The 72,089-nt window shown below is 42.2% G+C and overlaps 1 protein-coding gene across 2 annotated transcripts; it reads left to right on the top strand.

Moving 5' to 3' along the window:
* The first annotated feature begins 19,543 nt into the window (after positions 1-19,543).
* On the top strand, positions 19,544-65,457 carry psd2 (pleckstrin and Sec7 domain containing 2). Of its 2 annotated transcripts, XM_072663376.1 has the most exons (15): positions 19,544-19,829; positions 31,288-31,823; positions 32,586-33,281; positions 51,288-51,482; positions 51,593-51,673; positions 55,353-55,465; positions 56,188-56,246; positions 58,796-58,885; positions 59,165-59,208; positions 59,896-60,086; positions 61,382-61,452; positions 61,743-61,900; positions 62,572-62,716; positions 62,948-63,091; positions 63,532-65,457. In XM_072663376.1, exons 2-15 carry the CDS (start codon positions 31,366-31,368, stop codon positions 63,733-63,735), a joined length of 2,649 nt encoding a protein of 882 aa, XP_072519477.1. In that variant the 5' UTR covers positions 19,544-19,829; positions 31,288-31,365; the 3' UTR covers positions 63,736-65,457. The 2 variants fall into 2 exon arrangements, with proteins under 2 accessions (XP_072519477.1, XP_072519478.1); XM_072663377.1 differs by lacking the exons at positions 19,544-19,829; positions 31,288-31,823; positions 32,586-33,281 and adding an exon at positions 43,224-43,488.
* Positions 65,458-72,089: the final 6,632 nt, after the last annotated feature.

The following is a 72,089-nucleotide window of genomic DNA, read 5'->3' as shown; positions in this document are numbered from 1 at the left end:
TTACATGGATAAACTTACTCATAGTCCAAATAAATGGTGTAAAGAAGTTTGTCAACAGTACATTTGCACAGTATTTTCTGAGATTGGAGGATGTATACAACCCTCAAAATCCTTTGAACAGCCCCCCAGACTCCCACCTCATTGTCTACACATTGCATGACAACTCCTGTAAAAAGTCAGCACCCTGATCCTTAAATCAACCTTCTGGGTGGACTTATTTTGGCGTTGCTGTTGCAACAGCAGATGTGGGACAGCAACCTAAATTGAAAACTTGAAGTACTGTATAATTATAACCACTGTATAGCTGTGATCTAGTTTTCAAGCCTGATCTGTAGAAGACCCACACCCCAAATGCATGTGAATCTGAGATGAACTTTATCTTTAAGTATTTTTAAGTGAATCTACTGTGAAGGTCAGAAGAACTAGATAACTTGTCTAAAGGCTTCAGAAACAGATCTGAAAGGTACAACAAGCACTTGGACCGGCTGTCATACATCAACGTCTTAAGAACTTAAATATTTAACAAACAGCACTTGCCTCTCCGTCCACGGATGCAGATCCTTCTCCAGAGCTCGACAGCTAATCCCTTAATGCCGGCTCTTCGTCACGAACGGCCGTAACTCAGAAACACACCACGTTTACTCCACCCTCAATGGCAAACTGCAGAGAGTTCAAATAAAGCAGACGGAGAGGGAATGAAAGTGGGTCAGCATGGACCATGCCACTACTGCTGTTTTTCTCCATCCATCAATCCATCATCCACGCTCGCAAAACATTTACAGATCACATTCAAGAACCATGACAGCACTGATGAAGAAGTGTGTAGAGTAAGGCATTAGACACCTCAGACTTGAGTGTGAAGGAATGACAGCTCAATAAAGAGGTCACACTTTGGTTCATTCTTATCAACCTCTAAGACAATATCTGAAATATTGGCCATATTGAAAGTACATCCAGTGGTTCTTCTATGAGCCATAGAAGCTCAAAGAACCTGTTGAACCTGTGTATTTTAATGTGTGCAAGCAAAACCGGAGGCCAACTATTCCTACAGCGTCAACCTGGTTTCAGTTTCTTTAACTAAATAACCCAACTGTATTGAACTGTTTGTGAAACTGTTGTGGTAAGAAGGATTGCACCTTGATACTCAAGTGCAGTTCCTCTAGTTCCTCTGAATTTTATCATCACCCATCATCTCCGCAGGCTTTTCTTCTTCGTCCATCCACATTACAGTGACAAAAAGGTGTAATAAACGGAGGAAGGACTACGAGGAAATGAAAAGATATCTAAAGTAAACAGTTAGCTTTTAAAATGTGTGAAATTTCTTAGCTGTCCTGGGCTTTGTGCCAGTGTTTTAGTACTAAAGGCTGCAGAGACACTTCACTGCTTGTATGACGGACTGTGTGTGTGTGTGTGTGTGTGTGTGTGTGCGTGAACTGGATGGCTGTTTAAATAGTTGTATCTATGAAGCTGTGTATAAAGTTTTATACTGTCCTTTAGACCCCAGACTTATTGGCATTGTGTGAAGAACTGTGAAGAACAAACCAAGCACTTTAGAAACCTCTGAGAGACAGAACAGCAGCTCAGTGTCTCAGAGCCCTGGTGCTGTCTAAATCAACCCCAATGTACAGAAAAAGGCCTTCATATAGGACCTCTTGCATTTTTCTGTTAGTCTTTTTAGCCACTATTAGACTATTGACTTGCTCATACATAGGTAACAAGGAACTAATACTGGCAGTCTCCCAGCCGGAACTGCTGAGCAAACTTAAAACTTACTTAACACTTACTGAGTAACGCTACGAACCATAAGAAATTATTTAAACAAGCCTACCTTATCAGGGCTACGGCGCAGATTAACAGAGCAGAGCTACACTCAGGGTTCAGATTCAGCCTGGGAAGTGGCTCGGTGCTGTAGGGTGAAACTCTCATACGACTCTGCCCCACCTGCAGCACTTCTGTACCTTATCAAACTCTCAAATAGGGGGAGTGAAACATGTGCAGTACAGTCTGCGGTGTCATGAGTAGTGTAATCAACTGCATAAGGCATCTATGGTTACCACACCTACACTCTACAAAATAAAGGTTCTTTGTGCATAGAAGAACCACTTTTGGTTCCATAAAGAACAATATATATATATACAGGTGTGTGTATGTGTGTGTGTGTAAATATAATATGGGTGGACTAGTGTATGCTGTATGGAGGATATGTGGATATGCACTTTATACACAAAAGTATTGGGACACCTGCTAATTTATTGTTTCTTCTGAAATTCAAGGACATTAAAAGAGAGTAACTGGTCTTTCCCTGGTTTCTCCTGTCCAGGGAAAAAGGCTTTTTTTAAGATTTTAAATTGCTGTGAAGATTTGATTGCATTAAAAGACAAGCGTGTTTGTTTGTTTTGTTTGTGAGGTCAGGATGTTGAATGATCACCACCCCACCTCATCCCCAACTCCCCAACTCATCCCAAAAGCTCCCCAAAAGTACTGGATAGAGCACCATCCAGCATTCCAGAGAACACAGCTGCACTGCTCCAGAGCTCAATGCTGGTGGGCTTTTTACCCCTCTAGCCCACGCCTGGCATTAGAGATGGTGTCAATAGATTCATGTTTATCTGTTTATCTATTGGCAATGCTTCTTTTTTACAGGGACTAGACAAGCTGTGCATGTGCCGACATGTGTCAGCAATGTGTGCAATTTGAAGTGGCTGATAGCATCCATTAGGAGGGGTGTCCACAAACATTTGGACACATGTCTGTATGTAAATGTGATCATTTTTGTGATCACTGAGACAGTGAGATCAAGACAGGCTGTTTTTAAGGCCATATATGGACTGGGGACAGAAATGTAGATTTTGAGACTTTATAAATGTTAATATACAACATGAAATAATTTGATTTTAAAATAAATGAATGAATGTTTGAACATATCGGCCCTTTAACGATATAAAACTATGTTTGCCCTAGTAACTTTAGGAGTGAGCTGAGGTGGCTTCTCACAGGGTGACTATTTTGGGAAGCTTACACAAAGCTTGACTTGACAAAGTTTAAAGCCCTGGTTGAGTGCTGGCAAACCATCTCTTTAAGCCAAACAATTTTCAGTGCAGTTCAGCAGGGGGCGCTATACAACAAGACATTTCTGTCAGTGAGTTTGATCCATACACATCAAACAAATGCAGTCACACTGAACCACATACATGCCACAGAGGCAAACCACCTACTAAACATGAATGCACACCAATTACTGCAGATTCATACTGCATACTGTATAATAATGCACCCGGCATACACAATATAAACACAGACTACATCAGCATCTCGTCACTGCCATGCAAAATCCTTGTATCTCCATTGTTTTGTGCTTTCTGACATAATTTAACATAATGATATTACACATAATAACTGACATTATTCTGGCAGCTGTTTATTTCATTGTGTCAACATTTCATGATGAGTGGACCAAATGAAATGCTTCAAAATAATAAAATAGTGTAACATTGACTTCCATTAATTTTTTCTTCACCTGCAAAGTGTCCATTTCGTGGTAGCAACAATACACACCATGTGGACAAAAGTATTGGGGTTTCTTTCAAAAACAAAGTTTATCACGCTTTTGTTGGAGCAACTGTCTCTACTGTCCAGGGAAGGCTGATTTTGTAGCAGTAACAAGAGCATTAGTGAAGTCAGGATGTTGGATGATCACCACTTCACCTCACCCACAACTCCCCAATTCCCTACCATCATTCCAGAGAACACAGTTCCACTGCTCCACAGCTCAATGCTGGGGGGCATTACACCCATCTAGCCCACGCCAGGCATTAGGCATGGTGCCAATTTATCTGCTCCAGAGAGTCCTTTTCTATTGGCAATACTTCTCTGCAGGGACTAGACACGCTGTGTGTGTGAAGTCTTCAGTTCAGGCCACAAATGTGAAAACTCTGTACCACAGCATTGAGGAAAATACCTCTAATGTTACTACATGCTAGCCCCTTTTTGGGATTCTAGCGAGAGCAAAGAGCTAACAGCAATGCACTTGAACAATTTTTGTCTGTTCCAGATTAAACATGGACATTTGAAGCTTAAGGAAAACGCTAACATATATTTAACCTTGTATATCTAGCAGTGTAACAGTTTTCTCTAAAGGACTGGAAGGGTCTGGGGGTTCTCCACTGCTGCTTTGCCCTTACAATATTTTTAGGGCCAGCTGAATCTGAGCATTCATAAAGTTTCCTATGTTTGCTCCTGCTTCGGCTTCCGTTGATTAAACAAAAATCAAGAATATAGTTTAATTACAGAACATATAGAATACAGACAGCCTGTCAACAGCAACTAGCAGTGCCTTTCCAATGCAGCTAGCGGTGCTTGGTTGCATTTCACAGGCACTGATTTCAAAGCTAACAACTACACACACATTGTCAGATAGAATTTCAGCACCCATCTATTAAATGTCTCATTCCCAAAAACAAATCGAATGCTGTGGACTCACATGGCACGACTTGCAGCACGACTCACAAAGTCCATTAAAAAGTTTCTGTATTAAGCATTGCTGTGTAATAGCACTGATGCCTGATGCAGAAGAAAGTGCAACTAGGACCACTGTGTAAGTTGAACCTTTAGTATTGATCATGTGAAATAGGAGCATTGTTTTCTTCCTTACAGTATTTTGTAGTAATACAGTAATAAAAATATGAAAAAAACATAAAACCATGGTAACTTGTAGGGAAGCTTGTATTGGCTCTCCTTACCGTCTACACTTTTACATTTTTGACATAATTTAACCCCGAACTACAGTGAATTTATTCATTTCTGGGACTAAAATGTACTAAGAATTCAAAATATACAGAGAAAGCAGAGCGTTGGGATCTAGAGGAGGCACTGCATGGGCAGCTAAGAGAGCAGAGACTAAACAGACAATTGCTGAATCCTGTCCAACACGACCAGACTCTGCAATAGCTTCTTCCCCCAAGCCATCAGACTTCTCAACTCCAAAGACTGACCTGATGGTTTTTCTGTTCCATGCATGCACACACACACACACACACACACACACACACACATTTTGCAAAAATAACTATACCACCTCCCTAATATTTATTGCACACTGCACAATTTGCACAATTATTTATTATTCTTTGACTGTATTGCGTTGTATTATCTGTCTGCACTTGTGTTTTGTATGCACTGTGTCTGTGTTGCACCATGGTCCTGGGGGAACGTTGTTTCGTTTCACTGTGTACTCTGTATGTAGTTGAAATGACAATAAAAACCCACTTGACACTTGACTTGACTATGTCAGAATATTGGCTAAAATCCTCAAATACAGTTTTGCGTACATACAGAGTGAAGATTCCCATCTAAAGTATTAATTTGTGATAAATTATGGTCACTATAAGTGGTTATCAAGTTTTTACCTTGATTTTTACCTTGAAACTCGGGCATCAAAATAATCACAGAATGTCCTGCTAAAAATTGCGACTCGTCTGTGATTATTTTGATACCCGAGTTTCCCAGTTGAGGTGACCTTCAACCTTTCAATATGGCGTAGAAGACAGAATCAGTTCTGGATGCTACATAATTCCTTATTTTTAACACTGCAGCTGCTGTTATTGGTTGTTTGTGCACATTATAGTAATATGTAAGCTATGTGCATGTAATTTGCTGTAGAACAATGCTATTCATCCCTCTATCCATAGCAATGATACATTAGCCGCCATTTTTCCTGCCGCTCCAACAACTTCCGACTTCACAAGTAGGAAGTAGAATCTTCCACATGTGATATCAGCATTGGCAGGACTCTCCTATGAAGACTCCTTCTGTGTTGTCTTTTGTTCACACAAATGGAACGGCCTAAAGGGGTAGCGTGGAGTCACCAGAAAGGCCGGTCTATTGCAATTTCGGCCCAAAACTGAGAGCCTGTTGCATTGTGCCTCATGCTTTTCATTTCTAAAAAACAACATTTTAAAAACGCCCTTCGTGTTGTATTTGCGTAGAGAACTGTGGCTAACTGAAGGGCCGCAAAGGATACATCAGTTGCGCCCAAGAAATCTCCCTGAACAAAGGCTGCATTTCTGGGCTATGAAGAGTTTTGGGACTCTTTGGGACATCCCTCCATGATGTAGCGGCCTAGAAATGCAGCTTACCTCGGCTGCAGTCTTGCCTTTGGAATGCAGCTAATGTGGTACTCAACACAGTTTAGTAAAGGGAGAGAAAGAAGCTGAAGAAGACTGACAGGGCTGAGGGAGCAGGTCTGAAAATCTGAAATACCAGTTTGAAATCTGTGTATCGGAAAAGCTTGTGGGCCTGCAGAAAACCGTGTTCCTTGACTTCAGTATGTTTGGGTGATGTGTGTCTGTTGGACATGGACAGAGAGCATTGAAGTCATATTAGATCTGTGTGTAATATTAATCATGCAGAGTCAGATCTGTGCCCAGACATTCTGAGGCCTTTTTAATTTACTATAGTAAAGGTTAGTAAAAGCTTAGCCCCGATCCATAAACCTCTAGTGACGCCGGTGTCCTTGCGTGATACTCACTCATGTTGCTATGTAGTTTATTACAATAACAATAAAACATTGCCATGTTACTCAACCCTGTGAGGACCAGACAATTTTTGTCCAGCAGGTGGTGCTGCTCTGCAGGCTGAGTTAATTGCAGGCTGCTCTTTTTGCAACTCATTGCAGGTATTTCATTTATAAGGCATAAATGTAGTCAAGCATCAAGTATTATATATCAAGATTCCTTTTTACCCAATTATCCTCCCCAATTTTAGATCAGAACCCAATCGTTATTATTCTCCCCCATTACAGATGATGCTCCAGACACTGGGAGGGTGAGGACTGATGCATGCCTCCTCTGACACAAGCACAAACAGTCACTGCCTCTTCTCAAAGTGCCTCCAATGCAACATTACCAGGCAACCCTGGTAACACGCTCAGAGCAAAGCGCTTGCTACCCAGCTCTGATGACGTTCATCTATCCATCTGGAGAGAGCAAGGTCAATTGTGCTCTCTCAGGCTCCGGCTGCTGAACTTCAAACAGTTATTTAAAAGAATCACTCGATCGAGTGGTTCAAATGAAGAACCACTGCTGGTTCCATGAAGAGTTTACAGAGAATCCATATGTACTCTGAATGCAAAACGTTTTGATCAATAAAAAATAATGAAAAAAAGAGAACATGGACAAGATACAGTATATGGACAAAAGTATTGGGACACCTGCTCATTCATTATTCCTTCCGAAATTAAGGGTATCAAAAAAGAGTTGATCCTGATTTTGTTGGAGCAAATGTCTCTACTTTCTAGGGAAGCCTTTCTACTAGATTTTGGAGCATTGCTATGAGGATTTGATTGCATCCAGCAACAAGAGCATTATTGAAGTCAAGATGTTGGATGATCAGCACCCTACCTCATTCCCAACTCCCCAACTCATCCAGAAAGTTTTAGATGGTGCACCATCCATCATTCCAGAGAACACAGTCTCACTGCTACACAGCTACACTGCTATACTGAGGGGGCTTTATAGCCCTCTAGCCTAAGCCTGCCATTAGTCATGGTGCCAATCAGTTCATGCTTTCTGCTCCAGAAAGTCCTATTCTATTACTTCTCTACAGTGACTAGACAAGCTGTGTGTGTGTATGTGTGTGTGTGTGCAATAGGTGCAACTTAAGGTAGCTAAATGCATTCATTAAAAGGGGTGTCCACAAACATATGGTTTATTTGGACATATAGTGCATTGTGTGGCCATCACATGAACATCATCTATGTGTGAGCAGTGTAGGCCTCACCTTCCCCAAATCGTTTCTGTTCAGCTTGTTCATTCAGGGTCTTGTGTGTCCATTGCTATGCATGGACACTGTCTCCTCCGAGCTTCCACAGAGAAAAACAAATTGCCCACCGCCCCTCCCCTTTCATTTCAGGCAGGCAGCCAAAAACAGCCAAATCCCCTGTTTTCCTTCTAGTTATTCAATCACCATGCCTTTCATTCTAGTAATCACACAACGGTTTCCCCCAGTTGATAAGAAATCCTCAGCAAATTATAAACCTAGACAGCGTCTCATCTTTAAAAAAAATAAAAAAAACTCTTCCACAAAGCGTAGCCCAGGGTTCCTGTCACAGATTAAACCCACTGAAAAAGGTGGGTTAGCCCTTGCTGTTCTTACCAGAAGTCCTGATTGACTCACTATTACCCAGTGCTTGACAGGAGCAGGAGAGATAGACAGAAATAGTACCAGGGGTGGTGGCAGTGATTGAGTAGGACGTTTGTATCATGCTTTAAAATCTCAGGTACAGAACAGAGAGAGGGTTTTAGTGCTGGACTGCAGGGCGGTGTTTGGCCTTACAGGTTAAAGGAGTTTTCCTTTACATGCAATCACAAACAAAGGGGTATATAAAGGAGAGTCAGTGAGTCCCAGTTGGGTTGCAGGTGCTCCAGGTAATGAGCCTGGCTGGAAAAGTCCATTCCTCCAATCAGAGTCTCCCTGGAGAGTGCATGTGTGTGTGTGTGTGTTGGGGGGGTGGTACACTTTCATGAATTCATAAACGTTTTTTACGTTAACTCTTTAAGCCCTGTCTGCAGGCGCACACTTTAGTTCTTTACTCTCAGAGCTACATTGCTGTCATTATTAACATCAGTCTCACAGGCCCTAGTACAGAACCCTGTGGGATTCCACATTAAAGACTGTCAGTCTCTTCAATTCAGTCCTTCAGATGTAGTACTCAGTTCAGTGTTTCCAGAAGGAGTCATTTGTGTTAACACGTTGCCAGTGTGGGCAGAGGTGTCCCAGCTTCTTGCCTGTATCATGTTTCCCCCAACACAAACGTAGACCACCAGCATAAACAACAATGTTTACCAGGATTTTCATTAATTACTGTTTTGTCCTTCTGTAAGGATGGAGCTTAAGCAGCAGTGCTCTTTCCCAGTCAGTCAGAGACACAGTACTGGTGTTTGGGTGGGATTTTGAGAAGGGGGGGGGGATTGTAGGGGTCGTAGCTGGTAAAAGTGAGGCCTTCACTTCACCCTCCCCCACTGTGGTCACTGTGCCAACCTGACAGCCTGCGAACTCCAGAAGGGCTAGGTCCGGATACGCACGTGTGTATGTGAGTGTGTGTGTGTGTGTGTGTGTATGTGTGAGTGTGTGCATGTGTTTGTTTTTGTAGCTTCTTCACCCACCAGCTGGCAAGGTCAACATTCACCAGTTAATCTCTCCCTCTGTCTGTCTGTTTGTCTGAGTCTCCATTTCTTGCTTTCTCTCTCTCTCTCTCTCTCTCTCTCTCTCTCTCTCTCTCTCTCTCTCTCTCTCTCTCCTTCTCTGTATTTCTCCCTTTCTGTCTTTCTCTCCCCCCTCTCTCCCTTTCTGTCTCTTGTTTCTCACTCTTCTCTATATCTTTTGCTGTCTCTCTTGCTCTCTTTCACTCTCTGTCTGCCTCTCTCTTCCTCTTTTCCTGTTTTCTTTCTCTCTTTCTTTTTCCTACCCTCTCTCTTTCTCTCTCACCCCACTCCCTTTCCACTCTTTTCTCGGTCACTATCTCGTTCCCAATATCTCCCTCTCTAACTCACTCCTTCTCTTCATGTCTCTCTTCCTTCTCTTTCACTCTCCTTCCCTCTATGCCCCTCTCTCTCTCTTTCTCTCTACCTATTAGTTGCTCTTTCCTTCTGTCTGTTTGTCTGTCTGTCTATCTCTCTCTCTCTCTTTCTTTCTCTCTTTTGCACTTGACCTATTCAGTGTCTTTGTACCGCGATTTATTAATATGACATATGATGAACATTGGGGTGTATTACAATGATGCCGTAATGCTGCATCACACTCATAACTCTATTGGTTCCTCAATGAAGTACAACAGTGCGGATCACCATCAGCCCCTCCACCCTGTCTCTCCGCTGCTCTGAAGCTTTGCCACTTCTGTAGGAAGCGACCTGGTGATCAGGCTGGGAATTACAGGGTGTTACAGACTCACACGCTGGGTCCAGCTCTGCCTGAAATGATAAAGAAGAAATCTCAGCGTGTCTACTGAACTTCCTGCCCTGCCTTCCTTGTCAAGGAGAGCAGAAGCTGAACAGTGAGGAGTTCCCACTGTGCTGACCAAAGAGTCTAAATAACATGTCAATGCTAGCTGAGACTGGAGCTAGTACGGCCATGAAGAACTCCCTTTGCTGAAGGTAAGCTGTTGAATCTGTTTTTGGCTAAGACAGAAGAGGTGTGATGGTGTTAGCTACGACATTTAGCTTCTCAAAAGTGAAACTATAAACCTATAGACAATGTGGCTTGTAACGATTTGCTGTGTGAGAACAGTCAGGTGTATTTACTGTCTGATAGTTCTTTGGAAGGAGCTCCCATGAGTTTAACAGGCCCTGCCTGTGTCAGCTGGTTAGCATCATTAGTTGCAGCTGACCGTTAATATATATACTGCTCTGAAGTTTACAGCCTGATCTCCTAGTGAAAACGTCCACATTGGTCATTTGTTATTTCTTGTAAGACAGCCCACTGCACCTAAACATAATCTTAATTTAACCTAATCCTGTACCTTAACCTACATGTTAATCTGCACCTAAACCTAATCTTAATCTACACCTAAACATAATCTTATCGTACCCCTAAACTTAATCTTAATCTAACCTTAACCTACACCTTGCCCGTAGTAAAATGAAGACCTTACCTTGTGGTTTCTGCAGTAATGTCAGTCCATTCCTTTCTCTTTTATAATCTCCAAATACTTCCTAAACAGCAGAACATCCCCCAACATTGTCTCCCAGCGCTGTTTTCTCAATTCTTCTTCAAGTACACAACAGACAGGTTGTGTGTGTGTTCTTATCAGTGCCACCAGTGGCCAGGTAAATAGGTCGCATTTTTAAATTCTACTTATAAAATATAAAATATAAAAACAATTATAATAATTATTATTTTTCATGTAGGATAAAAAAAGTTCTACATATTTGTTTGGAATTAGTAATTGACTAATGATCCTTTAAGGACAGGAGAGTTAATGTCTGTATGACACAGAGCTCTATAGGCAGCTGCTGCTCACCGGGTGTGACTGGGTGTTACCCACACTCTTACCTTTGCTAATAACTGCCCAGCTACACATGCAGTCAGCAGTGGAGGGTGGGAGAGGTAGTGGGGGATAATAGGTGTGTTAATACTTATAGACTCTCTCTCTCTCTCTCTCTCTCTCTCTCTCTCTCTCTCCCTCTCTCATCAGGCTGCTGGATTTAATTACAGAGATAAGTCTACATGTCAGACATGCTTATTCTTGTGCTTGATAATAACTATTGCTGACTGCTTAATTATCGGACATGCAAAGCGCCTGTGCTGTCTGGCCCAGTACAGGGGGCCTTGTGTGGGTTTTGTTTTCCCCTCTCCCCTTCAGCTCCGCATTTCTGTTTTTCTTTTCAATTTCAGCATGTCAGCCCGTGCGTGACATCTTTATCATTACATGTCCAATATTAGGCAAGAGGGTGGCAGCTTACTGACTGCAATCATGTGTAAATGTCACAGGCTGGAAAGAGAACACACTAGTGGTTGCTTTCAGCTGTCTCGTCTGTCTCGCTCTCCTTTCCTGTCGTTCTCTTGCTGTATGTCTGTGTCTCTCACTGTCTTTTTTCTTTCTCTAGCTCTCTCTGTATCCCAGCAGTGTTCCAAATATTCATTGTAACTGTCTTTTTCTCAGGATATTTCCCAAGTGCAAGTAACACTCTTAAAACCAAGAACCAATTTTGGTTTCATAAAGAACCTTAACCCAAAGCCTTTGTTTTATAGTATAATCTAGAAGACCACTCCCGAGTAGGATGGCTATTTTGATAATCAAATAATCTATTGGATATAGAAGCCAATAATCAGTTATATGGATTATGATTCGCTTACCAAATAAAAAGGCTTCTAAAGCCATCAGCTCTTATGTAACGTCTCTGGGTTGACTTAGTTACTTGAAGACGTCTCGTCTCGTTTTACACTCCCCGTGTCTATGTAAGATTCCCACATATCACGCTAATAGAACTCTGCTCTTCACCCTCAAACCAGAGTGATGGCGCTGCAGATGTGTGGTCCTGTTGCCTTCTGGCTGTTTTATCCACACACTCCCTCTGTTCATGTGTTAGACAGCTGCTCATTCTGTGTGTTTCCACTGCAGCTCTGTGTCCAGATTGAGGGACTTATTACTGTAAGACGTAACAGCAGCAGTAAAACTGTATTCAGCATTCTGTACATCCAGAAACGTTCTTAGTTAGAGTATAAAAACACTTGATGACATCACCAACTAATCCACTATTAAATTAGTTGCCAACTAATTTGGTCATTGGTTTTCATCAACTAAGTTGATTAGCTGTTGGACACCTACTTCTAAGTGTATGAAATGGTACATTACTGTCCCACAGTGCTATTAGAAGTAGAACAAGAAGAGCTACTAATGACTGGAAGCATTTGAGAAGATGCTGGATGCTAGCTAGATCAATTTTTTTATTAAAGAAGCAGAACTCCTCTTAACAGTTTTATGAACATATAAAAGCCAATAAATATCAAAGCCAAAAATAAATGAATACATCTTTGAATAATTTGAATAAGGTTGCTGCTTTCTATCATATCTCCAGAAAAACAACAGTATTGTGATCACCTAAATATGCTGTTGGTTCTCCATGTGCTGCCAAAACAGCTCCAACCTCTCAGATGTACTGACAATACAAGACCTCTGAAGCCTACCTTGTCGAATCTTGTGTCAGCACATTTAGCAGCAGATCCTTTAAGTCCTGTAAGTTGCAAGGTGAAGCTGCCGCAGATTGGACAGGGTTGGTGGACAGGGGTTAGCATAGGCACTGTGACTGGTCTGCAGCAATGCTTTGGTTGGTACTGTGTTACATGACACACTCCCATTATCCCAACCATTATTAACAAGGTCTATGACTTGTAGGTCTTCTGTCAGTTCAGCATTGATGAGTGCACCTGCACTGCTCTTGAGCTGGATTTTTCAGCAGGAAATTGGGCCCTTAGCAAAGTCGCTCAGGTCTTCATGCATATCACTGCCATCATGGAAAAACCTTGTATTTCCGAAATATCAACTTTACAGTTGAACAAAACATTTTAACCTCATGTTTTAACACTCCAAAGCTTATTGCACACAAAGGCATGTTATTCAGTAACTATAGGGACTTCTGTCCGAACTGGTGGGGCTATTCTTTGGTAGTAGAAGCAGGGGTCACTTGCCATTTCTTTTTACATTGAATAGGAGTCAATGTAAAAAGACTTTTTTCCAAGTCATTTTGGAGCGTTTCTATTGGTCCATTTATCAAGATTTTTTTGTGTGACAGCCTTTAAAGAGTTCTGGTGTTTAATGTAATGTGAGGGCTGAGCATCATTAAGCAAATACATTTAATAGAAAATCTAGTTATTCATCTATAAATCTATGCCAACATACTGTCTATACCTGAGTCTACAGTGTGGGGTTTATAGGTAAATACACACGTCTGCGGTTGCAAAGGTGTCTAGTAGACACAAAGCTGAGAGATCAATTTTTGTAGAATTTCTTTGTCGTATTCCAGCACAGTCAGCAGTCTGGGAGACTCCAGTGCACACACCTATGCATGCTTGTATGCACACACACACACACACATAGTGCACCCAATTCAGCACATAAGCATGTGCACACTGACTGTGAGTGCACAGTCACAATTAAGCACAATTTTACACACACACACACACACACACACACACACACACTCACAAACACACACATGCCAACAACTGCATTGTTTAATCTGGCCTTTTATGAGTACAGCAGTAGCTGTATGAATGCTAAGGAGTCGCTGCCTTTGTTTGGTCTCCTTCCTCCATTGCTGCTAAGTTGCCTGACCTTTCGATGTGGCATTACTGTCATGGCTCATTATAAGAATAATGTGGGTCTGAGTGTGGAGATATTTAAACCACAAAAGGGTTTTCATTTCCTAACGTCTTATTAGATTCACTGTGAACAGAACGGCTTTTGTACCACGACTTGCAGAACTATGAATATGCCCTGAGCCCATATATATACTTCATTATTCTATGTCATTGTCTGGCCCGGATAGTTTGATAAAGCATTGTTATTGTATCAGAAACTCGTAATTTCTTAATGTATTTCTTATGGCTTGAAAAAGCCAGCTGTTCTTTATAAAATGTTTGCGAATGATTAAATGGTGTTGGCCACATGCTCTGACCCACCCAGACATGGACTCTATGAGACCTCTGAAGGTACTGTGGGGTATCTAGCACCAAGATACTTAGGAGAAGTAAGAATGACTTATCTTGAGTTATATTTGTGTATAAACCTGTGATATTACTCTACCGCCTCTGTCCACATGCTTCTCTTACTTTCAGTGACAATCCTGAATCTCTCAAATTGTCCAGGAGGTGGAGCCCAGGAGCAGGAAATCCCAATTCTTGCACAATTCTGCTGGGGACCCCGTGCTTTCCTCCAAGTGTGTTGGATGCCTGGTGATGCTGCATCAGCGGCAGTTCCAAAAGAGGTGGTGGCTGGCTTTGCATGTTTCAGAGGAGACACGTGTTAAGTCCTTACCCCTGCTAGTGCTAGGCCTAATTGGCTGTACCCCCAAAAAAACTTGTGATTTCAGCAGAAGAAGGTTTTCTTTTATTTCAGAGATAGATAATCTGTGATTCTGTGATTTTCAGAGATGATACACAGTATAAAGACACACCCACTTTATATTGTGTTAGCATTCATTTTGTCCATCTCCTGTACGTTTCGTAACCTTAGCAACAACACAAAGACACACATGTACACACACACTGAAGCTTGTCGAGCACATTATTATCCTGTCTGTACACAGTCAAAGGTTAGTGCATGACCGGTGTCTGAGCTATGAGCGAAGACCATTCAATATGACCAGTCTCCCCTCCCCCCATTAGCCACCATCCTCTCTCTCTTTCTCTCTCCTCTCTCCTTTCTTCTTTTCATCCCCCTGCGAAGATGAATGCAGGCCAGCTTGTACCTTCATCCGTCCATCCGACAGAATCCACACCAGCACAGCCCAATTCCCCAACCCTCCCGTACCCAGGACTGCCCTACCCTTCTTATTCCTTTTCCGCTCTAGTCACTCCAAGCCCAATGCCAAGCTGGCCTTAGGGCTCACTGGACTGTCCTGCCATTCACTCATCCAATCCTACTGCTGGATTGTTTCCCCCTCTGGCTCCCAATTCCATCACACGCACCCCCATAAACACACAGACATCATTTTAGGCTCATATCCCCAAGTCCTGCTGCATTCTGGGTGTGAGTCAACTCCATGATGGCTGAATCTCTAAGCAGGACCATCCCCATGGGCCTCGCCCACAGCCTCTAGTCCTTCAGTCTGCCTCCCTCCCCCCACATTAAGATAAAAAACCCCACTGCTAACCAGCTCCCCCAACATCCCCCTCCCTTCAGCATTTCTTACTGTTAGAGCCTGCATCTCTGTATATGTGTGAGGTATAAAAAAGGGTTCTCTGGAGAGATTGCATAGAAGAACCACTTTTGTTCTCCACAGAACCTTTTCAATGGTTTGGTATTGGTTGTTTATAATTATATGGTTATTGGAAGAACTGATTGTTGAGGAAACCTCTATGTAATGTGAAGATTGAATATCCAATGTTCCTGAAGCTTACACATCTCACATTTCTAAGATCTTCAAAGAAGCATCCATTTAAGGCCTTCCTTTGAACTAAAAGTGCCTCTTCTACTAGCATCACTCTCTAGAACCCTAGCTGTATAGAGAATGCAGAACATTAGAGGTGATACGCATCTGACTTCCCAAGTAAGAGCTGACATAGAACCAGCGTAAGCCTTTAATATCCTAATAAACACCATTATATCAAAGGGAAGCGGATCCTAGATCAGCACTTTTACACTGAAATGTCCAGCCCTCAGACAAGCTCATAGAGATCCTAGCTCCGATACCAAAGCTTTCGCTCCTAGACTGAATGCACATGAGCAATCACTTTCCATCTGTGCTGTCCCATTACTGCTTCCATTTACCCAAGTTCCTAGTGGTTCTCTCTCTCTCTCTCTCTCTCTTCTCCAGCCTCTGTCCTGCCCTCAAGCCCTCTACAGAGATGCTTGCTTAACCCCCCACCATATGTCAGTTCTGTTGCATCTTCTTCTTCCCTGCAGTTGCCCGCCCATCTATCCATCTATGCACCATTGTTCATTCCATTCTGATCTCTCACTATTCATCTCTGGGACACTGATGCACTGTTTAGTCCTCTTTCTTTAGTCCTCACTTTCTTTCAATTGTACATCCATCACCACCACATCTGCCAGTCGATTGCTTTGGTCACTGAACTATCAATAAGTTCTACCCATCATAACACCACAGTGTCACTTCTGAAAAACGATTATACTGTACCTCTCTATCCACTCGACCATCCATCCATCCAGCCAGCCAGCCATTCACTATTCCAATCCTACTTCATTTTCGTTTGACCCTCAGAGCTTCTTAAAATGAGTGTGCATTCATCACTCCTACGGTCTAAGCAAAAAAAGGAACCTTTATAACTGTAAAAAATCTACATACGTTTTTCAACCTATGATAAATAACTCTTTAACTAGGCAAAGAACCATTTAGGCATCAAAATGCTGCACAACATGTCCACATGTTTGTGGACACCCATTCTAATGAATGCATTTAGCTACTTTAAGATGCACCCATTGCTGACGCAGATGTGCAGTCGCATACACACACACATATCTAGTCCCTGTAGAGAAGTATTGCCAATAGAATAGGACCCGCTGGAGCCGATAAGCATGAACCTATTGGTGCCATGCCTAATGCCAGTTTTAGGAATGATGGTGATCTATCTAATACTTTTGTTGGGGATGAGCTGGGGAGATGGGGAAGAGGTAAGGTGGTAATCATCCAACATACGGGCCTCACTAATACTCTTATCGCTGAATGCAATCAAATCTTCACAGCAATGCTCTACACTCTAGCAGAAAGCCTTACTGGGACAGTGAAGACTATTACTTCAGCAAAAGCAGGATAAGCTCTTTTTTTACTGCCCCTGATTTCGGAGTAAACAATGAATGAGCAGGTGTCCCAGTACTTTTGTCTGTGTAGTGGATTTTTGGGTTGCCATGGTTTGGAACAATTTCCTTTACAGAGGAACCCTTGAAGAACCCTTTTTAAAACAATGTAACTGCCAATCAATATCCTGCCATCTGTCCATCCAGCTATTCATCTATCTATCCATTCTCCATTGATCATTTCATTCTGATCTCTCCATTTGCCCCCATTACTTACAGCACCCCCAGTATGTACAGTTACTTTCACTGGTACATCCATCTTTCCATCCATACACACATTTGTTCCTCCACCGATTCAGTTCTACCCACCACATATTTGCTTCTAAAATAGTTAAATATATATTTATTTATTTATCCATCCATCCATCCTTTTGCCATGTTCTATTCCATCCCTCCTTCAGTCCATTTATCACACAAACACTTGACTGGTCACCCCTCAGTACTTTAAGCTTCTTCAAATGACTGCACATTCATCACTCCTATATCTGCCAAGTCATTCATTCCACTATCAATCAGTTCTGCACATCATGGCACCAGATTTACACCTCTAATAAATAGTTATAGCTACAGTTTCATTCTCTTGACGGTTTAACATCTGTCAAGAGATGTGATCAAGAGTTATCCACCCACCACTGTTCATTCTGCCCTCTCTCTATTCTTCTCCTGAACACCAATGGATTATTTACCTCCAGTACTCCAGAATGTATCAATACCACATCTGCCAGCTGACTGCCTTGTTCTTCAAGCTATCAACCAGTTCCCCACCATACCCACCATAACACCACATTGTCACTTCTTATAAACAGTTATAGCTCCATAGTTTCATCCATCCATCCTCCCATCCTTCCGTCCATCCATCTATCCATCCATCCTTTTGCCATGTTTATTCCATTCCTTTTTCTGTCCATTCATCACCCAAATGCTTTACCATTTACCCCTCAGTACTTTAAGCTTTATAAAATGACTGTGCATTAATCACTCCTACATCTGCCAATTGATCAATTCACTCATCCAACCATCCATCAGTTCTATGCACCATGACACCACATTTACACTTCTTATAAACAGTTATTGCTCCGCAGTTTCATTCTCATGTTGCTGTAAGACCTGTCCATCCATTTATCCTCTCAACACACCCACCCGTCCGTCTATTCATGATTCCACTGTATTTTCCATCCACTTAAATCTACTCACACCACACCTCGTTTCTCACCCCTACCCCCCTCTAGCCCTCTATCAGAACACAGCCTACACCCATCACACCTCCTCTCCACCCTCCCCCACTTTATCACCTATTCCTACGTTCCTCCTTTCTCCATCACACCCAACACGCAACGCCCATCAGACGCCAGACCACCACATCCCTCATCTTTCCCCGCCCCTCGCACCATCCAGCTCATGTCCCTAGGGATGGACAGATAGACAGAGGGAGGAGGCCTAATGAATAAGTGATTGAGATTGACATGGCCAAGCCCCCCAGCTTTTGGGGGTCTACTTTGGCCTTCCTGGCTTTTTCCCTCTTCTCATATTCTTTCTTTCACTCTTTTAGCTTCCTCTATCGGTCCACCTTACACACCAACATGGCCACTGCAGTCCATAAGCAAAAAGCCTTCTTCTGAGCGAGGCCTGATGAGCAACTGATAAGCATCCTTAAGTCACGGCTTGTGACCATTGACTGAAAGGTTCTGAAAAGGAATAGGGGAGAGTGGGACACTACTACATAGTTTTTGGAGAAATGTAACATGGTAACACAGTTACTGTGTGTGTGTGTGTATGTGTGTGTGTCACATGACTACACATTAATATTATTTTATTCACCCTTTTGTTGGCAGTAATACAGCTCCATTTCACTGCAGGGTTCATTTGTATTGCATTGAATTTATGTTTATTTTTTGTATATAATTATTACAACCCGTACCTTTCTCTGGTAGCAAAGCGCATTTAGGTTCCTTCTTAAAGGAATCAAAGGCAGATTGCTCCAAAAATACATTTCCGACACCTGAAGTTGTTCTGAAGCATCATTATCAGGAGATGTAATGCTGTGGTGCTCAAACACTGAGCTCCAAGCTGTGTTCTGCATCACACACCACTCATGTGTTACAGCTGTGGATCAAGGTGCACCTCAGGCATCTTCAGACTGACAGCCAGACTGACAGCTTTGCCAGCTTCATTATTTCCAAGGTAACAGTAATTACTGTCTGTATCTCCGTTACCAAGGCGGTTCCTCTGTGGAGCACACACATACACACACACACACACACACACACACACACACACATACACACACTGACTACATAACGTGTATTAGGTGCAACTGATGAAGAGTTGCCCCCCCCCCCCTCTTTGTAACGTTCTTCCTCTTCCTCACTGTGTTTTTCGACGCTCGCTCTCAAATGAGTTGCACAATCTAAAAAAGCATAAACACTCCCTTACCCCCGCGCGCTGTGTAATGTATAATTGATGCTGCAAAAAGACTGAGAGCAACAGGGCCGAGGACCGCGCGAGGTTCTCGCAGGCACTGCGTTTACCCTCATGCAGCGCCCGCGCACAAATACACTCGCGCGCACACACACACACACATACGCGCGCGCGCACGCACGCACACACACGCACAGTCCCCCATCACCCAGGCGCAGCTAGTCGGGACTACCGCCTCGCGCCGGGCGGACCTGCTGCTGCGTGAGCCTTGAACGCGCGCTGGTGGGAGGGAGCGCGCGGACTACTGCTGCTGCCGCTGCTGCTGCGAAAGCGGGGGAAAAGGACGATTCTGATCACTGGACGCGAGGCTCGTTTGCAGGTGAGCACAATGACACACATGCACGCGTGAGTGTTGCGTTGCGCCTCCCTCTCCTCGTGAGACATTCGGGCAGATGCATCGCCCACCAAACAAACGGGGTTCATCAGCAGTGCATGGAGGGATTCGTTGCATCTCGTTGCATTCTTGGGGTTTCCATTGCGCTCTATTCTACCCCCGCGTCCTCGCGCTCATGTGGCATCGCAGTAGCATGCTAGGCTTTAGCCAGTGTTTTCTGTACCGGCAGCCCCCCCCCCCCCCCCCCTTTCTCTTTCTCTTTATACCCCTGTCTTCCTCGGACTGCTTGTGTCAATGCACTGCAATCAATATGCAACGTGCGCTCGACTCAGGGGTCGTGCTGGGCCGTTTTTAGACCCCTTTTTCTTCCCCTCCCTGCTGGCGCTCGAGCAGCAAACCGTGATGATTTACATGGGGGACAAGGTGGTCTTTAAAAGGATCCCATGCTCTGTTTTTTTTAGGGGGGGGGGGGGGGAGAGAAAAGCAGCAGCGACTAGAGGAGGCAGCAGTAGCAGCAGCAGCATAGAGGGTCCCCCAACCATGCTGTTGCCATGGTTACCGTGCGGGGAGGGCGGCCTAACGTGGCTGAGGCTCAGAGCGGTTTACTCCACCATGCTTAACACAACGGCTCCCTGTGTGCGTCTGCATGTCTGTCTGTCTTTCTGTCTGTGAGAGTCTCTCTCTCTCTCTCTCACACACACACACACACACACACACACTCAAACACAAATAGGCATGTCAAAGTGCCTGCTGTTCTAGGCAAAGCCCCAGATGAGCGGTTCTGAGCAGGTGTGTGCGGCAAAACCCCCTCATTTTAGGTGGGCTTCAAACTCGTCCCAGTCAAAACAGCAGCAGTATGGTTTCCAGCATGCTACACTCCAGCAGGCACCGGAGGTCAGATGGTTGAAGTCAGAAGGACGTTGGACTCTAACGCTGGACAGACGTTGCATTTTAGTATGAAAATCGGGTTGGTGTCAAAACTCAAAGTTGTACAGACGTTAGACAAGCGTTAGACAGAAATCTTGTAATTGACATTATTAAGATGCTGGGTTTTGGTCACCAGGTCACCTTACAACTAAATGTTGGTGTTTTACATTTGAATTTTGAATTCGGTCACTCACCTGATGGCCACAACCTACATTTAGCCAGATAACTTGTGACAAGATCACTGTTATGAGCCTCAAGCACATGTCCAAAAGTTTGTAGACATCTGCCCATCCAACGTTTCTTCAGAAATCGAGGAAATTCATAGAGGATAACCCCCCAATTTTTTTCTTGTGCTTCAGTAATATCCTCCACTCTTGAAGGCCTTGCTAGATGTTGTTAGATGTTGTGCCTTCAGCACACGCAAGACCATCGGCAAGGTCAGGTACTGATGCTGGACAATTAGTTCTGGATCACAAACGCCGCCTTAACCCATACATCCATCACTCTAGTGATGTTCCTCTGCTCCACGGCCTCAGTGCCCGGGGGGGCTTCATACCCCACTAGCTGATGCTTGGCTCTGGATATGCTGACCTCAGGCTCATATGTGCCTGCACTTATTCTACTGGCAATTCTGTATCAGAGATTATACAAGCTGTTTTGCGTGTGTGTGCCTGTAACAGCAATGCATGTACTTTAAGAGACACCCTAGCTGTTAAGACTTGTATGCCAACAAACCCTGGTATATGGTTGCGTGCACAGAAAATGAAAGTAAAGATGTCCTCTAATGTGAAGCTCAAACGACCAGAAAGACAGAACTGGCTCCCCACTAGAGGACCTAGACAGATTCCGTCTATTTTCAATATGAAATAAAAGCCCCTTGCTTCGTTTATGCTACATAGATCTAAGCTACAGTGTTTTGATACCATACTGAGGCTTGCGTGTCCTAGCCCAGCTAGGGTTCCTTTGAAAGTAGCTGTGTTCACCCTACATTTATAGTCAAGGGGTGTCTGGATACTTTTGTACAGCAGCTGTAGTGTTTTAGAGCTGGGGTCGCTCCAAACGCGTCCATTGTTCGGGGTTTGGGGGTTTGGTTAGCAGTGCATTGTGAGGGGGAGCAGCGCGCGTGCTAATAGCTAAGCTACACGCGCGTCTCTCTCTTGATTTAGCCGAAATAAAGGCGTCAGACGCGCAGACATGGCAGCGCCAGACCAGACACCAGACGCCTGAAGAGTCAGCCTCTCTCTCTCTCTCTCTCTCTCTCTCTCTCTCTCTTTCTGTGTCTCTCTCGCGCGAGGAGGGCCTCCTCCACCGACACAGCGACTGTAGAGGATGAGCTTAATCAGATTTATCCCTGAGAATGATTTAAGTGAAGGCGTTGTAAGTGATACGACGACGATCCAACACGACGTTTGACCTTGAAAGCAGTGGATGTGACAGAACGGGGTGATTTAACACGGCTGGCTAGTTCACACTCGCCTGTTAGTCTACGGATGTGTCAGAAGTGAACAAAAAAGAAAAGAAAGAATGAATGAAGGCCCTGCCTCGGCTGAGCCTGCCCTCGATGCAGTTCTAACCGTCAATTTATCACTCCCATGTTTCCTAAGGTACACTGAGCCGTGCTGATTTGCGCACAGGCTATAACAGAGTGCGCTGTGTGAGGGGTGACTGTGCGTAATGTGTGCGTAATATGTGTGTGCATGCGTGTGGGGTTGCCTGCGTCGTCTCGAGACTGAAAAGGGTTAGTGGGTCAAACAGGCGATCAGACTGCAGACTGTGTGCGGTTTGAGACAAAGAAGGAAAGCGAGGATGAGGTGTAGAGGTGGAAGTCTGTGTGGAAGTGACCTGCGAGAACAGCATATATGGATATTACAGTGCTGTAGGCTACCTTATCACGTTGGGATGCCTCTCTGGTCAGAGCTTCTCTCTGTAACGTCTTACTTGGTACATTAAGGTTAGTACATGTGCCTGGTCATGTTAAAGGGAAATTCCAGCCATTTGTCTTTTAAATCACTGCATGATTAATTAGCTGAGATGTCATTTGCAGTGCTTTGGTGAGATGTGGTGCATTGTAGGGAAATCTACAGACTCTGATTTCTTTGCAGTGTTGGTGAGGGGAACATGGGTCATGATGTCTACAAAATATATGTAAAAAAAAACATTTTACTACTTACTACTTAAAATCACACGTTAACCTAAACATGATAGAAAACCTTCTAAATGTTGTGTGGAATGCTGTTCATTGTAAATAATGATAATGGTATTTTTCTTTAGGGAATATTTTAGGGCCTTAGAACATAATGCACGTATATCTCTGCCTTGAATGTGTTTGGGAAATGCATTGAAAGCCAAAACCTTTAGAAAAGGCTATTTGTAAAGCAATGCAGCAAACACCAGGCAGTGTATTTGTAACCGTGTCATGAACAACCTTTAGTTTTTAAGTGGCTTTTAGAGGCATTAAACTTCCATCATTGTGAACAATTTTGATGAGGTAACTTTCTCCAGATTGCAGCATGCCACACAAAATGGGTGTAATTCCCCTTTGAACAATTGAAAAGATAAAATTCTTGTTCTTCATAATCCATCGTTACCCATGTAATCCCATCTCACCATGTAATCCCACTATGAAGCAGGCTGGGGAACATAGTAACCAGTATCATGTTTTAGCTCATCCTTACTTAGTGTGTATGTGTGTGTAGTGGTAAGCACTCTGGAATTATACCTGTTGTTTGTGGACTACTACCATTGGCCTTAGCATTATCGTTAGCCCCCCCTTGGTTCTGAATGCGCTCTTCTGTGCTGGTTTAAAAACATGTTTTTATGTTCCACTGTAAACTAGCTCTTTACTGCAGACTCTAAACTCCTTTATTTACCTTCTGAGGGCACCAGATGGCGCTCTGAACACCATGGTTAAAACAAAGGCTCTAAACTGGATTATGATTAAAATAGCCGATACCCGTTCCCTAATGATTTTCCATTCATGTAGATGTTAAACAAATACTCCACCAAAAGTCAGGAAAATGTGCCAAATTATTGCTCATGTTAACTAAGTGTAGTGCAGATTACTTTGAAAAATAGTAGAGTTTTCATCCAGGCCCACTGTCGCTCCTCTGGTTTCTGCAGAGCTGGATTGACCTTACCTTCTTAGCCATCAATCTGCAGTCTGGGCGCAGTGCTTCTGCTGATTCCAGATGCTAAATCTTTGGTGGGTCTAATTAGCTGTGTGGTAAGGCTTTCATTTGCTAGTGGTGAAGCCCAGACTCTTATCTGTAAGAATAATCCCTAGCTCAGAGTGGCTGATTAAGATGGCCCGTATTGCTGTATCAGTCCCAATCCACCCCCCCCCCCCCCCACTGCTCTGGGACTCTTCTGTCTCACTTTGTCTATCTTGTTAGTCATCCACCGCATAGCACAGTCCTCTCAACATCCCTAAGGAAATAGTGCCTTGTTTTAATACGATCAATAAGGAGTTGGGCCTAAAGAAAGCATGAGTGGGCGAGATCAAGGCTTGACGGGTGAGGGTGGGGGTGGGGAAGAGCCAGTGGAGAATACGACACGAAACCGTGCAATGGACAATAGCCTTCCTATTTACTGCTAGGTTTCAGTGAGCTTGTGATGGTACCTCTCAGAATGTGTTACGACACGAACTGTAGACCTGAAGGCAGCCTATGAAGCCTGCAGTCGCACCTTTTCAAGCCTCTGACTATGCGGTATTAGTAAATGCACCCAAACAGAGCAGACTGTGTAGGCAAGTTGGTGCCTGGGACACTTCTTATGGAAAGGGGGAAATATCCTGGGCACACTGAGCACATAGCACAGCTGAGATTTGAGCCCCTTGAAAAGCCATAGACCGAACAGTGAAAGTAGCACATTTACCACATGATCCTCTCAGGATCCATGCAGGACTGGTTAACCCTTATCTTCTAAAGACCTGCTGGTTGGAGCAGACCTCCATTCCTCACTGAATTACACAGTGGTTGCTTTGGAGGTAATTCATGGTAGTTATGGGTAGTTATTGGATAATAAGTCTTATATGAATACTCTAGCAGTTTTCAACCTAATCTCATTCTGCTGCATCTGCAGCCTACAGTCAGTTACCAAAGACAGTAATTTTGGTGTGGTCCCTGTACTTAGTAAAAGATCAGAAAATCCATTGACTTAAAAAACACTTATAATAGAAGCCAGTGGGCAGGTGCTGAAGCCAGTGACGATCCATTAACCTCTATTATAATTGTGTTTCAAGTCAATGGGTTTTCCGTTCTTTTACAGTACAGGGAAATACGTTGAAAATGACTGATGAGTATTGATGGTAACTGATGGTACGATACAGATGAAACAGATAGAGATTTGAATAGTAAGCCTACACTCAGCCTAAAATGGCTAACTTGTCATTTTCAGGCTACAACTCAATACTGAATTTAACATGCCCTCATCCATTTGACCTTGGAGAAATCCCCATCGTCATTTTAAGGGCCTCAAATCTTTATTAGCTGAGGTGAACGAGTAAGGGATCAGGTGAACAAACATGTCGTCTTCAGCAGTAGAACGTGTTCAGAAATGGGTGTGACATGACACTTCACATCTCCCCTTTTAAACCTGAAAAAAGAGCCAGATGAAGCTGTATTACAATACACCCCCAAGAGTACATCGTCAGTATGTCTCATTATGAAACAAGGTGCTGTACCTTTAAATCATATTTATAATGCTCAATTTGACCATAAAGGCTGATTTATGCTTCTGTGTGGAATCAACGCCCCAAATGTAGAATATCTGGGATTTTGCAACAGTGTTTGTTTCTATAGCTTTAAACACGCCTGTTTAAGTCCTGCCTACTCACCACCACTATTGCATCTATATCAACCAATGGGGAAACTGCTTAGTCCCACCTTCCTGCTGCCACTTTTAGTCTATGCGTACCTGTATCTACATCAACCATAGGTCAAACTGCTTATATCCTGCCTTCCTGCGGTCACCATAAGTCTACCTGTACCTGCATCTACATCAGCCAAATTGGTAAAACAATGCCCCAGAAGTCCCACCTTCTTACCGCCACTGTTGGTCTCCATGTTCCTACATCAACCATTGGTCAAACTGCTTAAGTCCCGCCTTCCTGCTGCCTCTATTAGTCTACGTAAATCTGCATCTACATCAACCATTGGTCAAACTGCTTAAGTCCTGCCTTCTTACCACCACTGTTGGTCTACATGTACCTGCATCTACGCATACCTATGGTCAAACTGCTAAAATCCCACCTTCCTGCCACCACTACCAGTCTGCGGAGACCTGCATCTACATTAATCATTGATTGACCACAGAGCTGGAGTCGGAATGTGGCAGGCCATGAATTAGATAGGTTAGCTAGCTAGCGGAGCGTGTTCTGGCTAACCAAGGCTCGCTGTCTCACTCGCTGCTGTAGTGGCAGAAGCAGATAAACAGGCTTATTAAATGTTACCGGATGTCTTTGATTCTGCTGGAGATGATTAGGTTGCTGTGGTGTCAGCTTGTTTGAACTGAGTGAGTCTACACTCTACAAGGTACTCTGTTGGTATGTGTGTGTGTGTGTGTGTGTGTTGCTCTTTAGCGTGCAGGATGTGTGTGAGGGCTGCTATGTGTACAGTACAGAGAGAGGGGGGCAGAGTGGCAGGTTGACTGAAAGTAATTAAGGAGAATTGATCATTCTTAAGAGCGCACTGTTCTGCTGACAGCACTGGAACTTACTCTCTCACGCACACACACACACACACACACACACACAGTTTTCTCTTCTTAAGAGGGTGTGGATGAAAAGCAGCAGTGTAAAAACTTGCTGTCATTCCTCTCTTATGAATTGTCACACAACTTTATCTTCATCGCGCTTTTATGTTTTGTGCCAGAATAATAATTCACACTCTTTATTTCTGTCCCACGTTCTGTCTCTGTCTGTCTGTCTATCTGTCTCACTACCTTTTCTGCCTCTCTCGCATAAGCTCTCTCTTTCATGCATTAGGCCAAAATCATAAATCACTCTCTTTCTCCCACCTCTCCTTTTTCCCCTTCTCTCTATTTCTCTCTTTGTGTCTCACTCTCTCGCTCTCTTTTAATTAGAGCTCTCTCTCATTCACTCTCCTTTCTCACAAAAGATTCAACATTCAAAGCAGCTTTATTGGCATGACTGTAATGAGTACAATATTGCAGAAGCTCTTGCTCTCTCTCTCTCTTAGCTTTCGCTCTCTTGATTTTTTTTCTCTCTCTCTGTCTCTCTCACTCTCTCTCCTCTCTCTGTCTCTCTGTCGCTCTTTCTTGATCTCTTTGTTGATTTCTTTCTCTTTTTTTCTCTCTCGCTCTCTCACACCTCTCTCGCTCTCTCGCTCTCTCTCTCTCTGTGGAGACTAGTTTGCAGCAGTGATTTGTTTGTAGGCTGGGTTTGTGGTGCTGAAACTGGAGCTGGGTTCTGAGTTTAGGAACATCTGTCAGCCGCCCAGCGCTGGGACCCTTAGTAATGCTCCAAAAATTAGCCTGCATGTGTGAGTGTATGTGTGTGTGTGTGTGTGAATGTACATGTATTTCCATGTTGTTTCAAAGCCACATAGCTTGGAATTGAATTTCATTATATACTAAAACGTGGTGTTTTTGCTATGACACTACTGTAAACTATGTGTACTATACTGTATGTCAACAGACCACTTGCTGCTGCAGTGGACTGACCAAAAGGTGGAGGGGGGGGGGGGGGGGCACAGAGAAAGAAAAAGGTGGACAGAAAAAAAAGGGGAAGAAAACAGAAAAGAGAAACAACAAGAAAACAGACAGAGGAAAGAGAGACAGTGTTTCAAAAGAGAGAGAGAGAGAAAGGAAAGACAAGGAAAGAGAGTGGCCCTTAAATGTCATATGGAGGCGTTCTGTCCGATGAGAGAGAGAGAGTCTGCGCATGCCATAATCTTTTTCTGGAACCAAAAGGTTAAAGGTCACAGGATCACAGAGACTGTCACCTCCCGAACACACCAGGACACCTCAAACCCTGGACGCTTGATTCGATCCCGTGGTCACAGAAACTCTATCATGCCAAATATGTGCCAACAGAAAGGTAACAGTAAGCAGGGTTTATTTCTCACCTAATGCAATGGAAGTTTCCACAAAGGGCCGGAATTGAACAGTAGCCGCAGTTTTATGGTCGTTTGATTGAATTAGGCCTCAGGCTTCAGATATTCTTAAACTGCAGTGTGTGCGTCAGAGCAGAGGAGAAGAGCTGCAGCTTCTCCACCTAGCTGCTGAAGAGCAGAGCAGTCGAGAGCAGAGGAGAGATTTCCTCTCTCAGCCTTCGTCAGCCAGAGAGAGGGATTACAGCATCTAAGACATGCTATGTCATTTATATCATATTCTGTTTTAATCTCTCTCACCCTCCCTCTCTCTCTCCCTCTCCTTCACTAGATACATCGCTTGCCCTTCAGGCTTATGAAACAGGTTTCTGCATCTCTTGTCCACCAAATCAAAACGGGGGTAAATCTGCTTCTGACTCAGCCTCACCACAGTGCAGCGCTGGGTGATAGGTCATCTATACTGGTGCGCAGTATTTGTGTCAGGCACCAACTGATTTCTTTCTGAGTAGTTTAAAATAGATGAAAAAATAGATAAAATAGAAGATAAAAAAAGATTTAAAAATTAATGTATGAATAATTTTAATTAGTTAGATTCGCGTTTGTGTAATTGAAACCTGTATTTATCTTGGCATAGTTGAGTAATGAGAGTTTGGTACATGAAACTGTGAACCTCAAACACAGTTGTCTAAAAGAGAATAACGTGCCTAAAACAAAACAGCTGCTTTGTAACATTGTTGACTCTATTTATTCGATTTACACCTCCAACATATTCATAAACCCAATGGTGAAAGACCTGGTTAAAGCTGGCGAAACTGTGAAACGGCATGGTGACTTTGGGAAAATATGGTGAGCAGCTCTTCACCACCAGACTCTAGTTATGAAGTTATGTCCTGCAGGAGCTCAAACTAGAAAAAGAAGTCCAGGGGGTGTATGCAAAGAATACATTGCAGAAAAAATGCAAAGAATACATAAAGTGCAAAAAACTAAAGCATTTTTTTAAAAAGTGCAAAAAAATGCTAAATTAAACAAAAATGCAAAAATAAATACAAAGAAATGCAGAAAATACAAAAATAAAAAATGCAAAAAATTACAAAAAATGCTGAACAAATTAGAAAACAAACCCTGCAAAAATGCTAAGAATACAAAAAAGTGAGAAAAATACATAAAAAAGGAAAAATAAAAAAAAGGAAAAAAATGACACAAAAATGCAAAAAATACAACAGAAAATAAAAACCGTACAAGGCTTTATATAACATAATGTTCTTCAAAAACATGATGTAAGTTTTGGTGAATGGAAAAGGTTGTTTAAAATGTTTCCATCTGTAATGTCATATATAAAGCACATTTCTCTATAAACTACTGATATGGAAATTTTGAAATTTTTATTTTTCTATTGGGATCGTTATGTGAGAGATCAGGCTTCTCTGCCACATGGAGCTGCTTGAGCACTTTCCATTTGAAAGACTTGTGGCTATCAGCATTCCAGGTGTCAACAAACAGTTGAAAACATGTTTCAGGAATAAACTATTTGGACATATATATCCAAATATTGTATATAGAACCAGGATACCTCGCAGAACTGTTTGGATGTGTTTGGAAGTGGTGTATTTCCTGGTTGAAGGTTTCTTTTAATAAAAGTAAAATCTCTTGTTTGTGCTTCTTTACAGAACCTTTTAAAATGGTTCTATATAGCACCAAATGGTGCTTCCACTATTGTTACAAATCAAAGAACTATATTTCAGCACTATATCAAACTTGCTTAGAGTGTAGTTAATGGTATATGTTGATCATGCACAGTCCCACAAGTTCCCAATGGTGTTTAAAAGTGGGGTAGATTGTGAAGTCCAGGACATCACCTCACCTGAACCTCCCCACTCATCAACCCACTCCTTCACTCGATGAATGGCATCTCATATTGCCGTGTTGTCAAAAAGGCATAGATCCCTTCAGACACACCCAAAGCTGCTAAACAGCAGAGCATGACAAGTGTACTGTACCCCTGAGCAGTTGATGAGTGTCAGTGGATTTAGGAAATGCAGTCATGCTGCCTGTCAGACTGTGGGTTGTGTGTTGAAATTTGATAAAGTGTTTAAGACATAAAGTGTCAGTCCAGTCAGAGATTTGCAAACTCAGCGTCAGGCAGCAGCATTGTGCTGCACTGCTGCAAAGTTGCTACCAGAGACCTCAGCCAAGTAGCAGAGGTTTAATCCTGTCAGATGCCTGCCTCCTCCAGACTGCAGTTGTCAGAAGTGTTGCTTCATCTATTGTGTATTCCAGTGCTTACATCTGTGCCCTAGATTCACTCCTCAGTCTGATGGGCTGTGAAGGGAGACTTTAAAGTAAAAAAATTGCAGTTATACACTATATGGTGGTTGGTGTGGCGCAACAGATAACACCACCACCTACCATTGCGTTACAACAACACCATGTGGGAGACCAGGGTTCGATTCCCGGTCTGGGTGACTATGCTGCGCTACACCAATAAGAGTCCTTGGGCAAGACTCCTAACACTACATTGGCCCTCCTCTGTAATACGAGTAACCTTGTAAGTCGCTCTGGATACGAGCGTCTGCTAAATGCCATAAATGTAAATGTAAATATGGACAAAAGTATTGGGACACGCATTATACTTGCAGGAACTTTTGTGACATCCCATTCTAAACCCACAGGCATTAATATGGAGTTGGCCCCCCTTTGCAGCTGGTTGGGAACTCTGCAGGTATGAGATAGTATAGCATTGGCTACGTTTATGCACTATGCCCCGAAGTACTTTGCGACCCCACTCTGTAACTTCCTGCTGTGGTTCCTAAACCAGCAATTTCCACTTTTCAATAATACCTCACAGTTCATGGTGGAATATTGTGGAGAGAAGACCTTAATGACTGCAATACAAATATAGCAACAATATTTCTGCTATGCATAACCACCTTAAAATGAAGCATCAGATGCTGCTTTGACATATATACACTATATGGGCAAAAGTATTGGGACACACTTAATTCACTGAATTCAGGTGTCTCATTCAGTTCCATTGTATCAAGCACCTAGCCATGCAGTCTGCCTTTACGCACATTAGTGAAAGATGGGTGGTTCTAAAGAGTTTACTGAATTCCAGAATGGTACTGTGTAGGATGCCACTGTTGCAGCTGCAGTTGGTGAAATTTCTTCCCTACTAGATATTCCACCTTTAACTGTGGTATAATTGAAAAGTGGAAGCGTATCTGAACCACAGCAACTCAGCCACGAAGTGACAGAACATGTAAAGTTACAGAATGGGGTCACATAATAATGCCTATGTAAGTGTAATGTGTATGTGTCCCAATACTTTTGTCCATATAGTGTACTACTTTACTACTACATGATAATGCTTTACTGAAGATCATTAACACCTGCCCTCATCAGCCACCTTTACCCTCAACTAATACCTCTTCTTCCTGTGCCCTCAGAGCTGTAATCAGAGCTGTAACCAGTCTCTGACGTTCGCGACCCTGGACTGCCCACTCACCGTGACTGAAGAGGCCGCCATGAGCCAGGAGGGGCAGGGTGACCCCCTCCATGCGGACACCCCACCTCCAGAAATGCTTGCTGAGCCAAATGAGAAGGCCGACAGCCCTGAGACTGGAGATGTGGATCAGGAGAAGACGGAGGGGGTGAATGGGTCGGGCTGCGGGGCCAAGGAACAGGTGAATGGAGATGATGGCAGGCAGGAGGCAGTTTCAGAAGATGCTAGGCCAGAGAAAGAACACAATGGGAACGTGTTGGCCAATGGAGAGCAGGAAGAGGAGAGAACAGAAGAAGAGCAGATCACAGAAGATTCTAGAAAGAATGGAGAGGGTGAAAGCCGTTGCCCGCAGGCAGAGCCTGACCACAGCAATGGTGACACTGCAAGTGTCCCTAGCTCTGAAAATGGTAGCCAGGACGTCCCCCCACCTCCATCGGACCAACCGTCAGAGGATTCGGCAGAGCCGCAGCACACTGTGAGGTCAGTAATCTAATGATTTATATCAGCCTACCAAAGAACAGATTAGGATTAGCCTACAAAATAAAGCCAAATCATTGTTCAGAGAGAACAGGAGAGAGGGGGGGGGGTAATTTGAAGGTCAGTGCTGTCAAAAGTGCTGTTTATCTCTCTCAAACCATATGATCAAGAAATGGACGTGATTTAGGGTGAAATGAGGATACGGTCTTGTTGCTAATGCATGCAAGCTTTTGTCAAATTCTGATCCAATAAAAGCAGGGGAAAGGAAGTGGAGATATGCACCCTTCCTGACACCAATGCATATTTTTACTGTATGTAGAACAGGAAGAGTCGGATTATCCATTTGGCAATGTTTCGGGGGTTGGTCAGGGGGCACACTAGGAGCAGTGTGCCTGTGTATTCCAGCCTAGCCTTGCCAAAGGTGGTCTGTAACACGTGTGTTAGAGGAAAGAGGAGGGAGATATTTTGGGGCTGAGTGGCGGGGGAGCTGTCCTGGATGAAGCGCTGCTCTGCTGGGATTCTGCTGCTCCACTCTTGATGCATGAGTGTGACAGTGGCACAGCTATAGTTAGAAGAAGTATGCATACACCAGCCTGCCCTACGAATGCTGCCACGCACCAGCCAGCCGCCATACTGTCTGCATATGTAGGTTCGGCAGATTTCATGTAGTGCGTGCTTTAGCAGATAGCAGATGGTTTAATTGGGCAGCTGTGGTGGATTATGGTATGCTCGCGAATGTGCTAATCAGGGTGCATGTGCACACAGGGTGCAAAACGGCACAGGCGAGGACAGCGAAGGGCAGGAGGAAGACGAAGGGTGTGGCGAAGAGCCAGCTCCGGGGAACGTGGACACGTTCAGCTCCACCTTTGAGCTTTCAGTGGAAGAGACGGACGCAGAGGTAGAGGAGGAAGAGGAGGCACCAAACCAGGACAGCTTCAGCTCAGCGTTTGAGCGCATTGTGGAGCAAGCAGGTGGATCCGCGGCGCTTGAGGACGAGGAGGAGGACGGTGGCGAGGAGGAGCAAGACAGGACCAAGGAGACCCAGGACGGATTTAGCTCCACGTTTGAGCGCATCGTGGAGTCGGAGCTACTGCGGGGCGGCACCTGCTACAGCAGCTTGGACTCACTGGACGTGCTGTCGCTCACGGACGAGACAGACAGCTGTGTGAGCTTCGAGGCACCCCTCACTCCACTCATCCAGCAAAGGGCACTGGTAGGGCCCGAGCCGCCAGAGCTGGAGCTGGAGACGGTGCAAGAGGGGGCCGAGACCCAGGAGGGGGAGGGGGAGGGAGACACTGGAAGGGACGAAGCAGGCTCTGGAAGCCCCCTCCGGACCTCCATTCCAGGCAGCAGGTCTGAAAATGTCCTGAGCCAGCCGGCACAGTGGGGCATTCCTAATGGGTTCCACAATGACCTGTCAGGCAACAGAGAGAGGCCAGGAATCCTGCCCAGCTCTGTCAGGTAAGGGTATGGTGTTGTGACCCTGTTTCAATTCTATGCATTGCATTCTTTCACTTTACATGATTTTTGTAGGGTAGTATGATCACAAATAGAATGATTTATGCTAAATGGAGGACCTACAATGAACTTTCCAAAATATGTCCAATTCCACCCCACTAGCTAGCTAGCTTTGTGTGTTTCATCAACTACTCCCTGGATTTTTGTAGGGGTTTATATAATTAAACTGAACAATTTATGCTAGACGGAAGTGACAACACTGACTCACTTGTGCCATAAAATCTTGCCAGAAAGGCCTCCATCAAGTGTGTGATTTTGGTATAAGTAATAGGGAGAACATATTATTAGAGATCCCTTTAACAGTTTGCCCAATAGTTTCATTTCTAGCATCTGAGCTACAACAGCTGGGCAGCTAGAATAGACCTACGCTATTTAGAGATTCCTCCACAACCTCTAGATAATTTAAAACCTGAAGAAACAATGTCTCTGTATATATATAAATTACGTCTATGGGTGTTTGGGTGACGTCTAAACATTTTTTATACAGTGTAGCAGCAATAATTCTTGACATTGCCTTATTTCTGTCACAAATGTACTCATGTCCAGTTTCACCACTTATCTAGATCTCCCCCTTGTCATATATGTAGCTACCAGGCTGGGATGGTAAAAGTTAGCATGTTTCTTCTGAGGCTCATAAAGTGCCACAGGATCTGTTGTGAACCCCCTCTAATTTAATGGCTACTGTATTGCTATGGAAAAAAGACACAGATACACCACCAGGGTGTAAGGAGAGTTCCAGTTCAGATTAGCCCAGTACCTCACTGGGCTGCACCCCCAAGTGATAAAGCACTATTGGTCTTCTGGCAATGGATGGCTGTAGCATTGTCGGGATCGAACTCACACTCCAATAATAGGCCCGAGATTGAGCCTCAATTTGGGCTGTATTAAACCAAGCAAGTTCTTCCTTCCTCCCAGTTATCATGTTGGATTTCCCAGTTTGTACCTGATTGGAGACATGTGTTTAAGCCTGTGTTATTAAGCAAGTGTTGCTGCTGTCTCTAAAGTAGGGTTTACGTTCCACCCTACCTTTAAACGACCTTACCATACCTCTAAACTCTGCAGGGTGAGTAGATCCCTAGGCACTGGGTTAGCGAGACGTTTTCTAAACCATTACCCTAATCTAATGGTGACTGGCCAACTGTGCAACCAGTCCTGAATTTTGTCCAATGTGGCCAGCAGGTGGCATGCAGAGCCCAGATACTGACCAGGCCTTTTGTGGACTCTGTCTCTGAGGGAAGTCTAGGGATTTTGTGGTCTTTTAGTTGAGCTATTTGTGCAGATGTGTAGAGGTTAACTTACTGAGATATGAAGATGCAGTTATATAGAATAATGGAGTGGCTGGAACATATGGCAGACGTTGCCACTAGAGGAAATACAGCAGTACGGAAATAAACCCATTGTAGTGAAGCATTTGTGGACTTAATGTTCTCTCCTGCTGTTTTGGGGCCACTGAGCCTGGGATGTAGGTTACGGCTGTCTTTAGAATGCCTGATTTTGACTAAGAGCCAAAAAGCGCGAGTGGAAGGAATTCAACTGCTTAGAGAAAGAAGTGGACTGATTTCTGTCCAGGGCCTTTTCCTTCACTAGCTATCTCTGCCTCTAATTATTTGCCTGGAATTCCTGATGATCTCTCTCTCTCTCTCTCTCTCAATTTCTTTCTTAATCTTTCACTCTCTCTCACTTCCTCTTTCTCTCAGGTTTGAGTATCTCTTGCTGTCTCTATGTGTCTCTCTCTCTCTCCCCTCTCTCTCCAAGCTTGTTCTCTCCGTTCTTTCTTATTTACCCTCTCTCTCTTTATTTTAAGTATCCCTTGCTCTCCCTCTATCACTTAGAGTATCCATTGCTTCTTACACTCTCCATGCTTGTTCTCAGTATGCCTTGCCTTCCCGCTCTCTCTCTCACTTTAATTTGAGTAGCCCTTACTTCCCATGCTTGCTCTCTCTCTCTCTCTCTCTCTCTCTCTCTCTCTCTCTCTCTCTCTCTCTCTCTCTCTCTCTCTCGCTTGCTCGCTCACTCTCTCCGTCTGTCTGGAATGCTAAGCAGCAGATGTGGTGATTTTTTTCTCTCCCCCACTTTTAAACGACTAGCAGCTTCCTGCCCCCCAGTGTGGCTGAATGAAGCATTGTTTTTGGGAGGGTGACATCATTGCCTTCGGCTTTCCTCTTACACGGCGGGAGCCCTGCTCCAGATTTCACTCACATTGTTCGGCCTGAACTGCTGCTAGCCTCATCAGTAAATTAACCTTCATTACTGCGCTGCTCTGCTACACGTCATCTGCTCACTGTTCATCAACTGCTGGGAGCTAAAGCCACGTTAGCATGGTAGCTATTAATCTGAGTACTGAACGTATGGAAGCGGCCATTAATTTAAATGCCTGTCTCAGTGTTAGCGGCTAGAATCATTAGGCCTGCAGTCCATTAGAGACCCACCATACTACAGAGGACACATGTGCTAATCGTTAGCAGACCTTTGAGGAGTTAGCGTAGCGTGGTGGCTACTCGAGAGGTAGGGGGGGTCTGCTTCCTGTCCTGGGGGCCAGTACCACTGCACAATTCAGTGCTTCCCCTGCTCTGACACACATGATTCAGCTAATCCAGCCTATTGTGAGAATGAGCTGTGAGGCAGAGAGATGAGAGACATCAAAGTGTGAAATAGTGTGGTCCTCCAGACCGAAGGTTGCCCACCTCTTTCAGCAGCTTCTTTCATCTACTAGCATGTGCTGTTCATTAGCAAACACAGAAAACAGATCTTGAGAGTAGAGCGCTAATCTGCAAAGGTTCAGAGCCTTTAATGAAGTCAGCTAAAACTCCATTGCTTCACTGTAACGTCATGAAAGATTTACAGCATCAGGACTCTTCTGAATCATGTAAATAATATTAGAAACGTACAATTAACTTTGTAAATAATATGATTTCTGTGTCACTGCATTTTAGACCTTTACTAAGATCCTTGCCGTGCCTCTTATGACGAGTGTGTTTATAATGTGGTTATTGGCAGCTGTTCCAGATCTGGAGTGTTTATCCAGCTCTTCTGTCTGCTGCAGTATGGTGTTTACTGCAGAAATGTGTTTACTCAAAATCTGAACCGTACTTCAGAGTGTGTTGGAACCAAAATCATGTAAGTGCTGTTAATTTGGCAGTCCCTCAGTTGTCTGAGTTTTGGGAGACTCACAAACTGTTTATCAAGCAATGCTTTACTTGTTCAAAGTGAATTTTTATACTGTGTGTGTGTGTGTGTTTTCATGTTTTTTTAGCCAAAAAAAAGAACATTCCAGGAAATGGTAATTTCTTGTAATATTTTTGCTATAGATTTATTTTTTTAAGAAAAGCTACATGTTTAATTAATTGTAGCATTTTTTTCCATACTTTTATCTAGCAGCTTGCCATGCTTCTAACTGCAGTATGTTTGACTTTGGAGAAGTGAGCAGAACAACACTCGCAAGAATTGCAGAACCCGAGTCATATTTGTGTACAGTCCTGTAATAAACCTATAGTACCTCAGTCCACATGCTTCTATTACTTTTAGTGACTTGCCAAGAAAATTTTGTCTTTCGGTGGTGGCTCAAAGCGCAGATTACTTTCCCAGCCTATAGGGGAAGCCCAGGAGCAAGAAATAGTGATTCTCCATATGGAATCTCCATATTTGCAATCAAAGTGTCACCTCCTTTAATTTTAGGCAAAGTTAGGCATAGAAAATGATTATTTTGGGACATACAATGTATAGACAAAAGTTATCATTTTTGTTTCTTCTAAAACCAAGGGTATTAAAAAATTGTTCCTGCTTTTGTTGGAGTAGATTCCATTCAGATTCCAGATTCATTCTACTAGATTTTGGAGCATCGCTGTAAGCATTTGATTGCATTCAGTGGCAAGAGCATTTGTAAAATACAGAGAACATAGTTCCACTGCTCCACAGCTCAAAGCTGAGTGGATTTATACCCCTCTAGCCCATGCCTGGCTTTACTGCCAACAGTTTTATGTTTATCTGTTCCAGAGAGTCCTATTCTATTGGCAAAACTGTGCCAGCAATGGGTGCAACTTAAAGTAGCTGAATTTGGACATATATTGTATATATCTGATTCTATGTCCTCACATTGTATAAAAACAAGTGTGTGTGTGTGTGTGTGTGTGTGTGTGTGTGTGTGTGTGTGTGTGGCATGCATGCATGCATTTACAGTGTGCGTAAGTGTGTGTACTTACGAACTGTGCTTTGTCGATGATGGCAGTGATTTCCCATTAGAGACCCTCACCACAGAAACCACCAACACCCCTCCCGTCATCTAAAGATCAATCTGTTCATTTTCAGAGGCTTGAAAAGCTCTCTCTACACTTCATTACCCTTGAATTGGAATTGACCCCCCAGTTTAGATTCAATTAGTGTGTACAAAAGGCAGTGACTCAAACTGCATTCAGAATAGACTGTCAATCACTTCACCAGGAGCTGCTCCTCTTTCATGTGTGTGCCTCAGTAGTGTGTGACTTCTCATCCAAAACACTTCTAGTAGACTCTCCTTTCTCTTCTCTCCTTCAGTCCTCTGCTGTTCTCTTCGTTTTCCGCCTCTTCTCTTCTGTAAGCTGTCTCTCTTTCTAGCGTCGTGCATGCATAGTGACATGGAAACACACCCTTGCACATGCACTTACACACAGACACATGTTTACTCTCTCTTCTTCCCTCCATCTTCCAAACACATGCACACATATATAGTTACTGTGAATAGTAAAGTGAGCAGAAGGTGAATTGATCATCAGAGAACTTAAAATATATAAAATATATAAAATATGTATTTTTACCATTTTAAGCTAAATGAGAGTATTGAAATGTTTTGTACAGTTTTGAGTAAAATAGGAAAGGTAGCACCTCACAGGCTAACAGCTTCAGGTAGATTTAGTAAACTGTGAAGTGGTGCTGCACTGTTCTACTGTATCTACTGCACTGATTTGATCTTTAGGGAAGTGTCAGATCCTCCAGACAAAGATTGAAAGACTCTTAGCTGGGTACATAAAGCATTTACACAGGGGATGTAAATAAGTTCTTACCATGCAGAGTACCCCCATTTTTATTGACCCTTTTCCCTTTTATTTATTTCGAATTTGTAAATAATAAAACTAAAATGTATTTAATTTTGCTTAAAATATTAAAGAAATGTGTCATCTTTACTCTATGCCTTTAGTTGTCCAGCCACTGCCACTATATGTCCAAATATTTATGGACACCACTTTTACTGAATGCATTTAGCTACTTTAGGTTGCACCCATTGCTGACACAGCTATGTAAATGCACACACAGCTTGTCTATACACTATAAATAAGTATTGCCAATTGAATAGGACTCCCTGGAACAGATAAACATGAACATTTTGGCACCATGCCTGATTCTAGGTGTGGGATAGGCGTTACTAATGTTTCACTCTTGTCGCTGAATGCAATCAAATCCTCACAGCAATGCTAGATGCCAGGTTCCAGTAAAAAGACATCCCTGGACAGTACAGACAGTTACTCCAACAGAAGCAGGATTTCAGAAGAAACAATGAATGAGCCGGTGTCCCAATACTTTTGTCCACATTGTGTAGCAATTTACAGTAACAAAGACGAGGCATATTTCTTTTTTCACACTTGCAGTATATAAACATATACATCGGCTTTTCTCTTTGCTAATGTATTCATTTTCACAGTCACATACACACACATGCATGCATACCCACACACACACACACACACTTCCTGTCTGGTTTTGTTCCATCCTGGTTGTATGTCTGTAGGGCACCAGCGGCTGAGATTGTAGTTCAGCTGATGGTTTTCCCCACAGGATGCAATGAGATCTGCACAGGCGTGCGCGCACACATACACATTGACATACACATACACATACACACACACACACACACACACACACACACACAATCAGTTCTTCCTGTATTATAAAGGCATGATTTGTGCTCACTATTGTTGTTAAGTAGTAATATCGCAGTGATTACATTAATGTGATACGCTTGAGTCACAAGTTTTTCAACATTAGATGATCCCTCATAGCTTTAAGAAGGATATATTCTACAGTTGAAGCAGTTCAGTTCTACAGCACATCCTTTCTGAAATGTGACTGAGAGGAATTGCAGGTGACAGTCCGAGTCATCTTCCTGCATAACCCGTATCATATTTTTGAGCAATTCTGTAATATTACTGTACCGAGTAAGTCCATAAGCTTGTTTCACTTTCAGGGATGATTCTGTATCTCTCCGCTTGTCCACAAATGCATGTGTAAACCGTGTCCTTCAGTGGTGGCTCAAAGCACAAATTCCAGAAATACCTGTTCTCACATAATGCTGCTTTAGTTCAAGGATTTTTACCTTCACCACTTCCTAAATCTAACCCTTACCAAAATAAGGATTTATTAAATCAGTGTATACTCTCCTGTCTGCTCATGGCAGCTGCCGCAAAGCGATTCGCACTTACTGACGTCATTATAGTTTTATAACTGACAAACATCTGTCTGTTGTGCTGAAACATTTGATGCTGTTCAGTGTTGAGGTGTAAAATGATCAAACACTTCATAAACTGATTTTACTCAAATGCTCAGTATTAACCTATTCACTTTGGGCTCGCTCGGCAGCGCCCTCCAGTGTCTGACAAACTCAGAAGACATTTCAAGCTGTAATTCTCCTCTCTACAAGTTCTCACACACAGTGACAGTAGGCATGCATGCCTGGAGCAGTGGGCAGCCATCACTGCAACACCTGGGCAGGGTGAAAGTTGTTCCTCAAGAGCCAACAGTAGCAACTCAGCAACTTACTGAGCCTGGATATCGAACCTGTCATCATTAGCCTGGTGCTATAACCACTGATCCACCACTGCCTGGGATGTCAGCCCACCTCGATGTGAAGTGGGCATGTGTACAAGTGCAGTAGCCAGATCAAGCCGAAGAATTTGATTTTATGTGCATTATTGAGCCAGACGCTACAAACTACTCATGAGGTTTCTATCCGATTTGAACAGTGAGTTAAAATAGGCTGGGTAATTTGAGCAGGTTTTTGTTTTTAGGTGTCTCCCCATTTATAGAAATAGGAGCCTGGTCTTGTGTGATTGGAAATAACTGCCTGGTGGCATTGCAAAGATGGCCTCAGTGTGAACAGACTGCCTACAAGGACTTCCTTATTATTCTATTAGTGTTTGGAACTACTACTGCTACTACTATTTAGTAGCTCCTTAAGAGCTATTTTTTTAATTAAGTTACATATAACTGACCCACATACACACACCTAGGGCTAAAGAGGACAAAATGCACTATTTTAAGCAATAACAAGTGACTCAGACACTTTAACAATATACTTTAACTTAATTTGATGTGTCAGACGTCACCTGCAGTAGACAGATAACGGCTGCTGATGGACTGTGAGCCAGTGATTCTATTTCCACTGGCCTGCGAGTGTCAGCCAGTATCCTGCTGCTTTCAGTAACTCCTGCTCTAGCACCTGTGCTGAATCCATCTCTTTTTAGCTCAGCGTGTCTGTGTGTGTGTGTGTGTGTTGTACGGATGTGTTTTGATGAGGATCTACACAGAGCTTCAGAGGAAGTGAGGAGCGATGCTGAGAACCAAAGTGAGATGAAAGAGAGACGGGCCTGAAACGATGGTGAGGCGTATGAAAAAAGCAGCGGAGATGAATCTCCAGGGGGAGCATTAATCTCCTGTCACCACGGTGACAAGGCCTGTCCTAAAGGATGTTAGGAAGAGAAACTGAGAATGCAGGGTTTAGAAAGTGTGGGTGTGTCGGTGTGGGGTAGTACCTGAGCATCTAAATGTGTGTGTTTTTGTTTTACGTATTAATATATGTGTTGATGTGTGGTAGTGTTTGAACATCTGCCTGTATACATTTGTGTGAGTGTGTGTGTGTTGAGTTTGGTCTCTGTCGCTGTTTCTGTTCCCTGCCGTTAAGTCCTCTCAGTTTTGTATCACTCTGTCTGTTCTGGGTTTAGACTCTGTCTAATAATAGCCCTGTTCTCTCTCTCTCTCAGACACCTCATTACAGCACTACAGTACTGCAGCACTGCACAGTAGAATACAGGGAACAGGGCCTTAGACCCCTGTATCTACAGCTAGGGTTGTCACCTCAGCCTAGTACAAATGGACACTGGATCATTGGCTTAATTTTGGATGAAATTTAGTAGATGGGTCGCTGTGCTCCCAATTCTGACAGGCAGATAGAAATGCTAAACATTGATTAACATTGTAAGAATCTGAGCCACTTCAAGAAGAACCGAATTGAGCATCTCTAAAACATCAGGCAGGTCTTATGGGTTTTTTCTGGTATGCGATGGTAGGTATCTCCCAAAAGTGGTTCAATTAAGGACAACCTATGAACCAGTGACAGGGTCATGGGGGTATCCAAGGAGGCCCCACCTCACAACTTGCAGGATGTAAAGGATCTGCTACTAACGTCTTGGTGCCAGATACCACAGGACATCTTCAGAGGTTGTGTGGAGTCCATGCCTCGAATTCTCAGAGCTAATGTCATTAGTAGTGTTTGTACAGTACCGTCACGCTGTGTGTTTTGTCTCGTAGGGTGTTGCCAAAGATTTTAGGCCTGTGATGATGATAATGATGATGAGGATGACAAGAAGAAGACTAATGAATGCGATTATAATGAAAAACATTTTAATGATTGAAGATGGCCCAGGTAAAAATAACACTGATGGTCAGATTACTGCTCTGCTGTTTGTAAAGGAGAGGGGAGGTGTGATGTGACTGCTGTTTACTGGAGCATGTAAATACCAGACAGCAAGCCAGTCTAGCAGTTGGCAATGTGTTCCCACTATACACCATCTCTTTCACTTTTAGCTCCTTCCCCATTCTGCTTCTTTCTTCCATTCTCTTTCTCGCTTCTCTGTCCTCTTGTCTGTCTGCCTGCCCACCTGCCACACCCTCTCTGTCTGCCTGCCTCTGTGATCATGCACAGACTCAGACACTGACAGAAGGAATTTTAAAATAGGAGAGATTCAGTGTCCCTTCAGTGGCCTTCCCTGTCACCAGATCTGATCTGAACATCTTTAGGATGTGGAAGAATGGGAGATTTGCTGCAAGAATCCAAAAATCAACAGGCATTGCATACAATCATGTTAATACGGACCAGAATCTCAAAAGAATGTTTTAACAGCAAAAGGCTACATCCAGTATAAGTGTATATATATATATATATTGATGTATATATGAGTATATAAAGTGGTCAGTGATTGTATAGACAGTCAGACAGCTGTATAAACAGACACATTGGTGCACAAATAGACAGACAGACAGACGTATAGATATACAGACAGACAGATGTAGACAGGTAGACTTCTGAAGGTATCCTGTGGAATCTGGCATTAAGAGATTTGCAGTCCTGTAAGTTGTGAGGTGGGGCCTCCATGGATGACATCAATGAGCCTTGGATGCCCATGACCCATAGCTGGTGGATCACTTTTGGTAAAAGTAGACAGGCAGACAGAGAGATAGACGGACAGATGGACAGACAGATAGATAGATAGATAGAGTGTTGTTTTGTGTGTGTTACAGCTCCTTTTACTCCATGTGAAAATGCCTGCTAATGCTAATGCTGATGCTGATGCTGCTGCTCTGCGCCTGCTTTGTTTTCACTGTAATCAAGCGGTCAGTCACTATGTGGTCCACACTGCAGCAGTCCACAAAAACAGACTTTCTAGCCTCAGCGATGAAAGACACTGCTGAAGTGACCTTGGTGCCCCCGGGCTCGTGGCCAGATCCGCACTTAAACACTGGAAAAATGAAGGGCAATTCACTGAAAGCTCATTGGCCGTCTGACGGGAGGCCCCGCCCCCTTCCTCTGCGAGGGCTTCGGTGAGGTTAGCTTAGCTCAGCTAGAGCCGCCAGCACAGCCGGATAAAGCGCTCCACCGAAAAAGTTTCAGGTCCAAACTTTTGTAGTCGCCCGTGTGCTCCTCTCAGACCGAGGTTAAGCTTTAGGGTTCGGACCATTTCCTTTCGTTTTCGACATGAATGCCTAATCCTCGGAGCGCGCCGGGCGAATGGCTTCATTTGTGGTAAAAATGTCTCGCCCAGCGCGGGCAGATGTCTGATCTCCGCGGGAAGAAGAAGATGTGGAAGGAGGAGTATGATGTCCATTTCCACTTGCTGCTCGAACTGCTGTAAGTGCAGTCTGCATTACTTCATTTTACTCTGAGGAGATTCCTACTTAACGGGGCAGAGCAGCCGGAGAGGGAAAGGGTTGTCTTTACTGAGGGACAGGAACCTCTGGACAGTTCGGATGGATTTGGACTTCTCCAGTTCTGACTGTTTTTGACTTATGATACTTTTTCCTTTTACTCAGACTAGTTTTCTTTTAACTTTTCTTTTTAGATGATTTAATTAATTTGTGATTAGATTAGATTAGACTGATTTCTGTATTCTTGTATTTTTTGTTTTTCTTGTATGCTCTCTATAGCATATTACTATTTTCAGTCCCTGTTCATGTTCAGTTACACTGCAGATAAGGGTCACCGTCAAAGTGCTTCAAGTTCTTATAAAGGTTCATTTTCCCTTTTGTTTGGGGGGTTGCATTTTCTCCCTTTTATTGGTTCAGCGCTGGGACTGCTTACTATCTATTTTTTTTAGCTTTATTGTTTTATTTTACATTAAAAGAAACCATAAAGAACTTCCTAATTGTTGATGGATGTAGTGAGATATTCCACTGCAGTTCTGTAAGTTACTCTGTACTTCAGTGATTAAGATCTGCTGCGTTTTTGTATTTTTGTACTACAAGTCATTATTTCACGTACAATACTTACTACTAATATCTTTAGATAAACTATTTAACGTTTTTGCCCAAATCAGTGATCAATTCAAGCTAAAAAGTAGAAGTGGATACAATCCAAAATCCAGAATCAGACCAATACCAGCAGTAAATGCTGGGCTGGATAGCAGAGCAGCTGCAGCTATAACCGTATAACCTTAAGAACAAATAGCCGGCTGAACTTCAGAGCACATTTGTGGCATTGCTAATATCTCAGCTATTTTGAAAAAAAATTATGTGATTTTACTTATGATTTTTTTTTAAAAGCTTAGTAGTCATTAAGAATGGTATTGATTGAATCAGTATAAACCAAAAGAGGCCTTGTTCATCTAAACATCAATCAGACAAACAGCCGAGTAGAAGGCAGTCGTATGTGCCAAAGAAATAAGTCCAAAAAGTTATCAGATCTAAAAACTCCAGTAATCTCTATTGAACTGCAGTGGAACTACTTTCCACGTCCAGCAGCTATCAGCATTAAAGTGAAGCCTGTCCGGCTCCTTGTTTCTTCTTCTTCTTTATTTAGTCAAAAATCATGGGCAGCAGGACAGCAGTCCAAACACTGGACCTACAGAATGACATGAAATGAAAGACACCAAAAAAAAATAGTAACAAAAAATACACAAATGTACCTGAATAGCTCACGTATATATCTATAAAAACATGCTTAGATACAAATACATGGAACTAAGGCAGGTAAAGTGGCTCACCAAATCCAATTTGACCTATAACCGACATTCGTCTGAACAGTTCTCGCTCCTTCACTTGTGCATGAGCAAAAGATCAAAGCTTTAGGCTCATCCAGGGCTAAACAAAACAGATTCACCAGTAACATCCACTTTCATAATGCCCATGTTAGTGTGTGGTGGTGGCCGGCTGCAAATTCAGAAGCAAGTTATTCTGGGTATATTATCATTATGCTGTGGCCCATTTTTCCTTCTCCTCAGAGCACATTTATCATGAATGTCGAGTTGTATTGGAGTAAAAGTCTCATGAATTCTGATCTGGCTGTTCAGGTCAGATTCAGTGCGTGTTTGCCGTTCACACTGCCACACAGATCTCATCACATCACATTGTGTCAAATATGATCAAAAAAAGATCTGATTTGGGTCACTTTTACCAGCTGTATTAAAGTAGCTATAGTGAATGAATTTAGTTACTTCTGGCCTCTGATTGGAGTTTGAGTTGTAAAGTATTCTTATAAAGACAAAAAAAGGATCCAATGTAAGGTCTAGCTCAGACACGTTTCTTGCAGACGTGCAGTAAAACAGCAGTCGTGTGCTTTTGTAAATAGTTACCGATTGATCAGTCATTTGGCCCTGAAGTCTCCGGTCACCCTTTGCTCATCCCTTCCAGAGAAGTGGGTCAGTTGTTTTTCTGTTTTTTAAATCTGATTTTCTTTTTGGAACTCACTTGTGTTATAGACTCTGGCTGTTTTTCACATATGTGTAAAACAGTTACACATATGTGAGTCTTTTAGGTAGTTTTTGGCAGTTAGATTGCACATGAATAAGCCCAAACACAAATTGTGATTTTGGCAGTGTGAAAGGACATGCCAACCTCCAAACCTTCAGCACTCTTAGCCTGACACACCCCTGGCTGGGGGTGTTGTACACAGTAAGACAGCGTCAGGAGGGCATGCTGCCTGGCTGCTGTGAGTCATTAAACAGGCAGCCTCATGTTCTAATTTGTAAGCGCAGGCATGCAGGCACACTCACTGATAAGACTGTTGCTTTTAAGGCGGCACTCTGTTAGACAGAAAAAGGGCATGCAGGGACTGTTCTGTTCATATGTACATACCTATTGTTGCTGTCGTATACATGTTTTATTTTACAGCCTTTGAAGGCACCTTTTACAACAATTGGACCTAGAGAAATTGGCCAGAATAAAATCTCATTTTATTCACATATGTGGAACAAAAGCTGATAATTTAGTCCTTTATGATATCGACCAAATGACTTCAGTACCATAGAGTCATTCAGTACTTAAGTTCAGTCTCATCAGCATTCATGAGCCAGTAACCCTGCCTTTAAACACTTCTGATGTTTGGCCAATGTAAATGATCACCAGAGGGCGGCCGCAACTGTGTTAATGTTGACCAGTAATATCACATGCTTTCCCTTTCCCTTCCACCACCCTGACCTATCATTGAGCCAAACACCAGTCGATACAGCGGTTCCCAGTTGCTCGCACAAAAATAAATGCAGCCCATCTCTTGGAATAAAAGCCCTCTTCTCCTCCTTCTCCGTGAGTATTTCGATGTGTTCTCTTCCTCGGTCGACTGCAGACTAGCACCCAGCTTCTTTTCCACACCATCCAGTTCATGGCCTTGAGGGCAAGCAAAGAAGGCCATTCTTCGCTGTCTGCCACCACGTCCATCATCTCCTCCTGGGGGATCCCCTGGCTCTCCTAGGCCAGACAGCCATCCAGTGAACTCTCAGTAGATATTATCATGTACAGCATTCAGTCATCTCCCGCACCTGTGTACCGGTACACTCAGAAATACGACACGTTAGGCTCTTAAAAAATAAAGATGCTTCAAATGGTTCTTTGAGTGACACCATAGAAGAACCACTTTTAGTTCCAGAAGGAACCATGTTTTTAATAGAGATGTGGGAGTGGGAAGAACCTTTACCTCAAGTGATGGTGGTTCAGACCTTTAAAAGATTCTTCACACTCATAAACCTCAATTATAAACATGATTCCTCATAAGACCAGAAATGGTTCCTCTATCTGATCACGTTTAAAGAACCATTTGAAGCACCTTGTAATATGTGGTACGAGGGAAAATGCGTTTGTATGTTTCCGCTTTACAGTGACATGTCTTCTAAGATATGACGGGATTGATTTCCATGCATGTTCTACCCATGCACTACATGGGGTAACACACTACTTGCCATGTTCCATCTGAAATCAATAACATGTAAACGGTTTAATCCATCATTGCTGTTGACCATGAGCAGACAGTGATTCATTACCTTTTCCTGGCATGTTGGGGTATTACACAAACTTTGCTGGATCAGCTGTTTTGATTCGTGGGTGTACTGGTCTGAGATGTTGGCTCAACCAAACCAGCAGTTGAGCTGTCACACCTGCATCTTTTTACTAACACACGTTCCCTCAGGTGGAATATTTGAGTGAGTCATACTTAGAGTGATTTAGTGAATCACATTTGGAGTTTACGAGTGCTTTAAATCACAGTAACAGGAAATGATTGGTCCTAAACATTTTCCAGTGATGCTGGGATTGCACTGTGTCATCATATTATTTATATTTACTTATATATATATATATATATATATATATATATATATATATATATATATATATACACATATATATATTAATCAGTAATGAAGATCAGTGAAGTCGTGTCATCATTTTGTAGTTGCTGCCATGTTGCTATGCCCAAATTTGGCACACTGGGTCTAAGCTGGATTTTCAATGGCAGAAAGGAATGCTGGTTTTCAGAACAACTGCCTTAATCACATTCAGACCACAGACATCTGGGTAGTTTATTAACAAAATAGTAGAAGAAGAAATTTGTTGAGTTCAGCGAGTATAAAGGCAACATAGTAATGGCATGTTCCAATAATGTTGTCGTGCTTGACATACAGAGCGCTGCCAGACAGCACAGTTATATAGTATGCATTATTTTATAGCCGTTAAGCTGCTTATGAATGCCCCCCCCCACCCCCCGTAACTGAAACCATCAACACAGCATTGATTGGATGTTACATTTGTTGAAACATGCAGCTCAAAAGAACTGGTTTTGGCCAAATTTGGAGAGGGTTTCCCAGTGGTATAATGGACCTAGTGGGGTGTTTAGCATTGTGGGTAATATTGCCATGGGGCCATCTGCTCAAGAGGGACATAAATTGTGCTTCTCTCTCTGAGACCGTCGGGATCCATGGCAACCAACACATTACCGCACCTTATCGAGTTTAGGCCTAATGCAATTGCGCCAATTAAATTATGCAAAAAAATTTGACTCATCCACAGAGAATGCCGGCCATAATTGATTGAGCTGAGCACAGACACACACGCACACACACACGCGAAGGTGAAAATGCTGACCAGTCAGCGTCGGAAGTGTGGGCTTGGTCTTTTCTTCTGTAGGCCTGCGGAATTGTGGCAGACAGTAGATTTAAAGTGAGTTTACTGTTTGTCCTGTAATAGACAATAGATATACTATATGGACAAAAGTATTGGGACACCTGCTCAAGGAAAAATGAAAAAAGTTTATCCTGCTTGTTTTGCAGCATTGCTGTGAGGATTTGATTGCGTTCAGCGACAAAAGCTTTAGTGAAATCAGGATGTTGGATGAGCACCACCCCACCTCTTCCCAAACTCACTCAACTCATCCCAGAAGTATTGGGTGGAGCACCAACCAGCATTTCAGAAAACACAGTAGTTTCACTGCTCCACAGCTTAATGCTGGGGGGCTTTATACCTCTCTAGTCCACGCCCCTCCAGCTAGGCATAGTGCTAATAGGTTCATGTTTATCTGCTTCACTGAGTCCTATTCCACTGGCAGTACTTCTCTACAGAGTCTAGACAATCTGTGTGTGTGTATTTGCACATCTGTGTCAGCAGTGGGTGCATCTTAAATAAGCTGAATGCATTCATTAGAAGGGTTGTCCACAAACATTTGGACATGCTGAAAAACATGCATTTGCAGTATTTGGCGTGACAAATATGAGCCATTAACTCGCTGATGCAACACTTATCCAATTACTCTATCATGCTACACGTTTCAATTAGTTTTCCCACATTTTCCGCTCCCTACCAAGCAGACAATAATGCTGAATACATTCATGAATCATTCAGAAAGTCATGAATTAACCAAAAGCCGCTCGTCTGTCACCCCAGCAAAGAATTCACACTGGCTCCACATATCTGTCAACATAGAGAGCACTGTGCACTCCACTGCCCCAAAACTGTTGGTTCCTTTTAAAGAACACATCACTTCACCACCATCTACTCTCATTCCAGTAATCACAATCATCAAGAGCCTAATGAGCGGAATTAGATGTCCCATTTCTTAGGGAGATGGAATTGGACTCAGAATTGCCCCTTCATCCAGAAGCAGGGTTCTGTGGCCTAAAGCAGTCCAAACGTTGTTATGGTTTTAAATAGAGATGGAGTGCCGATATTCCCTCCTTTAAAACTGCTAAGCTTTGCAATGAGCTGTTTTTAATTGAAGCTCTTCAGGTAGGCTAAATCAAAGCTGATAAATTAAACATGTTCTAGAGAAGTGCCATCCTGCTCTCGCCAGCCTGCGTCACTGTCGTAATTAAACCTTGGAAAAAGACTCACACTAACATACACTAATGTAACAAGACTTCTATTGGTCCATTCATCATCGGTGTTCACACAGTGTAAGAGGTACCTGGTGTTTTCACATAACACAAATCCACATGGATGGCATTGTTTGCTAATAACATTGTAAGCTAAGGTTTAGTGAGCTAAAATGAAGCAATAACTTAGACCATTAGTCCAGACTCAGAATTGCAGGTTTCAACGGCCTAAAGCAGTCCTAACATTGGTGAATCTTTAATTAGAGATTGAGATAGAGTGCCGATATGCCCTCTTTTAAAGTGGCTAAGCTTTAAAATGAGATTAATTGAAGCACCTCAGTTAAGATGATCTAAAAGGAAGCTATCATGATTTAACTACTCACACACTTGATTACCCCATGAGAAGAAGCACACAGCTAACACTTTCCCACTCTGACATCTGATCTAGCATATTGGGCCTAGTATTGATACTAGGGGTGTAATGGTACACAAGTGCCATGGTGCAGTTTTGACATCACAGTTCGGTACAAGTTCAGTAAGAAAAAAGTCACAAAAACACACAAATGCATAAAGCCCTGTTTATTTTCATTTTTTAATTTTAATTTCAGGCACCAATCAGCTCAGAATTACCTAAAATGATATGTTGCTAACTTGCTAAAGACAGTTTGAGGAAGGGGATCCAAACTATTCATGCCAAGTCGCCCCTCCCCATTATTCACTTATACTCAGTATACTGTTCTATCACTCAACAATAAATTATTATAAAATAATCAACTAATGATGCTTCTTTGTTTTGTGTTTAGATGTGATCATGTTTTTTGCCCCTGGTCCAATACGAGTACCTTAAAGGCTCCTGTCCTCTTACCCAAACTTTCTGCTCCACCTTTAAAAGAGGCGGCAGTCATGTTCTGCTGTTGAAATGTACACAGTAACTGCGACACTATTTAACGTGGAATAAGGACATTGAATTAGAAGCTTAGAATTTAGCTTTTGCTTTGGCTTCTAACAGGTAACGACACCGCGTGTCTCAAATGAGGTCACGAACAAACGAAACAAGGTTTCAAAAAAATAAGAACCGCGTCTGTTAATGGTGCCTAGCGGACGCCAGGTGACGCACTGCTATGTCAAAACTGAACTGATCAGAAGCAGAAGCAGATATCCGATCCGATAAAATTGCCTGGATCAGTCAAGGGACATCCTTAGATGTGGTCAGTTCAGCTCTAATCTTCAGTATGAACACAGTAATACAGGTCAGTATTACAATATCGACGCAGTTTTGGTTTAAACCGGTTCTGCGTTGTCAGCTACAGGGCTGGGTTTCCCACCTAGAACAAATGAAAGATTGTTGTAAAATGGTAGAGCAAGCATCACATGAAAACCTCTCTCACAGTTTAAGAGGATCTTAATACTATAACTATGAATATGACTCAGCTTCTCTTTACTGGATCACCCTTACTTTTTAGCATTTGTTTCATTGGTGTGTTGCTGGGAAAGTCACTTAAAACAAATTTCTGACATGGTTCTAGTTGGAAGAAGCTGGTTCCACCTTTTGTTCCTTAATCTTGGCACATAAATTAGCTTCGTACACCGTGTGTTTTCTTTGTACGACTGTACACACTAAACTGTGATGTACCGTTACAGTTATGTGCACTTTTACACCCCTGCTTACAGGGTGAGCACATTAACCAGTTTAAGCTGCTATTGGTGAGGTGTAAGTCAGCAGTAATTCAGTATTAAGCAGTATCTCTTAATACCAGTACCTGACCTGGTCTTTGTATGAATATGCTAATTCTATTGATTCAGCTCTGAAGCTATTTTAAAGTGTTTCTGTTATTTTGTCCTGTTTCTCTTGCCATAGCGATGCCAATCTCACAGATGGACTGTGTGACTCAGACTCTGAGCTGGGCAGCCTGGAGACACTGGAGAGGGGCAGCACCGATACCCTCGCCAACGGTTGCCGTGCCGACGGAGATGCTGCCAAGCGGCTGGCTAAGCGGTTGTTCTACCTGGAGGGCTTCAAGCGGTGTGACGTGGCGCGACATCTGGGCAAGAAGTGAGTCTGCCTAAGTGAATGTCTGAGATGTGTGTGTGTGTGTGTGTGCCTGCCAGGCATGATACAACATATAAAGTAAAAACAATAAATTCACTCCTTCTGTCTTACAGTAATGACTTCAGCCAGATGGTGGCGTCAGAGTATCTGAGCTTCTTTGACTTCACAGGGTTTTCTTTAGACAGAGCGTTAAGGTGAGACCTGTTTTCTTGTAGCTTATGTCTTGTATCTGTTTATTGTCTTACTGCATGTGTTTAGAGGGGCCCTGTGTTCACTGATCATTTCTTGTGTTTCGTGCTTGGCTAATGTCCAGATAAGATTTAAGATGTCCACGCTATATTTACACCTGGCCAAATAAATGAGCCTCTGTTAGATAGTCAGAAGGCTGATTTGCATCATTGCTGCTTTTCTTGATTTCTATGCAGATTTAAGATGTTGTGATTCTGATTGTGATTCATTTGTATTAATGACATGATTCTGTTTTTAAGGATTCTGTGAAGTGTTGTGCAGATGTCAGAGAATTTTCAGTTAGAATAGTCTTTATAAGCATGTTATAATTTTTTTATGTCAGAAAATAAAAGTCCAGTCCTAGAAGTTTAGAAACATGTTTTGCTTCTCCTCACGTAATTCCAAAACACATTCAGTGATGTTGAGGTCTGGACTCTTGGGAGTCTTCTTTTTGTCTGTTTGCTTTTCTTAGTAAGAGCTTTTCTCAGTATCAGCTACACATCTGGATGTTTCCAGTGTCTGAAGGGAAAGAAGAGCTCAGTCCTCTCTCTCAAAGATGAAAGCGGTTTATCTGATGTCCCATTCTCTCTGTATCTTTACTTTTTCTTTTTTTTAAACCCAGTTTCATGAACTCACTTAACAACTTAACAGTCATTTTGTTTTAAAATCAGTAGGGTGATTTTTTTATTTAAATCAGTAATGGATGATTTTTTAATTTAAATCAGTAAAGGATGTTTTTTTTTTTATTTAAATCAGTGAAGGGAGGTCTCCAGCATTTTGCACAGTTCTTCAGTATATTGCCTAAAGAAACAAATGCTCTGGTACTTGACTCCTCTACATCTCCATTGTTTCCCAACCACCTCTTCAGTATCCGAGCAATCAGATAACAATCAGTGAGCCTTTAGTGTGTCTTATGCTACGTTCACACAGCAGGTAAAACTGGCCTGAATCTGATCTTTTTCGTCATATGTGACACATACATTCTCTTTTTACAGTAAGTTTGAACACATTCTCTGTGATAAGCCCAGCTGGCAGCCACATGAACTCGTGGCTTGTGATAGCTCCTGTGATGCTGGCCAAGATTAAACTGAAACTTCACATGAAGCATTGCTGTTTTGCTTATGTGCATCGGTTTATCGGTTTATGGCATCTGAGAACTGTTCAGGTAAATGTCAATTATAGGTCACATTATCTCACGTTTTGGTGTCATCTTTGCCAGCTATCACAGACTTCCAGTGTCTGACAGCTGAGCTTATCACCAACAATGTGTTTGAACATGTCGGATATGCATCAGATTTCAATATCACATATGACAGTGGCCCAAATCAGAACTGAAAATATCAGATTCAGTGTATTTCTTTGCCGTTCAGACTGCCATCCAGATAACACATCTGTTTCAGATGTGACGAAAAATATCAAATTTGAGCCACCTTTACCTGCTGTGTGAACGTAGCCTTAGTGACATGAGTGATAACATGATTTTGTGTAAGTCGCTTGTTTCTTCTATTTAATTTTGCTGACGCTATAACATGTTGGTTTTCACAGAGAATGTTCAGGTCAGATAGTAAGTGTTAAGCCATGGATGTGGCAACAGACTGAAAAGAGAAGAAATCTCATTTAGAGGGAAGTTGGCACTCCTGTCACACGCCTGTCAGACTGCTGTGTCTCAGTCATGTCACAAATAGATCTCCCAGATGGAATATTTCAGCTCATTGCAGCATTGAGCCCACAGCTAAACCGACTAGCCCATGGCTAACACAGTCACACGTTACAGTACAGTTGCGATGTAGTAACATAAAACTGCTCCTTCCATGGGCATGTTCCAAAATACCTTCAGGATAGCTGCTTTTCTCCCAACCTCCATGGAATCGCTCATCAAAAGATGAACGCCTGTAGTTTTTTAGTAAGACGGAGAACTAGAGCACTAGAGTGCTTATATCACATCTTTTAAGGCTTTGATTTGTTGCTCTTATTGTGACTTGTTCTTCTCCACAGGTTTTCTACAGTTTAGTCATCTTTGCATTCAGGGTATAGGAATTGTAGCAAAAAAAACTTCCACCCCTTCTACACACACACACACACACATACATACATATATATTTACATATGCAAGTTATCCCTATTATTTCTATGTATACATATTGAAGAATGTTTAGAAGATCATCACCCTCTTTATAAAAGACATCAATGGAGCAGCACAGCTGGCTAGTTACTATATAACCTTATGCTTAACCTTTTTCTTCCTTATGATAATGGAAGAATGACAGCTGTTAACTCACCTCAGCATTTCTTTTACAGTCATTTAACCACTATGAGCAATAGAAAAGTCACTGTTGTAAACACAGCAGCAGCATTGTCATTATTTTGACCCTAAAGGCAGGGTAGTGCCTTATTTTCTGATTTGAACACTCAACCACAGAGCTGCAGGACACTAAACTATTGTGCGAGAGCAGTCTACTGTAAATCCTGTCAGCAGAGAACACTGATAGGTCTTCTGAGCAAAAAGGGAGACCAATCAAAATGCTCTCTGTGTCACTCTTACTCGCTACATCTGTCACCCTTGCTCTCATAAAGTAAGCGAGCAAGCCAGATATACAGAGTCTATAAATATGCGGGAGAATCCTGTGAGCTGCGGGAGAGGTGGAATGTCTGCATTTCTGCCAGTGTCCTAGCTCAAAATGACCTTGAATTCAGGGTCAGTGCTAGCTCTGGATTTTCTGAGTGAATGACTAAGCATTTTGTAAGTTGCTCTGGACAGAAGTGTCTGCTCAGTGCCTTAATTGTGAATGTAAAAGATGGGAGCGGTCGTCTTTACAGAGAACCGCTGGTGTAAACATTCTCCTCATTTTGTTTAGCTGAGGATGACGCTGACGTAGAGCTATTACTAATCCATGCTGTTTGTTTTCTATTTGCTCTATAACTATTGTCTTTCTCTTAGTGTCATCATTTCATTTTTCATGTCAATTACAAGTTGTTGTGTTGTATATATGCACTATGTCACTGTCAAGCAAAAAGCTTGTATCTTCGTATTGCCAACTGTGCAGGAAAAGGAAAATACCTTCTGAACTTTCAATGGATGTCGGTGTAATGTCCAGGTCATTTTGGAGCATTTCTATTGGTCCATTCTTTATCATTTGATACAATGTAAAGAACAACTGCCAGATTTGAATTTAGTCAAAAATGGAGGTACAGGTTTTGCGTGACAGTGATGACTTTGCTTTGCTATTTATTTACAGTTACCTTTTAGAAAAAGCACTGTTTTGTAATCAGCATCATCCAAAAACGCTTTAAAGCACATGCATAACAAAAGAATGCTGGAAGCAATTAATGGGATTTCTTAGACAGTAAGTCAGTGATATTCTTAGTCTGTTGACTATGTTGGGCAGCATAGCAGGAAGAGGTGTGAGACACTGCTGAGGCCAGCAGGGATTGGTCCATTCACTTTATAAACTCCCATGCACTGGAGCTAGGACATTTTGAGCTGTGTGAGTTATGTTTCCAATCAGAAATCAGGCCTGCATGACTCAGTCAGACCTGACTGCTCAGTAGGGTTTTCTGATTCTTTTTTCATGCGTAAAAAAAAAAAAACACTTCCTCCTCCTATCCCACTCTTACTCACTCTCCACGTTCCACCCCCTGACACAGGAACTTCCTGAAGGCATTTCCTCTGATGGGAGAGACGCAGGAGAGAGAGCGAGTTCTTGTGCACTTTTCCAAACGTTTCTGCCACTGTAACCCAGAAGCCCTCACCTCCGAAGGCAAGGAACACCGCAAATGTTGACCATGACACACTGTACACTGTTAACCATTAATGTCTGGAGGCACTGTTCAAAAGTTTGGAGTCTGTGTTTTTGGTCGATAATGTGCATTTTTCTGGTTGATAAATGATTGTGCTAGTACAGTTTCACAGGTTTCAAGTAATTAGTAGCAACAACAATAATAATAATAATAATAATAATAATAAGCATCATAAAACATAATTAAAAGCATAATTTTAAATTACTCTAAAATATTTGAGAAAGCTGTATAATGTATTAATTAAAAGTTGAGAAATGAAAAAAATATTGAAAAATTGTAAGTTCGTAGAAAATTCCAAAAAGTAACTTTCATATTAGTATAAGGGATATGTATATTATATGTTTTTATTTTGTTATTGAGTATAAAAATAGCAAAAAATTGGACTTGACATGACAAATGATTCCAAACATTTGAATGGTTGTGTAGCTTAATTTAAGGGCTCCTTGAAGGGGCAGCGTTCAGCACAGTTTGGGGGTTTCCCTGCTTCAACACACTTATTAAACCTGGTAATTAAGAGCTCAAAATATCAGCAGTGTTTGACCAGGAAGTGACCAGACTGTGCTGGACTGGCCCTGCAAGACCGTAATTGATGACCCCTGATGAAGCTGATTGTGTCTGTTTCTTTGTTAACCATCTGCCTAGTTTATACAGCCAATATCACCCTGTTATTTTGTATTTGCAGATGGAGCTCACACACTGACCTGTGCTCTTATGCTGCTCAATACAGACCTGCATGGCCATGTATGTATATATGAGTATATATACAGCGCACAAACACTCAGTTTATGTAGTACGTAAATTCATGTAACTTGAGCTCTTGCACAGAAACAGACCGTGTTTTCGAAATGCAGTCTCCTCATTTAGTTCCTGAGATGTTGCACTTTACAATAATTGCGTATATAAAATATGGAAATTGCTGCCAGAAATGTGATTTAGTTCCATGTACTGCATAATTACCTTCTTTACTGTAGACAGAGAGAAACACAGGGCAGTGACTGTATATGCTAATGATGCTCTCTGATTTAATTAAGAGGCTGTGTAGATTGATATGATAAACAGCCGACTCTAAAATCCAGGATCCATTTCCTGGCATCAGCAGTTGCTACATGTCCCCTGCACGTCTCTAAGCTTTAGCTTCTTTATACACTTAAGAAACCTGGCCCTGTTCCTTGCTCCTAATGCTGAATGTAACATCAAATCAGACATGAGTTCTGTTCAGATAAGAGACAATCTAAGGACGAGAGTTACGTGGTTGATGTGGGTGATTAACCAGCATACCATCTGTAGTAATAATATATAAAGCAGCAGCTATTATTAGCACCTAGTCTAGATTCCAGCTGTATTGAAGTCTGCGAGGATGACTAATGCGGTGCAGCTTCAGGTGGAAATTCACTGTGGATTTGTGTTGAAGCTGTTCACCACGGATGTTATAAAAGTCTACACTGGCAGCAGTAAATCCTGCTTGACTGTGGGGTTCATACGTGTAGTATTTTAAAGCATGTAGGGGTGCCCTGATAACTTGATTAATAACTTGATAACTAACACAATTAGTGATGTCAGAAATTTGGTATTCAGTAACAATATCTCTGGAATTCTTGAGAGCAGTTTTGATACCACAAAAAATACTTAATAGATTAAAATATTTTAACATGAAGACAGATTTTTTCTGCAACAAGAGTGGGACTAGGCCTTAGGTTAGGAAAGTGTTATGTATTACTTTTCTTGAAGTAATATAAAAAAAACTAAAAAATCAGCTTAATGGTGGCATAGCATTTCTATTTCAGTTCCCAGCACCTGAAATATGAAAAACAAAACAATACAAATAGCCTTGGTGTTTAATAAACACAACAAAATATTAAAATTACAAAAAATGAGCTCCTGTAATGTAATGAGCTCCCATGCCTGTGCAGTGCAGCGCGCACAATGGCATGAAACCCTTCTGGAAGGGCCTGGAAGGATACATCAGTTGCATCCTCAAATTTCTAGGGTCCTTCCTTTTGGATCAGCCTGACAAGCGGTCAAAAAATGCAGCCTACCTCGGCAGCAGCCTAGGCTTTGGAACACAGCTACAAACTGCCAGGATATCAGTGTAAATAAAGACAAGGAGCCAGACTGGGGCACTGTTTTTCTCAGACCTGTGCAGATGACATTGCTAAGTCATTATTTTTTATATTCTACATATTTCACAGTTTTAAAGTAAAATCAGGGAGATAATCAGCAACTAAGATTGCTGATCGTTTCTGTAAGATTCTCAACTACTATGGCAGCATTTCATAAAATAAACAGCACAGCAGCGTCTCACAGCAGCCTCTTAAAACATGTTCAAATGAACTTTCTAATACCTGCAGACTGTCTGGACTGGTTTCTACTGAAAGCCTCTTACTGCATTCTTAATGGGTTGCGCGAGCATCACACTGAGCACTCCCTCTGCCAGTTAAGATGATCTTTGCACTAAGATGATTTTGGGCTGTTCATTTAAAACAAAATACAACAATAAAAAATACTCTTTATTAGAAATTCCATTTCCATTTATTTTAAAGCAGCCATTACTCAGCAATAATAATCAAATTAGTCAGGTGACTTCTGATATTATTGATAATAATGACAGCTCTAGAAACATCCAACCCAGAGCGCTATCCAGACAGTATTGTCTTGTGGAGACTGAGGCTGCTACAATGCCGTTCTTTCAGTCTCTGCCGCTCTAACCCTCCTGTCTCTGTATTTCTGGCTTATCTCTCCTAATGCACTCTTATCTCGTTCTTCGGCATGTGCAGGTGGTAAGTGCAGCTTCCTCTTTGTGTGTTTCCTCTGTGCATTTTCTGTTTTGCAGTGAACCTTCTTCTTCTGCATCTCAGACATGCTGTAAAACATTTTATTGGATTTTATTTGGTTAAATAGTTGAACCCAGGGTTTGTGTTTCTAACAGTCCTGTTTATGAAGACTGATGTTGAAGCATGTTTGAAAAGAAGGGTGGCTAAACCTGAAGGTCACTGTTTGGGTACAGATTCTGTTCTTGACGAACGCTATTGATGAACAAAGACAACGATTGAGGCTTTAGAAAGCCCGGCCAGTTTGCTCTGCGAGAGCAATACTTGCTGATGTATTACTGCCCTCTGGTGGCATAGCTTTTAAATGTCTTCCTCAGTGTGTATATTTGCTTTTCTCTCCATCTTTTACATATTTATGACTGTCTTAATTCCTGTATCCATCTGTGCATTTCCCTAGGTGTTAAACTGTATTGTGAACAATGGAATAACAATGCTGTATAACAAAATTGCTGTTTGTTCCAGAACATTGGGAAGAAGATGTCTTGTCAGCAGTTCATAAGCAATCTGGATGGTCTGAATGACGGCAAAGATTTCCCCAAAGAATTACTCAAGGTACTGAGTTGAAAATCTGGACACAATGTAGAGAACAGCAGCCAGATTATGTCAAAAACTGAAAGTGAAAAACTGGCCTACATTCACAAAATACTCACAAAAAAAGCATGGCCTGTGTCTAGCAGGTTGTTTCTGGTCCTGCAGCAGAAGAAGCTTTCAGAGTGCTTAAACCCTGAGACTGTGGGTGACACATGTGGATCCAAGTGTTATGATACCTGTTAAATGATACCTGTTGCATTTTAACTCTAACATGAAGTCCTTCCCTTTCCTCTTGCTTAGGTGCTGTATAATTCAATAAAGAATGAGAAACTAGAATGGGCCATGTAAGTATCTGCTTCCACTGCCACGTTTATTTGACATTGTCACTGTTGTCTCTGTGTTAGGAAATACACTGTATTTCTACATGTTAGTGGACACCTCTTCTAATGGATACATACAGCTACCTTAAACTGCAAACATTGCTGACACTGTTGTGCAAATGCACACACGCACCTTGTCTAGTACATGTAGAGAAGCACTGCCAAACGAATAGGACTCATAGTTCTTGAAGATGAACCTATTGGCACCATGCCTAATGCCAGGTGTGGGCTTGAGGGGTATAAAGCCCCCAGGATTAAGCTGTGGAGCAGTGGAACTGTGTTGATGAAATGGTCTTCCATCTATTACTTCTAGGATGAGTTGGGGATGAGGTAGGGTGGTGATCATCCAGCATCCTGACCTCATTAACGCTCTTGTTGTTGAATGCTATCAGGTCCTCACAGCAGTACTCTAGAATCTAGTAGAAAACTTTCCCTGGACAACAGAAACAGTAACAACAGCAGGATTAATTCTATTTTTTATAAATTCATTTGATTTGGGAAGAAACAATGAATGAGCAGGTGTCCCAATATTTTTGTCCATGTAGTGTATTTACACTGTGTGTGATAATAAAAACAAAAACATAACTAGGATTTAAATGCAAGAGAGTGAGGGAGCATATATGTGTGTGTAATACCTTTTCCTATTTGCAGTGAGGAAGAGGAGTTGAGGAAGAGTCTGTCAGAGCTGGTGGAAGATCAGTGTGAGGCGGGGGGAAAGCGGGTTGTCAGGGTAACTGACGGCTGTAACCCTTTCATTGCCATCCCACTGCTGCTAAACGCTGCCACGTACAAACACGGCATCCTCACCCGCAAGAGTCACGCAGACATGGACGGCAAACGCAGTGAGTGTCTCAGAGAGAGAGGGAGAATGTGTAGCTTGTCTTCGATGTTGCGCGGCAGGCACTAAACATTAATTTCATGCCCATAAGCCATTCTCCTTATCGCCGTACAGCCGTTGACATCAACGTCGGGTCCACACCAAGCTCCAACATTAGTCAGACATTTTTGGTAGAACCTTTTCTTATGGTAGTCACCATACATCACAGCTAAATGTTGGTATTTAACAAAAGACCAAAAAGCCAGCTGTTAACTCTTCTATGTTAAATTGACGTTGGCATTAAATGTTGGCCGCCTATCATCACAACCTGGGGACCTGGTCCGTCAGCAGCAGGACAAATCCTGTTAGCCATTAGTTTGATGTTGTTTGTGCTTACCACCTACCAGCCAGCCACCACCTCTTTTCAAACTGCCACTGATGCAGCATCACCGGACAGCCGACATGCTCTGAGGAAAGCTCGGCCACACCAGCTAACAAACAGCTGTGCCAACAGCGCTTTTATAGTGATAAGAGGAAAGAGCCCTATCTACCCCCAGAGCATGGATGCTGATGGCAAAGGAACATTGCTTACACACCACAACTTACACACCCCTGGCCATAGTGGAAACGCATTAGACTGCCAAGCCACTCGGTTAGGTTACATTTAAAAAAAATTCTGAGGAACGCTTATTATTGTTAATGCTTTGTCAAAAGTCCTTTTATTTCTTTGTAAATATGATCTAGGAAATGTGGTCTATGCTTGAAAGAGTAGGAGATACTTTACATTAAGTGTAATTTTAAACAGTCAGTGTTAATTATTGTCAATTCATTATTATCAAGTAATTATTTTTTTTCTCCCGATTAACTGATTATGGAAATGATGATTAGTGGAAGCCCTGAGATCTTTACACTACATTTGATATAGGCCAGAATATTATTAAGCACTGATGTTCACCTGAGCCAATCAAGCACAAAGCCAAGCACTCAGAAACCTAGTCTCTGGAATAATGGTAAACATACAGCCGACTCACATGGCCTTAAGGAAAGGTATGATATAAAGTCACATTAACAGTAAGAAACGTGGCCCTCAGGGGCCCCATGCCTCTAGGGTAGGTTCTCCAGTATGATGTAAGAGCTAATTACACTAATTAGAGTGTTGTGCTGAGCTGGCAGACTGGCTGGTGAAATCCTGGGCTTCAAACACGTAGAGGAGATAACCTTCACAGCTGGATGTGGAACAACTGAAAGCCTTATTGAAATCCATCCTTATCTCTCTCTCTCTCTCTCTCTCTCTCTCTCTCTCTCGCTCTCCCCCCTTAGCCCCGAGAGGGCGACGAGGCTGGAAAAAATTCTATGCTGTGCTGAAGGGCATGATCCTCTATCTGCAGAAAGTAATTTCCACACACACACACACACACTATATTTCTCTCTCTCTCTCTCTCTCTCTCTCTCTCTCTCTTTCTTTCCTCTCTCCTGTTGTCCCTGTCCCTCTCTCTCATACTGCCTCCTGTACTCACTCATTCTCTCTTGCTAAGTTAAAAACACGAATGCTGCACAACTGTAGTACTGACACACATATACACACATATATACTACTGCAACATGACCAAGCTTATCCACCTTCATCATTGCGTCAGCTCTTTCTCTGACACTGTGCTCTCTGTTGCCCCCTTGTGTTCAGGATGAGTATAAGCCAGACAAGGACCTGTCTGAAGTGGATCTGAAGAACGCAGTGCGTGTGCACCACGCATTGGCCACCAGGGCCTGCGACTACAGCAAGAGACCCAATGTGCTCAAACTCAAAACATCAGACTGGAGAGTCTTCCTCTTCCAAGCTCCGTAAGCTCGAAAATCCATTCAGTTTAGCTGAGTGTGGAGAATAAATAGAGCATTTATTTTAAAATGACTGTAGATCAGGTGGTTCTCACACCAGTCCGCAGGAACTCCCAGCTGGTCCACATTTCCTCTTTATGTTTGTGTTGCAAGTTGGGTTGAAAAAGGGGTCCCTATTGGCCAGCTTGAGAATCCCTGGTGTAGATACATGGTTCTCAGAGTTGGGTCCAAAATGTATAGCCTTGGGTTTGGCAGTTAATATTGTAATTAGGGAGCTAATATAAACTTTAACAGGGGCCAAAAGAAACAAGCAGTTGTTGCTGAGCATTTCCTGTAGGATCCCAGGTTGTTGCTATGAGGTTGCTATGTGGTTGCTATGGTAACTGTGGTGGATGCAAGGAGGAAAATCCTACCCAAAAGTAATTGCTGCGTAGAAACTGCATTGAATCAAAAGCTGAAAAAACACACCACTCCTGATCAGACCTAACATTCCAGAGTTGGTTCGGTGTTGCGATCTGAAACCTGCGGGACAAGTTAGCAATAAATCTGTGGGGGTCCATCACACAGGAAGGGGTCCCTGGCTGATAAAACTCTGTAGCTAGAATGTGTGTCCATATTTAGCTTTTAGTCACTAGTCAAAAATTTGTTTGCATGTTTGTGTTTCTCTATGTATGTAGGAGTGAGGAGGAGATGATGTCATGGATCTTCAGGATAAATCTGGTAGCTGCTCTGTTCTCAGCTCCTGCGTTCCCTGCAGCCATCGGCTCCATGAAGAAATTCTGCAGACCACTGCTTCCATCTTCTACGACCAGGCTCAACCAGGTTCACACTCTTTACACGCTCTTAGACATGCACATACGCACACTACATAGAGTTCAACTGTATTGTACGCATAGTATCTACTAAACTCCTCAGTGTTACACTTAATTGCATATAACTCACACCCATAACAGTGTATATCAACATACCTGAGCTTAACCCATTTCTTGTTTCCTCTGTCTGATTGGTCTACCCACTGTAACCTTGCTGTATCGGCACATGTGATTGGTGCAGGAGGAGCAGCTGAAATGCCATGAGAGTAAACTGAAGCAGATCTCTCTGGAGGTGGAGGAGCACAAGAAGAACCCTCCAGAACTTACGCCTAAGAGCAAAGAAACGGAGGAGTACCGCATCAAAGAGCACTATCTTACCTATGAGGTATCTATACAGTGACATGCAAAAGTTTGGACTCCGCATGATTGAAGATTTAGGTCCTCTGATCATTTTTACCAAGGTCTCAGATCTTAGCTGGTTAGCGCTATGGCTTACCCACAGTTATTGTTAGGAAAGGTCAGGTGATGCACATTTCAAAGCTTTAAAATGCTCTTGACCTCCCCACATTGTCCCAACCACTAAGCAGCCTAACACTCCAAAAATATATACTTGATGCCCACAAAGCAGTAGAAGGCTACAAGAAGATTGCAAAGATTGTTTTCAGGTAGTTGTTTCCTTAGTTACACAATGTAATTAAGAAATGGAATGGCAGATAACAGGAACTGTGGAGGTCAAGGTGAGGTTTGGATCGTCTTTCAGCGGAAGTGACACAGTGTAAAAAAACACCTGCAATAGCTGCTTTACGTGTGTCCATGTTTGTGCAGAAAAGCCGCTATGAGACGTACATCAACCTGCTGCAGGCCAAACTGCGCGTGGGGAGCGACGACCTGGACAAGATCGAAGCCAGCATGTTCAGCGGAGACGGCCGGGACTGCCACTTGCGCAAAACCCAGTCCAGCCCGTCCATCAGCCAAGGTCCCGGGCTCAATGGCCGAGCCGGTCACAAAAACACAGAGAACCGCAGCTGAAGGGCTGTCATGGGCTCTGTGAACTCCTGAACTTTACAACTGTGGCTCGGCTGCAGCCGTGATGGTATTGGGACAGCTGAGTCAGTTCTCTTTCTGGAAAAAGAGAGAAACATGAACGTAGCATTAAAAAAGTCATTATTACAATGTACAGTAAATTATGACTATTGTAAATACCATTAGTATTATTATTATTATTATTATGACACCAGTTAACATTTTCAATTCTGAAATGAACATTCATTATGTGCCAAAAAAGGAAATACAGAATTAAAGAGGAGACCAAGACTGTATCGGCGGGACAGATTTGCGTCGTCACATGACTGCGTTGAAGGTGGCATTACGTGGCAGTTTATTGTGTTGGAGAAAGAGATGCACTATGAGGCTCATTTATTTTGATGTCAGAAGAGCACCTTTTCCTGATGTTCTGACATCACAGTGCAGTCCGGTAGCGTTCCTTTGTGACGTGACATGGCAGCATGACATGATGATGCAGTGTCACGTAGTCATGATACACTTACGGTAACGTCAAATTGGTTTGCAGCTGTATGAAGAGATGGCTTCCTGACTGGCCTGTTTTTGTTTTTTTTTGGCTAGAGATGTAGCACTTGGCTTATTTCATGAGGCCTCTGGTGTCTCAGCCTCAGTAGTAGCCATTCTAAGGGCTCCATCACGCACTGAGGTGTGTGTTCAGATTCATATGAGCTGTCTACAGTATGATGCAAATATGCCCATTATTTATTATGTCATATTTATTATATTGTGAGGATTCTTTTCTGAGCCGTTACAGTGAACTCGGGCACTTGTAATGTTAAAAGCAATTTATCTTAAACTATCTAAACTGATTCTATATTTAATCTCAGTTCTTTTTCCCGTGGAGCTACCTGCTGGGGGGAGAGGGTGATGGGGGAACCCAAGACAAGGAGGTTCTTATTCTGATCAAAATGTTTTATGTATCACGAGAGAAGACAGGGTATGTGACAATACAGGAACATAGCATCGGAAAACGTATGTGTGGCTGTGGGAATGTGTGCGAGTGTGGACGTGTGAGAGACGGCGCGAAAGGGAAATATAGAAGTCATTTGTATGTCGAATTGCGACAGTGAAGAAGATCATTTGTAAGTGTTTGAAAGCGACACAGGAGTGCTCGTCTTCTTCAGCAGACCACAAAAGCCTTCCCTACAAACCTGGACAAAGCATGACGCAGCAGGACTGCAAATTCTGACCATGTTATGAACTCAGTGACTGCATCTCACAGTAGCATAAGTGATTCAGATCTGTTCAAATGGTTTAATACTGTAAATCAGCAATGGTGAGTATGGGATCAGCGCTACTTGTCTACTATCCAGACAAGTAAGAAGAAGACCGCCCATGGCACTATAACTATGCTTGGCTCTTCACCTGGCGTATTGTCAGCCCCAGATGCATCTCCATCCACCCTCATGGTACGGATTTTCTGTGTTCGAGCAATGGCAAGTAGATTTTTCTAGTGCAGTTTTGGCGCATGACGACAGTGAGAGTGAGAAAATGAGCTTTTGGCTCTCACACTGCTATATGTGTGTAATAACATAAAGAGCTGCAATTTTATACACTTAGTAACTGCTTTCTTAAACTGACTTCCCTATACTTGTCGCTTTGGCTGTTGTGCTAACAATGATTTTCCCCAATGTTTAGGGTAGAATACAAATGCTGTTGTAATAAAAGATTGTGATGATTATTTTATAATTTCCTCTGCTCTGTGTGATTATTTTCCCCTATATATTAATTGCTTAATCTGTTTCCTGTCAGAAAGGAAGTACACTAACTTTTCCCCCAGTTCTTCCAATGTATGAGCATTCCTCACCTCTGCTGCACAACCTCTATTGTCTAAAACCTCTTTACAACACTTTCTCTGTCTGTTCATTTATTCCGAACTAAAGCCTAAAAGAACAACGCAGTGTATGATTACAGTGATCTGTAATTACAAAAGTAATTCAGCCAGCCAGTCAGATTGCAGGATGGAAAACTCAGCCAGCCAATCAGAACAGCAGCACAGGGGAGACTTCAGTTAGCTGTATTCTGTATTGCAAGATGGAAACTTATCCAATCATATTGCAAGAGGGAAATTTAAATTAGCCAATCAAAGTGAAGGATATAAATTCCAACTGACCAATCAGACTGCACTATGGACATTTTGCAAGTGCTACCCCAATTGCAAGATGGAAACTTCGAGTAGCCAATAAGCGAGCAGATGGTACATATGTACTAGACAGGCTACAGAACGGAATGTCCAGCTAGCCAATCAGATTGCAGGATGGACGTTTCAGCTTCTGGTGCTTTCAGGTGCACGTCAAGTGGCTAGTTTCTCTAAGGTGAGTCTCGTTCACCACGACTTGGCTGCGTACATGTGGTTTGTGCGGAAAGTAAAAAAAACACGGAGGCTGTTCAGCTTTTTATTGTATAAAAATGTTTTGAAACTTCTACAAGAAAAATGTAAAAAAAATAATAATTTAAAAAAATCTCCAATAAAAAGTGGATTTTATTAATAATGTGCTGAAAATGACAATAATTTTCACAATGCTTTTAAAGCTACTGCTAAAATTTAAAACATTTGAAAAACGTTTTTCCATTTTTCCAGTAAAGGTTTTATAACGTGCATTTAATGTTTTGTACACTACTTTTGTGTCATTCTGGGGTGTAAAAAGCTGTGTTTTAAAATATAATAATGAGCGCCAGTAAACTCCATTCAGCCAGTCCAACTGAGAGGGTCAAACCAGACTGGTACTACTACTACTAATGATGATGATGATGATAATACTAATACTACTACTAATAAGAATAATAATAATAATAATAATAATAATAATAATAATAAGCAGTTATCCTAGCATTAAATTTACATTACATTTGAACAAAAGTATTTGTCCAGCAGTGCTGTTTAGCATCTCTGATGTTTTAGTGAGGATAAACACACTTGAAACACTTCAGATGTGAACACCTTTAACACTGATGTAAACAGTTCGACCATGTTTAGCAACTAGACATCCAGGGTAAAGAATTTTTTTCCTTGATTCAGATCAACAAAACTGGTGAATGAACACTCAGGTATGTCAGAGCAGGGAAAGGCAAATCCATGTGTGCAGGAGGTCCAACTGCTTTAGCACACTCAGTTACGTGCAGGAAGATCTGATCTTGACTGATTAGTGTGTTGGAGGCCCAGGTAGGCAGTATCTAGTTACATTCTGAAAAAAAAAACAATGTAAAGAGGTTGAACCTCTATGAGTAGTCTTCTTTCAAATGAAATGTTTTCTTACAAATATGAAAATTCATGGCACGTTTCACTGAATTGACAGCCAAGGCTCTGTAGAAGGCTCACACTGAATCATGCTTAGAGACTGTCTTGTGTCCACAGCTGTGTAGGCCTCTCAATAAAGCCTTTAACTTAATAATAAATGCCATGAATTTACATATACTTTTTATGTGAACCCCAAACAGTAGAGCACATTCAATGCCTAATGTTTACTCCCCTGCTAGCACAATGTTTTTACATGGGTTTTTTTTTCACTTCTATTAAAATTGTCAGTATTTACAATTCCTATCCTACACCTAACTTGTCAGTTCTTCATGAAGTGAAATCTGGTGCAACTGAATACATTCACACAGTGGCTGTAGAGCACAGAAAATGCAGTTCTTCTAATTGTGTTCTTCTAACCACAATATTCATAACCTTAAAGGTATTAATGACCACATTAATTGCATTGTTTGCAGCTATTTGTCATTATTCTGTTTTTTTTTTGTTTGTTTGTTTTTTTTACATTCAACAGACTTAACTTATCAATGACTGGGATAAATAGTTTTAAACTAATGCAAAATATGTTTTTCTAACTTCTAAGAAAATCTTATCTTAGTCATTACCATGTAGTAAAAATTACATTTTTCTGTTTAATGTTAATCTGTTCTGTTTATCTGAGCCACTTCACCACTGATTACTTCTCTCATTTTCAAAGTTTAGCGCTTTATTTTACAGCAAAATGATCCAAAAAGAGAATAACTTGAAGAAGTTGTGCTTCAACTTGTGTTGGGGTTTGGAGCTGCTTCTGTTTCCTGCATCATTGCTTCTGTAAAGTGACCTTTTATTTGTTTTCAGCACCGCGGACAGCTCTTTGTCCCACCATTAGGGGGCGTTAGGACATTCTGTATCAGTGCATTTGGAAAATGACTTCAAGCTCCTTATCAGGTAGCTTTTATGCATATCATGTATGTCAAAAAATTGTTCCCTTGATCACACATTTACAGTCCTGTGCAAAAGGCAGCTGAAAAAAATGAAAACTGCACAATATGGACAAAAGTATTGGGACACCTGCTCATTTATTTTTTATTTTTCAGAAATCAAGGGTATTAAAATAAGTGGATCCTGCCCTTGATGGAATAACTGTCCCTGCTGCCCTTTTTACTTTTTACTAGATTTTGAAGCATTGCTGTGAGGATTTGATTGCATTCAGTGACAAGAGCATGAGTGTGGTGAGAGTGTTGGATGATCATCACTCCACCTAATCCCCAACTCATACTAATAGTATTGGATAGAGCACCAACAATCATTCCAGAGGACACAGTTCCACTGGCTTTATACCCATCTAGCTCACAGCTGGCACAGGGCATGGTGCCAATAGGTTCATGTTTATCAGCTCCAGAGTGTCCTGTTCGATTGGCAATACTTTTCTATGGGAACTAGACAAGCTGTGTGTGCATTTGCATCTGTGTCAGCAATGGGTGCAACTTAAAGCAGGTGAATGAGTTCTTTAGAAATGGTGTCTACAAACATTTAGACATATAAGGTAATGTGAAAACTTAATGGTAGCCTAAGACATTTGCACAGCAATATTTTGAATCTGGGTAAATATCGCTATTTGCTCATCAAATGGCCATTTGCATGAGCAAATAGCGATATTTAAACAAATATCTGTTGCAAACTTCTATACCTTAAGAATAATCAGCAAGTTTACGTTGTAGGTATTGTAGTTGCATGATAATAAGCCTTGGGATGTAATAAGACTGCAATATAAGGGCTTAATGAGGTATTTCAGCAACTTCCACTGTGCATCTAGTTTGACTTTTCTTGTGGAGTGTAGTAGTATATAGTCTGGCCACACAAAAACTGGGTATTTCACATGTTTGATGTGCAAGGTATCGATGATGCAATTTTCAGATTTGCCCCTCCACATCCCCAGATAAACTATGGGGTTGGTAGTGTGATGGTTTAGAGTCCTGCTGCATCAATCGTGCCCCCTTTGCTACCACTAAGGTATGTATAAATTCTGGTCTGTATCAGAAAATTCTTCGAGATATTGTCAAACCATCTCTCTGCGGGCTGAAGTTGAAGCACAGCTGGGTTATGCAACAAGACAATGACCACACGGGCGCCGTATGGGGGAAACGTTAGGACAATTCTAAGAACCTGTGACTGATAGGGGCCCTAAAAAAAGTATGAATTGAGTATTTTGGCAGAACTTTTAGAGTTGGACCTAGTGTAATATCTTTTCATGGGGCCCAAAATCTCTAGCAGCGCCCCTGCATTGCAAGTCTACCTTTTGAAAGTGGCAGGACCTGAAATGCAGAGTTGATGAAATGCAAATGTGGGCCAGTATTCCCCACTGCTAATAAACGCATGAGCTGTCTATTATGTAGTGTTTACGTAGCTACCTTTTTGCTACCTCTGCATTGTTACGTTTTGGTTTAAAGTGCGGTGTCATCCATCATTTGAAATGTGCACAAATTCTAGACATCAGGCAGGAGCAAACACATTTTTACAGCACTGTACTGTGTATTTGCCCTGGATGGCTGCAAGGCAACAGACCACATGAAAAGCCAGAACAAATCCAGGGGAAATGAATGTTTTATTGCAATTAGTCATTTTCAGACAAAAAAGGCTTTCCAACTCAGAAACAAGGTAGGTACCTGTACAAAAACTCACTTGTTACCAATAACTGAAATTCAATAAATTTGTGATCGTACACAAACAGCAAGGGAATGGATGCGGGATACAAAGGATAATGGGTGATGACGGAAGTGGCAATGATGAAGAGTAGAATGAGTGGGACTTCTTCTAAGCCAATGTAAGCACCATATTTATGTTAGGAGGAAGGCAAAAGAAAAACGTAAATAAAACGTAATACTCTAAAATGGATGGTTGGAGTTTAACATGGTTACGTACATGAGAGCAATCATCACAGTTTTTTTTTTCATCAGACATTTTAACCAACTAAAGAAAAGAACAGTTGGTGCACTACTACTTCATCATGCAATTGACTTTAGTAAACCTTCTGTAACACAGACAAAATAGACTTCAATAAGTAGAAGAACATGATACATCTTTGCCCAACAGCAATTGTCACAAAGCCTGGAAAGTAAAGTTATACTCTTTTGAATGTGAGATCTCCTATCAAAAATAATATGCAGATTTTTTATTTTTCTTAATATATTTAAAGTGCAAGTATTTATCCATTTGATTCAATGCTTTCTGTAAGTAGAAAATACAAAGGAAAAAACGGCAATATGCTTTTCCTGTATATATATATATATATATATATATATATATATATATATATATATATATATATATATATATATACATATATAGGTTATCCTTTTTTTTGTAAAGAGGAGCATCATATGTAACAAACCATATATACACACACGTCACAGGTCATATATTTAATTTGTCTTTTTCTTTTTTTTAAGTACAACACATTTCATAGGGAATAAAACAGGGATGGAACATGGGATATGCGAGTACTCTCCTTGTGCATTTACCCTCGAATTGTGGAATTCTGACCCTTCCCTAATGTCCCACTACAACTAGAACCTATACAATCTCTTTTGTGTGTAAAAACACGGAAATATGCAAACACATATACGCTAAGCTGGTCTGGTCAAGGCCTTGCGCTGGGAAGAGATTAGGAACGTAATGGGAGAATTACGAGAGGATCTGAACTGGCCGTGGTTTCAGTGGGAGGGTAAACTGAAAGCTTGGAACGTTGCATACACTCTGAAAGACACCCAACTCAAATAGGCTAAACTGTCGCTGAATCTCATTTGGTTTTTTTTTTTCCAGTTTAGTCTGCCCTGTTTAGAAGCAAACTCCAGATGGATAAGAGCTTTTAGGTGTTATAAGCGTGAAAAAGAAGCAGAAACACACATTCTGACAGTTAAAGATGATCAAAGAAGCACCTCTAACAGTATAGAGACTATAGTCACTATGGGTGTGTCCCAATTGCGTACTAATTAGTAATGCTAACTAGTTTGTGAGTATGTAATATAGATAAAAGTGTCACAGTTGAGTGTATTTAGAGGACTTGTTTAGAAAAAAAATGTTGTATGGGCTCCTAGTGTTCAAGCGGACTCAGGCGCTGCCATTATGACCCCAGGTTCGCTGCCATCAGCAACCAGAGCCTGAGAGAGCACAACTGGCCTTGCTCTCTCTGGGTGCTGGATGGCAAGGGCGTCTGCTTGCCGATGCATTAGAGCTGGGCACCTGAGAGAGTTGGTTGCCCAGCAACTTTGCTTTGTCGGCAGTGTGTCAGTCTTCACCCTCACCATGTGATAGGTGGAGAGTACTAACGAATGGGTTGGGTAATTGGGTGATCTAAAATTGGGAAGGAATAAAAAAATGTTGGATAATCATGCAAGTGTCCTGGCAACAATTGCAGGAGAACCTGCAGTGACATATGTTGGCATAGCAACTATTCACCACTTCCTGTTAGTACAAAATGGGTTAGTATGTCAATATTTAGTGCACTAATCTGCCAACCCCATACTATTAAGATTAGTATATAGTGTGTAGTATACAATTGGGACACAGCCTATATGTTATACATCTAGCTTATGCTCCCCACCACATGGCTGGACTACAGTTTGTGATTGACAGCACGGGTGTGTGTCACACTTTTAATCAAATGTTCACCACAGTGCAGTGTTCATCCATCACCGAATACGAATACTGCTCTGTGGTCTGGAAGCAAAGCCAGAACTTTGCTGGTGTGGACAAAGTAAGTAAGTACGTACGTAAGTACGTTAAGCTGGAACACTCTGGAACAGACACTGGGAGAGCCGGCAATGCTCTCATTAAAACACTGCCAGCTCCAGGGGCAGTGAGCTAGATCACAGAGTTGTTTAGTACCTAATAGCACCAATAGTGGACTAGTTTCTCTTTCAAATAGAAATAAAACCTCTTGACACAAGTGTGCGTATTTGATTGTGAGAGGCATCTTGTTTTCATGAGTGCAAAAGAAAAAAAGGTTGTTTTGGATTTGTGATGGTTTATCTGTTCCAGGACCCAAAGGCGTATTGTTGTATTTCCAGTTATGCTTTGTGGTAGCACT

Source organism: Salminus brasiliensis, chromosome 19 (assembly GCF_030463535.1).
Source record: "Salminus brasiliensis chromosome 19, fSalBra1.hap2, whole genome shotgun sequence".
Lineage (NCBI taxonomy): Eukaryota > Metazoa > Chordata > Actinopteri > Characiformes > Bryconidae > Salminus > Salminus brasiliensis.
This window is presented reverse-complemented; position numbering and strand designations above follow the sequence as displayed.

What these genes read in the sequence shown, in the direction of transcription:
- psd2 (XM_072663376.1), top strand. Translation starts at nt 31,366, where the DNA reads ATGAGCCAGGAGGGGCAGGGTGACCCCCTCCATGCGGACACCCCACCT. An exon ending in GAGCCGCAGCACACTGTGAG is followed by an intron (nt 31,824 to 32,585) that starts GTCAGTAATCTA and finishes ATGTGCACACAG; the next exon opens with GGTGCAAAACGGCACAGGCG. An exon ending in CTACGACCAGGCTCAACCAG is followed by an intron (nt 62,717 to 62,947) that starts GTTCACACTCTT and finishes TGATTGGTGCAG; the next exon opens with GAGGAGCAGCTGAAATGCCA.